Below are 68,513 nucleotides of genomic sequence, written 5' to 3'. Positions count from 1 at the left end.
GCTCTACCGCAATCCGGCTTACCTCAAGGATCAGAACAGCGAAGTGCTTGAACAAAAAACGACCGCTACATATACAGGCACAGGCACAGCCACAGCCACAGCTGGACCCACCACACCGAAGAGATCCCAATCGGAGGAGAAGGAGGAGCTGGAGCGACGGCAGTGGCGCCAGCATCACATCAATACGCTGCTCCTCAAGAAGTCATCCTTCTCGATGGCCCTAAAGCGTCGTTGATTCGCTCGCAAAACAGCAGCACAGCACAGCACAGCAGCAAACGAAAAGTTGTACAAATTTTCTGTATACGAAGGGAAAATTATTGTTCAATTGATAATACATAGACACGCATGCCTCGTCGTCCCGATACGCATGCAGAACAGCAGCAGGATGGGGAATCCAGCACCCCCCGCCCACACCCAAATGACAAAGTTGATTGAGTTTATTTTTAATTTGATTTGCAGTTGAAAGCAACCCAAAAACCAAAATGAGCCGAGACTTTTGCTAATACTCCGCCATTCAATTCGATTTGTTGTACATTTAATGAGGCAGCCATTGCCATTGCATATTCCCATTGAGCAGTAAAAACAAGTGACTGTACGCATGATGTACATACATGTGTACAGTCCCGTGCATGATGTACGTGTCCCGTGCATGCACAGGCAACCGAATCGATTCGCTCTGGGGGTCACTTAGCTTAGCCTGCGTCGCAGCTCTTTAATTCTATCAGTATACTCGCAGTCATTATACCCGTACTCAAAAAAGAGTTAAGGGGTATATTAGATTTGTGGTAAAAGTGAATGTGTGTAACGCAGAGAAGGAAAATTTTCCGACCCCATAAAGTATATATATTCTTGATCAGCATCAATAGCCGAGTCGATATAGCCATGTCTGTCTGTCCGTCCGTCCGTCCGCTCCTCCGTCCGTCCGTCTGTCTGTCCCCGTCTGTCCGTCTGTCCGTCTCGATGAGCGCCTGGATCTCAGAGACTATAAGAGCTAGCGAAACCAAATTTGGTTTCCAGACTTATGTGATATCACACTGCTACAAGTGTATTCAGATTTCGCCCCGCCCCCTTCCGCCCTCACAAAGGACAAAATCTGTGGCAGGCACAATTTTAAAGATACGATAAAACTAAAAACGCAGTATCGTAGAGAATGCCCATATCTACCAGATTGCCAAATCTGAACTAGATCGGATCATAATTATAGCCAGAATGAAGAAATTAATTTTCTGTTGCTTCCCCCTCCCCCTCCCGTTCCAGACAACACAACTCATTTTCCTTCTCGCTCGCACACTCTGCCGCGTTCAGTGCGCGAGCAACCCCTAGCGGAGGAGATGTAGAATCTAAATGGTACATGTAGAATATACATGTTAGATGTATAATATACATAGTATATGTAGATGTAGATAACAGATGTAGCAAAAAAATGTAAGATGTAAAACTTTTTTTTTTCTAAAATTCTAAAAAATCATAAGCTCAATAATGTATATACTGACTGAGTACGGGTATAAGTAGAGTCGTGTCCCCAGAAACGACTCACACGTTCCTTCTCGTTTTTATTTTTACTGTGTCAGGTCCGAAAATGTCGGTTATTTTGTATCTGATTTGATGTACGCTTCTTTAAGGCTTTCGTTCCGGATACGCGTTCGTTCGGTGAAGGTGAAAGAAAATTCACTCTGATGTAATGAGATTTCAGATGTATGTATGTATGTATGTATGTCTGATGTATGTATGTCTGATGTTTGCTCCACTTGTTGTTGTTTTGTCCTAAGGATGTTGTTTGAGGAGGGGGGAGGATTTTCCACATATTTATGTGGTTTTTTTTTTGTTTGTTTCTTTGTTGATGTTTGTTAACCTTCGCATTTACAATTTTTGCTGATGAACGCTCTCTGTCTCTCTCTTTCTCTCTCTCTTCCTTTCTCTGTCTCTTTCTTTTCTCCGCTGTCTGTTGTCTCTTTCTATTCAATGCATATTTCTCCCTCTCCCTCTCATTCACTGAACATGCCACATCCACATACCACATACCACATCCACACACATTACAACAAACAATCTCAACCAACAAACGACATTTGCAACCAACAAAAAACAAAAACTCCTACACGAAACACCACCGTTTTTTTTTTTTGTTTTGTTTCGCCCCCTCCGCCCCTCCGTTCCGTGTGCATCCATCCTACAGTGAGCTATGCCGGCGCCGGTGCAGGTGGCGGCGCAGCTGGTGGTGGCCTGTCGGTGGTGCGGCCCTTCAAGGGAGCGGCATCCAAGCCACAGGCGAGCGCCACAGCAGCGGGCGGAGCAGCCACTGGCGGCACAAAGGGCAGCACATCGATGATGGAGGCTGTCCAGAAACTGATCGCCATGAATCCGGAATATCTGACCAGCGGCATACCCAACAATGTGTTCCAGATGTTCATGCAATCGATGAAGCGCACACCCTCGCCGGCCACCCCCACCCACTCGATGCCGGGCCCCAGTCCCGGCTCCATGTCGATGTCCATGTCCATGTCGATGTCCATGTCGATGCAGCAGTCCATGCAGCAGGCCCAGGCCAATGCGGCGGCACAAGCAGCTGCCTCAGCCGCCGCAGCGGCTGCTTACGTGCAGCAGGAGGAGGATGAGGTGGACTACGAGGAGATGGGCGTGGCCGAGACATATGCCGATTATTGGCCAGCAAAATGTGAGTATATATAACTGCCCCACCACACCACACACGACAGTCCCTCAGGAACTCATTCTCTGACCCGCACACACCACACAGTGAAGCTGGGAAAAAAGCATCCCGATGCTGTGGTGGAGACGGCTTCCCTCAGCTCCGTGGAGCCCTGCGATGTCTACTACAAGATGTCGATACCCAACGACACGATCAGCACCGGACAGCTGAGTGCCCTGCAGCTGGAGTCCATAACTTACGCCTCGCAGGCGCACGATCACCTGCTGCCGGATGGCAGTCGGGCTGGCTTCCTCATTGGCGATGGTGCTGGCGTGGGCAAGGGTCGCACCATTGCGGGCATCATCTACGAGAACTTCCTCAAGGGACGCAAGAAGGCGCTGTGGATATCGGTCTCGAACGATCTCAAGTACGATGCACAGCGGGATCTCATCGATATTGGAGCCTCGCGCATCGGTGTTTATCCATTGAATAAGGTAAGCAAACACAGCCCAACCCAACCCAACCCTCTGGCTTCGATCTGCTGCTCCAATCAATCGCACTTCTCTCGCCCACTTTGCCCTGCAGTTTAAGTACGCGAAAATCAGCTCCGATGTGAACAACAATGTGAAGCGCGGCGTAATCTTCAGCACGTACTCGGCGCTCATTGGCGAATCGAACAACAAGACGGGCAAGTATCGGTCACGCTTCCGCCAGCTGCTGCAGTGGTGTGGCGAGGACTTTGAGGGTCTGATCGTCTTCGATGAGTGCCACAAGGCCAAGAATCTGTGTCCCGTGGGCTCCGGCAAGCCCACAAAAACCGGACAAACGGTGCTCGAGCTGCAGCAAAAGCTGCCCAAAGCCCGTGTTGTGTATGCCTCCGCCACGGGCGCTTCGGAGCCCAAAAATATGGCCTATATGGTGCGGCTGGGACTGTGGGGCCAGGGCACGGCCTTTGGCAATTTCAATGATTTTATCACAGCGGTTGAGCGACGGTAAGTGGACGAGACCTAAGGAGAGATCAACCCTGTGTATCTACATATATCTCTTTATCCTGTTCTCGTTTTGCAGTGGCGTTGGCGCCATGGAAATCGTTGCCATGGACATGAAGCTACGCGGCATGTACATCGCCCGTCAGCTGAGCTTCAAGGGCGTCAGCTTCAAGATCGAAGAGGTGCCCCTCACCAAGGAGTTCCGCAAGATCTACGACCATTCTGTGGAGCTGTGGGTGGAGGCCATGCAAAAGTTTACAGAGGCCGCCGAACTGATTGATGCCGAGAGTCGCATGAAGAAGACCATGTGGGGACAGTTCTGGTCGTCGCATCAGCGCTTCTTCAAGTATTTGTGCATTGCAGCGAAGGTCAACCATGCGGTGCTGGTGGCCCGGGAATCGATCAAGTATGGCAAGTGTGTGGTCATCGGTCTGCAGTCGACGGGGGAGGCCAGAACCCTCGATCAGTTGGAGCGCGACGATGGGGAGCTAACGGACTTCGTATCGACGGCCAAGTGAGTCACACAATCCTCCCCATTCCCCATTCCACATTCGAAATTCTAAATATGCCAACTGCCCCCCCCCTTTTCAGAGGTGTTTTCCAGTCGTTTGTCGAGCGACATTTCCCGGCGCCCGATCGCAATCGCATCAATCGCATTCTGGGCCTCTACGATGACACACCGACACCCCTGTCTGCTGTCACGGAAAGTGCTAGCGCCGCCGCCATCAACAACAACAACAACAATGGCAAGAGCGGCGCCGGACGGGGCAAGCGGAAGGGAGGCGGCGGCGGCGTCCAGGCCAAGTCGTCGCAGAAGAAGAAGAAAATGAGCGCCGGGGCGTGGCAGATGAGCGACAGCGATGAGGAGGCAGCCCACACACCCAGTCGAGACTTTGGCGCCCACTCGAACAGCGACAGCGAAGGAGCGAACAGCGACGAGGCCTTTGCCGAGGAGGAGGACGAGGATGAGGAGGAGGATGAGGATGAGGACGAGGAGGATGCCGAGGAGGAGCACGATGGGGACAGCGATCGCAGGAGCGTGGCCAGCGATGCCAGCTCCGATTTCAATCCGTTCTTCAGTGGCAGCGACAGCGACATTGATCCCTGGGTGAATGCGCGCAGCAAGAAGCCCACCAAGAAGGCCCAGAAGAAGGTCAAGAAGAAGGTGAAGAAGGAAAAGAAGGAATCCCAGCCAGCCTCCGCCACCACACCCGCATCAGCACCAACGACTGGCGGCGATGCCAGCACCAGCGCCAGCAGCAGTTGCTCTGTAATGTCCGCCGCTGTGGTTGCCGCTCTGACGGCGGCCAAGTCCCGCAAGTCGCAGCAATCAACGCAGGATAAGATCCAGGATCTGCTGCAAAAGAAGCAGGAGCTCAAGGGCACCGTCACCCCCGTGGGCGTTAATGGGGTGAAGCTGAACTACGGCCCACCGCCCAAGGATGCCATCGAGCGGGCCTGCACCATGAAGGAGGAGCTGCTGCGCAAGATCGAGCGGCTCGGCTCCCGCCTGCCACCGAACACACTCGACCAGCTGATCGACGAGCTCGGCGGACCCGACAACGTCGCCGAGATGACCGGCCGTCGGGGCCGTGTCGTCCAGAGTGACGACGGCTCAATTCAGTACGAGTCACGCACGGAGGCCGATGTGCCGCTGGAGACGCTGAACATAACGGAGAAGCAGCGCTTCATGGACGGCCAAAAGGATGTGGCCATCATCTCGGAGGCCGCCTCCAGCGGCATCTCCCTGCAGAGCGATCGTCGGGTGTTCAATCAGCGGCGGCGTGTCCACATTACCCTGGAGCTGCCGTGGTCCGCCGATCGGGCCATCCAGCAGTTTGGCCGCACCCATCGCTCCAATCAGGTGAACGCCCCCGAGTATATATTCCTCATTTCGGATCTGGCCGGCGAGCGACGCTTCGCCTCGACGGTGGCCAAGCGCCTGGAGTCACTGGGAGCCCTCACGCACGGCGATCGACGTGCCACCGAGACGCGCGACTTGTCCCAGTTCAATATCGACAACAAGTACGGCCGTCAGGCGCTTGAGACGGTGATGCGCACCATCATGGGCTACGAGGCGCCGCTGGTGCCGCCGCCCACCGACTACAACGGGGAGTTCTTCAAGGACATTGCCGGGGCCCTGGTGGGCGTGGGGATCATTGTGAACAGCGAGAGCCATCCGGGCGTGCTCAGTCTGGACAAGGACTACAATAACATATCAAAGTTTCTCAATCGCATCCTCGGCTGTCCCGTGGACCTGCAGAACCGCCTCTTCAAGTATTTCACCGACACCATGACGGCCATCATACAGCAGGCGAAGCGCGGCGGTCGCTTCGACTTGGGCATCGTGGGTGAGTACACTCCCAAGAAACACGGGCAAACCATACACGGGTAGAGGATAAAGAACACTCTTTTTCCCTACAGATCTGGGCGCTGCCGGGGAGAATGTGATTCGCGTGCGTTTGATACGTTTTATGCGCAAACATGCCACCGGCGTGGCACCCACGGAGCTGCACACAGTGCGCGTGGAACGTGGCATGATCTGGCAGGAGGCCATTGACAAGTAAATATCATTTCGGTTGGGTGGCACTGGACCGGACTGGACGCTGGATCTCATTGCAATCGAATCTTTTACTCTCCACAGATATGCCGATCTGTTCAACGACAACGAGGGCTTCTATCTGTCGCATCAGCTGCGGAATCAGAAGCGCACCGCCATACTGGTCGTAGTGCTGGAACAGCAGCCGCCACGGACCAGCAGCAGTAGCAGCACCAGCACCACCGATGCGGATGGCGGCAGCAGCAGCAGCAGCAGCAGCAAGAAGAAAAAGGCGCGCACCAAAAGGGAGATCATGTGCCAGATCTACAGACCCAATACGGGCCTGCAGGTGCGCCACGAATCGCTCTTCGAGCTGGAGAAGAAGTACAGAAAGGTTGGCAGCGACGAGGCGGAGACCCACTGGACGGAACAGTACGATGCGTCGGTGAACACGTGCTCGCACGCCTATTGGAATGGCAACTGTCGGAACGTCAGTCTCGGCAACGATTGTGAGGTGAGTTGGAGTGCCAGTGGCAGTGGCAGACTGAACCAAAATTATAATTCTAATTCTTGGTAACTCACACACAGGTGGGCCTCAGGCAGCGTCTATACCATGTGCTGGCCGGATCGGTGCTGTCCGTTTGGGGGCGGGTCGAGCACATATTGAATACACGTTCCAACAGCAAAATGCAAGTGATACGCATGAAGACGACTGAGGGCGAGAAAATTGTGGGCACCATGATACCCAAGTCATGTTTCGATCTCCTCATGAACGATCTACGCAGCGATTCCGAGAAGAAGGAGGAGTTTAACTACTAAACAAAAAAAAAAGGGGAATGCAATGCAATGGAACTGCATGCAAATATGCGTGAGAGCATGAAACAGTAGCAACAACAACAGATACGGATATACATATAAATATTCATTAACTTACACTTAAATACAGCAGAGTCGAGTACATAGCATCGGAATATGTAGCGATAGATCAACGGACAGCAGCAAAAACGCTTCGAACAGAACATCCTTCTATCCTTATCTTTTGTGTTTTTGTTTTTTTTATATTGTCATTTAAATATAGACTTTATGGTATGCATAAACCCACCCTCCCTCCCTCCCCCCCCCCTACCTAACGCAATCAACGTGAATATATGTACAAGAAATATTATACCTACATGAATGCATGTAATCCACTCATTGATGCCCCATGCACCGACAGACACCCCCATAAACCAACACACACACAGACACACACACAAACACAAGGATAAAAAGATATATAGTGAAAGAAAGGAATGAAAACGCTTATCAATGGACTTTTTCTCAATGATTAAAATCTTTATTTTAGTTTTAGTTGTACTTTAAATTAAAAGCTTACACAATAAACCGCCACACCTTGTAAACTATTTATTACTATGATTATCACTAATGTACTATATACCATATATATATATATATTTTTTTTTTTTTTTATATTATCTTTTTTTTTTTAACATGTAACTTCCATTAAGTATGCGTTCAGGAGGCTGCCTGCAGCGCAAAATGAAAGAAAAAGAAAGAAACAAACAAACAAAAAACACACAAAAACAAACCCCAAGAAAAAGGAATTTTTTTTGTCTTCTAAATGAACACAACACCGCGATGAAGAGCTGTTTTGTAATTAGGTATTTTTACACATGTAATATCGTAATTAAGTTTAGCCATCAAACAATTGGCCGCGTTGCTGGTGCCGTGTAGGTCCGGCCCGCCCCATCTCCGCATTATGGAGCGAAAATGAAACGATACATAGAGAGAGAGAGAGAAGAGCGCATGCAAAACAATCTGAATACATGCGCGTAAGAATTCATCAAAAATAAATTTGCAGTTTACATGAACTCCGAATACGGATGATCTTTTAATCATTTGCAAGTTGGGGAATGCTCATTAATTAATGATCCATTTCAATGAAGTTTAAGCAAAAGTAAGTCATTGAACAGGCTTCAGCAATCTGTCATGGGATATTCCTGTGCTCATTCGACACTTATCATTGAATTGAGATTGAGTCTGGAAATACAATACGAAGCTATTCTCCCATTCCCCAACTCCATAAATGTGTAAGCAAATTCTGGTAAGTACATTTCTGATGCTGCTCCCAAATCAATCCAATCTGAATCAAACAGAACTCCTCGCAGTCTCAAATACTGTGATGAAATACTGTTGAAAATGTCTGGCTGGCCAAAGCGAGTGCCAACATTCAAGTGCGCCGTATTCGGCCACGAGGGATGCGGGAAGACCGCCTTTATCCAGCGCCACTTGACGGGCGCGTTCGAGCAGGAGTATCTGCCCACGCACGGGATCGTGGTGATCAAGCTGCTGTTCAACACCAGCCGCGGGCCCATCTGCTTCGAGATGTGGGAGAGGGGCGGGGCGGAGTACAACCCGCTTCCGAATTCATTCTTCAAGAAGATCAAGTGCGCCATCCTGATGTTCGACGTGGGCATAAATGAGCCGTTCGCTAACTTCGACACACACTACTCTCTGTTAAACATGGTTCCTGCGCACGTCCTGAGAACCATCTGTGTCAACAAGACCGACATCAAGCCGTCCAAGAAGAACCGACTGCGACTGACCATTTTCCGCTCCACAAAGATTTCCGTTAAAACCAATCTGAACATAGAGAAGCCCTTTGAGTACTTCGCGCGCAGACTGTTCAAGGACCGATCGCTGGAGCTCATCCCCAGGCCAGAAATGTTGCCGGCTCAAGTGCGGCTCCGTGGCCAGGACATGCTACGCCAACGGGAGTCGGGGGCCTGGGCAGAGCAATCAGAAACAGATGAAGACCATTAAGATCTTACACAGACCCACCAGACACCAGACGCAGCACCGAGGGCAGACCACAGACAAGCAGACAACAGCAGCACACTCTCAAGGGTAAGGGTAAGGGGACGGGTAGGTTCTCGCTTCTTATTCGCTATGATTAATCCCCTAATTAATCTGTGAAATGTCACTCTTTTCAGCGGGACACAGCGCGTCCAGCAGAGCCAGAGGAGAGAGGCTTTCGTTTATGTTTTGTTTTTTTTGGCAATAATTCAATAGAATTTTATTTTATGTCCAACAATGAAAGCAATTTAATTGTTTGTAATTATGTGTTGGCGCATTCTGTTGGGGGGTCGTCATTCAGTAACATTTAGAACAAGTTTGAAATGCATCTTCTACATTTTTGCTGATGATAAATTTGAACTAAAATTGATATCGATATGGTGAAATATATATCGCATTGGGATATCGAAGTGTTCATACGAGAACCTATCGTTATGGCACATTCCTAGCCGGCAATGCAGATTATGGGCGAAAGAGGGAGACAGCCATAGAACAGCTCATGTTCTGTTTTGTTATTTCATAATATTCCCGAGCAAGAGAAGAGTGGCGGAGGATCTACCTGGCACAATATGCAAAGCAATCAGAGCACGCGACTGCTGTCCCTGGCCAGGCACCTGCTGAGGCGGACAGCGGCACAAGCGTCGCAGCAAACGGCAGGAGTAACAGGAGCGGCAGCAACAGGGCCAGGCGCATCGGGCACTTCCGCCTCTGGGACGGAGCAGACCACGCACTTTGGCTTCCAGACGGTAAAGGAGAGCGAAAAGGAACAGAAAGGTATGCCAACGTACACAGCATGAACGCATGCCGCGTAAATGGCGGTGTAAACATTCCCCGAAATGCTTTCAGTCCACGAGGTGTTCGAGCAGGTGGCCAACTCTTACGACTTGATGAACGACGCCATGTCCATGGGCATACATCGCGTGTGGAAGGACATGTTTGTGGAGCGACTGGGGCCGACGCATGGCATGCGATTGCTGGACATGGCCGGCGGCACTGGCGACATCACATTTCGCTATCTGAAGTATCTGGCCAATCAGGCGAATCCCCAGCAGCGCCCCAGCCATGTGACCGTCTCGGACATCAACCAGCACATGCTCGATGTGGGCAGGGAGCGGGCCCGTCGCCTCGGCCTCACCGAGGAGCGCTTGCCCAACTCAACGATCGCCTGGCAGTGCGCCGATGCCGAGTGCCTGCCCTTTGAGGACGCTTGCTTCAATGCCTACACGATTGCCTTTGGCATACGGAACTGCACGCATGTGGATAAGGTAGGTGCGTCTCCCCAGCTCACTGCTCACTCATGACTTGTCCCGTTCCCACACAGGTTCTGAGCGAGGCCTATCGGGTGCTGCAGCCGGGCGGACGGTTCATGTGCCTGGAGTTCAGCCATCTGACGAACGAGTCGATGCAGTGGCTGTACGACCAGTACTCGTTCCAGGTGATACCGCCCATGGGCCAGCTGCTGGCCGGACAGTGGCAGGCCTACCAGTATCTGGTGGAGAGCATTCGTCGCTTCCCCAAGCAGGAGCACTTCAAGCAGATGATCGAGCAGGCCGGCTTCGATCTGGTCTCCTACGAGAACCTAACCTTTGGCATCGTCAGCATACACTCTGGCTTCAAGCTGTGATTACGTATGGCTTGTATGGCTGGCTGGATAGATGGATGGATGGATGGGAATAAGGAGTAGTTTTAGAAAACCCTTTGCTGGCATTTGGCTGGCTGTTTCCATGCCGAGCACGTAACCCCCGCGACGCCATAAAGCATCGCATTGAACGGCTTGGATTTTTATTTTTCTACCGTGGCTGCCCCGTGTGCGCTCACATTAAAGTTTTTATGTGGCTCTTTGTCAAATGTTACATGACTGATGAGATTTACTTGCGCACTGCATGGCAAGGCCTGGGAAAGACCTTGGACCCAGATACGAGTGCGAGATGTTCCCCCATAGATAAAACCCCCCTACCCCAAAAAATCATTCAGATTTCAGCAATTAAAATTCCAAGCTCAATTTTTGCTCAATTTCCAAAAGCGACAGAAACAAACAAAAAAAAAAGTGAAAATCCATGCAGGCTGCGGGGCTAATTGGAATTTAATTTAAAAATTGATTTGCTTGGGACGCGCGATATATCTGTCTGCATATAGCGAACCGAACCGAGCTCTGGGGCACCAGTGGCCATCAAATTTAGTGCAGGTGAAATGAGGAATTTCATTCACGAAACAGACACAGAAACTGAAACTGAAACACAATTGAAATGCCATCGAACGAAATGCTAATCTAATTGACAATTGTTTGCCGTGTGCTCAGCGTTTTGGTTTTATTTTGATGGCAATTATGCTTTCACCTCAACAGCGGGTGCGAGTGCGAGTGGGAGTGCGAGTGGGAGTGGCTGTGGTGCTGTGGTGGTGCCACATTTACATCCATCTACTTTGCGATTCGTTTGTTAATTATGTAACCTGCCATAAAAGAGGCTCTGGAATGGCTTCGATGGCTTCATTTGATTTGTATCTTAATTGCAGGCCAAAACCTTCGATGGCCATTTTTGGGGGGGCGGCTACACCCGCTGCCCCCCGTCAACAACGGAAAGTGAAAAGTGCCATGGAACATGAAACATGCGGGGGGGAGGAGGCGGTGCGCGGAGCCCATTGAAAACAAAAGTCTTTTGCGTGCAGAGGCAGCGACGTGCAGCGCATGCGTAGGTGGCTTCCACCGTGGTGCAGAAGTGAGTGGCATAATCGTACTCTACTCCCACTCGCAGCAGGGTATACTCGAACACCAGTCACACAGTCACAGTCATTCCATTGGCTGTGCCATTTTGGGAACAGAAACAATCTACAGGACTCGTAGGATGTATCCCGATTTAGCTAGTAAAACATTTCTAGCCACATTCGTAGTAGTTCCATGGGAGATCTACGACGGTAATGTGAATATGTATATGAAGTAGTTTCTATGCATATCCAACGATTTTTTACACTTCTTACAAAGCCTTTGAAACTCCATCTCAACTCCGTTCGATGTGCTTAGGTGGGTGCAGGTCGTGGCATTCCTTGCATAATAGTTGTGGCGTGGCATCCAACTGTGAAGGATCTTTAACCGCTGCAAATATTTACACTCGGACTCTCCCTTAACTATTCACGACCAACCCAGTGATAGGGAGTGCGCCTATAAATACCCCCACGCATATTCCTTGTGGCTGGAACATAATATTTCTGAATTTTCATGGGATCTGCCCCGGAATTACCAGCGATAATCCATACACGATGCGAGCGATTTATTTACTTTATTCGCAGTGCACACTTACTCATATATCTTATAAATTCCATTGTAAATTGTAGAATTCTATATTGTATTATATACGAAAGAAATCCGAAATTTCCAGGTATTTCCCAGCCCTTTCTTTTTCAAGATAAATTTTGAATGGCTTCGCACCACTGTGCTCGGTCGGGTGCGGGGGGTACCAGCATAATGAGGTGTTTGGGTGGTGGTGGAGAATCATTTGATGGGCGGCAGGTGAAATGGCAGCGTAAGAGTCATAAACTGCCCAACCGCCGATGGCCTACCGATGAGCAGTCCCAGGGTCCGCTCCGGACCGGACCGGACCGGGCGGCTACTGCACTTGCCGACAATGTACAATGGATGGATCGGTGGCCAGTGGACTGGTGTATCGGTGTATCGATCGATCTGCTTTGTATGCACCGAGGGTGGCACTGGGGCACCGTGGCTCGCCGCCTCGCCGATATCCGCTTTATAAATACAACAAACACCAAGGAAGTTCGTTTCATTTTGTTGGCAGCCATCGAAGCGTTGACATAACCAGCAGTGCAGCTGCTGCCACCTGTCTTGTCGCACCACACGGATTATACACTATCACCACAGCACCACCTCGCACCACCACAGCACCACAACAACACCCCACGACACATCCAACTACCCAACCAACCACCACGAACCGAGATGAAGCTCTCTGCCAGCTCGAGGAGCATTCGCCTGCTGCTGGCCATCGCCCTGACCATTGCCGTGGGGGGAGTCGAGGCAGGTCGTCTACGCCTGCGCCACGCTAGCCGCCAGATTGCGCCCACCACAGCCACAGCCACATCCGCATCCACAGCGACAGCCACAGACTCCACTGCCGCCTCCAGCACAGCCGCCAGTGCAGTGGCCGCTGAGGAGACGCTGGTGGCGGTGCAGCCGGCGGAGGAGAGCAGTGCAGCCGAAGCGGGAGAGGGAGAGTCCGCCTTGGCCAGCGGCAAGCACAAGCGGGGCATCTTGCATGGCCACCACGGCCATGCCCTGCACGCCGCTGCCCCCTGGCCGGCACGCACCTATGCGGCCCACTATGGCTACAGCCTCCAGCTGCCCGGCGCCAGCAGCTTCCTGGCTGCCGGCCCCGCCCTCGCCCATGTGCCCATCGGTCCTCGTCATGGATACGTGAAGTTCGGAGCCGTCGCCCCCCAGCACGGGCTGCACATCAGGCCGTTCTCTCTGGCCGGAGCAGCCTCTGGCCCAGGGCTGGCAGCCGCCTTCCTGCCCGCCGCCGCCGCTGGATCCCTGACACCCGCACTGGCCACCGCACTGCCCACGGCCATCGGTGGCGGAGGGCTGCCCCTGGGAGTCGGCGCCGTGGCATCGCCCTCATACGTTCTGCGTCCAGGCAATGCCGTCGTCTCCTCCTACAGCGTCAACTATCCGCACCAGCATCTGCACAAGCCCCAGGTGGTGCTCTCGTCCGGCCCCAGGCCCGTGCACTTCCACGCCACAGCCGGAGGAGCAGCAGCAGCTGCAGTCCCAGTCCCACTCCCAGTCCCAGCCCACGGCCAGGTCCATGCCGTGCAGGTGAGTTCTGAATGAAAGATTTGAGCCTCCAACTGAATCCGTTGCTCTCTTTCAGCCCACCTATGTGCAGGCCCTGGCTCCAGCAGCTCCTGCAGTGGCTGTCCAGCCCGTCCAGCCCGTCCAGTCGTTCCAACCCATTCAACCCGTGCAGCACTACCAGCCCGTACAGCCCTTGCAGCCCTTGCAGCCCGTGCAGCACTTCCATGCCGTTCAGCCGGTGCAGCAGCCATCGGTGACCTTTGCTCTGCCCTCTGCGGTTCCCCAACCCCCGGCATTTGCAGGTGTTCCCACCTTCGCCTTCCAGCCCGCTCAGCCCGCTCAGCCAGCGGTGCCAGCGCAGCAGCCACAGCCCGCCCAGCCGCCAGCAGCAGCAGAGGAACCCGAGATCCCTCAGATCCCTGCCATTCCTCAGATCCCTGCCATTCCGCAGATCCCTGCCATTCCTCAGGTCCCTGCCATTCCGCAGTTCCCAGCGAGCCCCCAGTTTCCGGCCATTCCCCAGTTTCCGGGCTTCCCCCAGTTCGCCGGCTTCCCGCAGATGCCACAATTTCCACAGGCGCCCACGGCACCCGCTGCTCCCTTTCCACAGGCGCCGCCCAACAGCCAGTTCTTCCCCACGGCCGTGCAGCCGCCGCTGCCCCAGCAGCCGCCCACATTCATCCCGGCGGAGGCGCAGTTCCCGGGCGGAATAGTGCCGCTGCCGGGCTCGAGTCCAGTGCGTCCCGAAACGGGCACGGCCATAGCCTCGCCCCAGATACCCCCCCAGCAGGCGCCAGAGCAGCCGGAGCCCGAGCAGTCGCCACCACCACCGCTGCCCACGGTACGTCCCACACAGCAGCAGCCACAGCAGCCGCAGCAGCCACAGCAGCCATGGAAGCCGGTCTTCTATCAGCCGCCCACAGAGTCTGCGGCAGCCTCGCCCAACCGTCCGTCGATCACGCTGCTGCCACCCTACGGCAGCGCCCAGCCAGCAGAGGGTAAGCATCCCATTGGAAACAGAACAGAGACCTGTGCTTAAAGATCTTTCGTCTTTCGTCTTTTCAGGCTATCTGCCGCCCGTCGGCTCACAGCCATCGGCCTTCAGCTCCTCGAGCGGCGGCGTTGGCAGCGGCCAGGGAGGCATCTTCGATCAGCTGAGCGACGCGGAGCTGGAGCACATCTTTGCCCAGGCCAATCTGGCGCAGCAGCAGCACCACGCCCGCACCCACACCCACGCCCAGCCCCACTACTACTGAGCGGAGGTGCAGCAGCAGAAGAAGGAGCAGGGGGAGCAGGAGGAGCAGGAGCAGTGGAGTGCCTTTTCTTCTAGTGATTTTTCTAAACTAAACACTTTGCCTCTTTTTTTTTTTGTTTTTTTTTTGTGTTCGTTCATGTTCTCAAGTGGTTTCGTTATTCTAATTGTTAATTAAATTATGATTAATTAAGTTATTTATCAAAGATGCAAATTTGTGTGAAATGCTTCGCTTGTTCCAATACAAAGAGTCTTTTTGTTGTGGCATTTGATCCACTGGAACTGGAAATGGAACACTGACCGTACAGTACTTCAGCCAGCCCCTGCCAAAGCACTGACATTGGCCTGAGAGGAAATTCATTTGGGATTTAATCATAACTGAAGTCAGAAAGGCTTATCAGATGGCGCACTTGATACTCTTTATTCCCTGACTGTGCTAGAGCTGCAGCACTAGCCACAGAGAGAAATGCACAGAGAGACACAGGGACAGAGACGCGTCAGAGTTGCTCGCATAAATGCTTCCACTTTTCGCAATGCCAATGCTACTTGCCATTTAAATCCCTGATTAATCTGTAAATTGAATACTTCCCCTGTACACTCGTACGTGCATATTTTATGCATCAATCCTTGAACTTTGAGTTGCTGCTGCTGCTATTGTAGCCACAGGGAATAGCCATAGAAAACGTTCACCTTGATTAGCCACGAATTGTGGATTCCCCCATGTGCAGTCAATTATTTGGGCAACTTTTAATTATTTTCTCCGCTTCTTTTTTGAATCTTTGTAAACTTCTTTGGCTGTTGGATGGCTCTCTGCTCTTTCTCTGCTCTCGAGTGACGTTGCTCTTGCACTCATCAAATTTCGAATGCTGCGCTCACGTAACGGCTAACATTCCTGAGCTTTCGCGGCGAGAGAGCTTTTCACCTTGAACTTAAACACCGGCTGCGTATGGCTGGATGGATGATAGGGCGCGGCGCGGCGCGGGTGGGGGGTGTGGTTCGAGTGAGCTTTTCTCGATTCATTCATAGATTGGCCAGCAGGCCAGCCAGCAGCCGTTTGGTGAATGAGTGGGCTTGAGGTTCGGTTGAGTAGCAAGGGGGGTGGTGTTGGGCGCTGGTAACCACTAGCCAAATGCCGCATGCCACATGTTGCAAGCGTTCGGCTCGGCATTCGATTCGCCTTCAGTTGTTTGTTATCGTTGGCAGCGAACGCGCGCACCGATGCGCCCGCACCCACATCGAGAGTCCGCGACACTGTCTGCCGATTGACTGAGTGGAGGGGCCATAGCCAGCACCTACAGAGGATCGGATCTACAAGATCTCCCCGTAAATTCGCGACGATCTCAATTCGAAGTCTATCGAAACAAAAAGTCGAACGTTGTGGCTTTTTCTTGTCTGTTGTTTGTTGTTTGTTTGTTTTTGTCTGTGCTGTAGTTTGTGGTGTTTGTGTCGATTGCAGTTTTAATTCTAAATATAAAAACGAAATCTTAGAAAATTGTTTATGGCCCGATTCGGAAAGAAAATAGGGAACAGTCCCACGACAACGAGAACTCCCCAGAGAGATATTGTGATGGGAATGGGAATGCTGATGATGCCACTGTCAATCGGGATCCTAGGTACGTCTTGTCTTGGCACAATAAACAATAAACCCCCCCAAATTCCATTTTCCATTTTCGCTTTTTCCCTTTTTCCTTTGGTGTTTGATTTTTTCTTTATAATCGTTTATTTATCGTAATGCAATTGTTTATTCGCATTGGCCATAAGATATGTTGATATGGGCCTGTGAATGGCTGGGGTGTATATTTTTTTCATCTACTTTATCCACAAAATAATTTCGAGAATAACAAGTGCGCGAGACCAGACCAGAGCTGGCCAAGATATTGGCCATCTGTGTGGACATCCCAGCAGATCTGCTCGTCGAGATATAATTGATTATAAGAGCAAAGTTAGCTAAAGCTAAGGGAAACAGTGACAGTGAGAGTGAGAGTGGATGGAAATGATTATATTAAGTTAATAATAGGCTGACAGGGAACACAATTTGAAATGCCCAGAACAAACTCGAATTGGGAGTTGTACATAAAAGAAATAAATTTATTAATAGATGAGATAATATTGTATGTGCCATGCTTAATATAAGCAAGTTGGGGAATGTTCTATGGAGATCCTCAGTGACAAACTGGCTGGATATTGTGTGGAAAATGCTCTACAATAATATTTGATATTTGTTCATATCTACGAAATTAATTACATTAATTATATCAAATATTATTGCAGTCCGTTTCCCTCGTTTTCGTATTCGTATTCCCATAACATTTGATGATGTAAATATTCATGGAAATACTCGTATTCCACTTTGCAAACTAGAACTGAAATATTTCAATTCAAAAAGTGCCCTCAATTTGCATATTAATTTTGGTTATTTAATGGACACCATGATTGCTACACAAATACATACATACATATACATATAGAAGAGATAAAATAGAGTTTTCCAACTCCGTTTATATCCCCCTCCTCTTTCTGTCTCTCCATTTTTTCCCTATGGTTGTCTGTGTTAAATTTTTGTAATAAAATGTCATTAAGAGTAAGTGCGGGGTGCCGTTTAGATTTATGAGGTTGAATGAATTTGCCAATGGCTGAGGACCCAGCGTAAGCTCCGTCCATGCTTCGGTCGAGGTGCGTGGGGCATCATCATCATCGATGCTGGGATACTGTGGCTCGGGTTGGCCGGGCGTGGTTGGAGTGGTGAGCCCTTGCTGCGGTTGCTGTGGTCAGCAGCAGCGCGGCCTTGGGCCCTGTACGTAGTTGTGGTTTGTGGATGATGTTACTGCCAAAAAAGTTCTGTTATTAGTGGTTGCCACTTGCACAGGCTCTGGCAAAGCCCCTGCCATTGGCCATCCATCGGTCGTCCATGGATACCTTTCATGGCACGGCTCTCAGCCTGGCAAATTATTGCTTCACCGTAACTTTAGGGGAGACAATTCAGGAAATGCGTCAATTATTCGATTGAGATTTCCTGCTTTTCTCGAGTGGAATTTTATTTCCTGAAATGCCATTTCCAGGAATTATTATACATTAAATATAAAATATATTTTATTTGTTGTACTTCTAAGGTATTAGAAAATATTACCTGTTCTTCCAAAGAGCCAATAAATTCATGGAAGTAAAATGGGTGTCAAAATAATACATATTTTATTTCCTGAAGTTTAAGTTTAATTTTTAGTTAAATCTTTACACTATTTTCTGTGCAGATCATTGGGAAAGAAATATGAGAAAAAGTTGTGGGTCATTTGGATGCGGATATTAATTTTGGAATGATCGTTTCCCCATATACATATGTATGTACTGGAAATGGAATATACCCCTGTGCCCCGTCTGTGAGGGTATGAAAATGCGACAACGAAATCGAATTTAACCTTAGGGTCAAATCTAACACGACGCTTAGCTACCGGCCGCAAGTGCCACAAATGAAAACATGAAAAAGCGTAATGACGCAGGCGACAAGACATCATCCAACGCAAGGAGAAAAACCCATCATGATATTGTCGAAATTTTGTGTTGTTTCCTCTGCAAATACCACAGTGGGGTGGGGGGGGGAGTCTAGTCTGAGACGCAAGCGTGAAAATGGTTGGTAATTGTGGCAGAAAAACTGCCAGAGAAAAACCCGAGAATAAACCGGAAAAAACAAATTGTAACTCAGACAAGGAGCGCCCCACAAAAATTGTGCATTGGACTAGGTCCCACCTCTGCACACACAAAAACACACTATCGAGGGGGCGGGGAGGGTATGTAGGGAAACCGGGCAGCCGATTTTCCACTTAAGAAAATGTCGCCCGCGGCATAGTTGGAGTACTCAAATGAGATATTCGGGGACCTACACCCAGCACCCAGCACCCACCCCCTGCACCCTGTTCAAGGTACCCGCCCTCGATCGATGGATGGGCGGGGGACCCCACAAGGGGCCTCCGAATATCGGTTCCGGAGGTGGGTTGGGGGGGGGAGCTTTTAAGTTGATCAAGTAATCCATATAATTTTTTTTTATTTTATTTTCGAGGAAATGTGAAACGTCTCATAATTGAATTGTCCATGGAGACGGCAATGGCAATGGCAATGGCAATCTTGAAAATGTTTATGCATCATTAGACCACTGCCACAAGACCCACCACACCACACACCACACACCACACAGCAGAAGATGGAAGTGATGCGCATCATATGGGTCCATCGCATAGATGGATAGAGGGCTGCCAGGTTCTACTTCCAAATGGACGTCTTAGCCATCAAAGAATGGAGTTGCAGGACCACTGAGTGATTGCCAAAAACAGCAAGCACAAATAACTGTGGGCTGTGGGCTGTGGCCATTTCTCTTGCCACGATTGAAGGCCATTCCCCAGAGATCAACACATCAAATCCGCCATTCCCACGCGCTAATGAACTGAGACAGGATTTCAACTTCAAAGAAACCAACACAGCAAACAAAAAAAAACAAAAAAACATCAAACATGAATTTGTGGCACTGCCTTGATGACTTCTGCTTGTACATACATACATACATATGTGGTGTGGTGTATATGTATGTGTTGTACTTACATAAAGTTTTATTAGCCAAGAGAAACCCCATTAGGAGTTCCGTATGCTGCTCTTCGCTTTAATCCCCACAAACAATCCTCTCCAAATTAATATTAATTTTCGAATTTTAAGGCATTCCATTCATAAGGCACTCAAAGTTCGATCGAACTTCAACTTCATCTCGAAGTAAATACTATTATTACCCGTCAGTTAATGGCTTGGCAAAAGTTTTGCCCCCCCCCCACAACTTTAATCCTACATTTCGCTTTCTTTCATCTAAGACTCATCGTAATCATCGGCAAAAGTTTCCAATAGGAGGGACACTACGCTGCTCGTATTGACTAACCAATAGCCCAAGAGGGGGGGTGGGGGTGGGGTGGGGTTGGGTTGGGTAGGGCGCTCCTCAGTGGCTTGCTCGTCAATGCACACGTCAATGCCAGACCCAGGGGTATATCTAATAAACATATTGGTGGGGCACTTTCCATGCCCAGCACACACTCCGTGGAACACTCCGCATGTGCTGTGGATTCAGACAGCCCCCAAGTAAGGGGTATCTTTTGGTCGTATTTTTTACTCAAGTGAAAGCAGCTGGAAAAAAAGGGACACATTCGGTTCTTTTGGCTATGCAGGAATGTTCGGGATAGATGGCAGATAAAACATCGGTATTTACATACACACACACATGCGAGTGTATCTCAGCGTGTGTGTGTGTGTGTTTGCATGACCCCTGACCCGGCTGCCAAAGTGAAAAAAAAAAATGAAAAATGACTGGCGTGTAGTAATTCCTTGATTGAAACGCAAAGAGCCAGAGCCAGAGCCAGGATGCGGGATCAAATGAGCAACTAACTAAACGAGAAAAGAAAATCAAATCCCAAGCAAATGGAACCGGGAATAGGGCAAATCGGCCTAGAAACCGCTTAATTTCTGTTCTGTGTGTGGGTGTGTGTTTGTGTGTGCCTCGCATGACCTCTGACCCATGGCAAGCAGCTCCAATCCCCGACATTAACCATTTTGCCATCACATTTATATTCATTTGTGTGCTCCTTTTTTGTTATTTGTTGGTATTTGTGTGTTTTTTGTGTGTGTGCTGTCAGCGGCAGTTCAAACAAGCGAAACTATTGACAAGAACCCCCAACAATTCCAAGGGGGATCGATCCCAAGCCCCCGCCGCCGCTGCCGCACCCCCCCATATATGTATAGTAATGCTGAAGTTGGTAAGGAGAGTGATGGGAGTGAGGATGTGAGGATGCGGATGATTAATACTCATGAAGTAATTAAATTCGGAAGAATGGGCGAGGGCAACAGATGCACACACAACGCAGCTCCACTTTTGATTGGGGCATTGCTGCCTTAATGGGTTAACAATTAACCCATTGGCATGTGCAGACAGCAGCCACAACACAGGACAGGCCTCTTGAGTGGTTCAACGGATCAATCGGATTCGGATTTGGATTTGGAATTAGAATAGAAATTTCTGCTTTGCTGGGGCCATTTGGCCGAATGCTCTCGTCAGAGATTTGCACTATATAAGAAGTACTTACGATTATATATAGATATATGTATGTGTGTATATATGGGTACCTATACCTCCTCTCCCAACAAATATTTGTGTGTTTATCATTTGGTTTTTTTTTGTGTGCTGCCCGTTGATTGGGGGCCACGGCCCCGCCCGCCCAGTCGGAATCTTGTTTATAACTTAGTTCTACTTGGCCAAAAAACAACAAAAAGAAAACAACAAAGAATAGAAGAAAGATTTCTTCCCTTGGATTTTCGCTGTTTTTTCTGTTTCTGTTTCTGTTGCCCAATTGGAGGGGCATAAAAATTCCATTTGCAGTGCCACTGAATGTGCGTAGACTCCGTCAGAGTTGAGTTCCAATCTAAACAGCCTCAGCCCCAGCCCCAAGCCAGCCGCAGCCCCGTGAGTGAATAAAACTTTTGGAATTTCTCAGCTGTATTTGGTAAAGGAATCCATCCGCTTATGCTGCTCGTTGGACTGATGATCCCCGTTCCAAATAAAAAAAAACTAAAAGTAAATCAACTGCAGACACTTTTATGTGTATCCCCGGAGACCGCAAATGAGTGCGGCATGTGAGTCAGGCAATGTGGATTCTGTGCTCCTTTCTTTTACGGAAGTGGAAACCAATGCCAAGATCGGTTCATAGCATGGATCGATCGATTGATCGATCCACAGCAATTACATAAAGATTCGGCCCACGCGGCCCGTCAGTCATCCCCATTCCTTGATGTTCGACAATTGATTGACTGATTTTTCTGCTACGAAAACAGTCTCAAATAGATTTCCGTGAATCGGCCCAGCTATCGTATCGCAATTGAAGGTGTCGCATCTGTTTGGCCAAATAATAAAACTTGGCAAGCCCCCAACTCAACTCAACTCAACTCAACTCGAATCTACTTTGAAAGTGCTTCAGAGGGTTCCAGTGCCCACTGCGAACAAAAGTGGGCAAACATCAAAGTGCAGGCATAAGCCACATCCATTTCTGGTGCCCGTTTCCTATCAAGTTTTCGTTTCTTTTAATTACTGCCACGCCGTCGGAGAGGCCACTCCACTTCGACCACCTGTCCAGCGCCTGCTTTCCTTTCTCCTGTCCCGTCCGAGAACAAAACTTTCTCCAGAGTCTATTTCCGTGCGTTTGCCTGGAGGTGGAGGCGTTGGCGGGGCTCTGTCCATTCCAAGAAAGGTGAGGGTCAGCCTGTGTAAACAAATCCCAGTCGATTGAAGATGGGGCCAGAGAATGGCGTTGGAATGACGGAAGCTATGCAGGAGGCAGGGGCCAGGGGGGCAGGGACCAGGGGCCAGGGGCCAGGGGCAGCTATTGGAATTTATGAGCTACAAGGTTGTGAAAGCATCTTTACTGTGAGAGAATTTCACTGCACCTGCGACCCTGAAGCAGAGCACCTGCCTGCCAGCAGCATTGCAACTGGAAGCTTCTCTGGCTGGCTCTCTGGCTCTCTCTCATACCGCCTGGTATGGTCCGAGATGGCTCATCAATCATGAGACGAGTCCAAGACGCAGTCCTTATCAAACATTTCAAATGCGTTGACAAAACGTTGATATGCCATCGGCCATCGGGCATCGGCTATCAGCCATCGGCCATGGAATGGGCTCGGATCGGATCGGATGAATGGATGCTGCTTGAGTGTGGCTGCTGTGGATATTCCTTGCCATCATCATCATCACCCTTTTGGCACTGTTCGACGGGCACATTAGCAACACGTGTCAAATGCTCAATGCCGGTTGTCGATTGTCCTTGTCCCTGTCCCTGTCCCTGTCCTTGCCCTGGGCCCACGCCTGATGCTTCGCTTAATTACACTTTTATGTAGTCATCCTTCCATCCAGTCTCGTATCTCCATCTTCGTCTTATTCCATTCGTAATTTCAATACGTTGTCCCCGCATCCCTCTCCTCCTCCACCCATTGAGTTATGACCGGCAATGCAATCGCCCATCCCCAGGGACTTGGGGATAAGCCATGGCATATGTACGGAAATTGTATGCGAATTTTGTTCACAGACTTTTCATTCTCATTCCCATCGCCATCGTCACATCGCATATCAAAAATATATCTTATAGTATTTTCCGTATAAGAAATTGTTCAAGTTGTTCACCTTAAAATTAGATTTCTAAAGGATATTGGAAATCTCTGCTTTCATCCATCTATTTTTGGGACTACTATTTTTAATTTCATTCAATTTCCGACGAGAAATGTTCCGGTTACGGTCCGTCCGTCTGTCAGTCTTGATTAGCGCCTAGTTCTCAGAGACTATAAGAGCTAGAGCAACCAAATTTTGTTTCCAGACTCATGCGATACCACACTGTTACAAATGTATCTCAAAATTTTGCCCCACCACCTTCCGCCCCATCAAAGGACGAAAATCTGGGACAGGCACAACTTTGAAGATACGATAGCAAAAAAATTTAAAATGTAAAATATTTTAAAATTCTACATAAGCTCACATATTTCTATACTGACTGAGTACGCGGTACAAAAGTAGAGTCGCGTCCACAGAAGCTTCTCACAGGTTCCTTCTCGTTTATCTTAAATCTTTTACTCCTCCGCATTCCCATGGCCTGCTTTTTGTTCGGACTGAACTTAATTTGATTTTCATTTGTTTACCTGCTTCATTCGCAAACCCATTCCATTCCATTGCATGCCGTACCGCACCGTACCGTACGAGAATTATTATAATTATTATTTTTGCCTTTTTCGTTGTCGTTGTTGTGGCGTGGCATTCACATTTGCTGTCGCGGCATCGTGTCCATCAGAAAGTCAACCAGCCAGTCATGCTGATGATGGCGATGATGCCTTATCGATGGCCTGGCCCTCCATTGGAATGGGGAGCCGCGAAAAGTGTCCAGGCGGTTCGCCATGGCCGCCATCCGGGGATATTTCACGCACCATTGCATCGCCATTGGGCCCCCAATGTACTGTGCATAATTTTTATTACAAACAATTTTATTACACATTTAACATTTTTACATTTTACATTTTTACATACAAATTTGCAATCTACGAAATTCCACTTCAGATATCGAATGTTCCTCGTCCCCCCTCCATCTCATCCAATATTCCATCTGCCATATCGCCATCGCCATTCCCATTCCCCATCCCCATCCATATCCATATCCTACTCTCGCTCTCTGGCCCCAATCGATTGCGATTCCGATTCCTTGTGGGCGCTGTGCCTGCTCTCTCTCGCTCTCGCTCTCAATCTCTCTCTCTCTCTCTTCGTTAAAATTGCGACGCATTAAGTGCAATCGTTAAAAATGATAAATGCACTGACAACGCGAATGGTGAATGGCGAACGGTGAATGGGGAGGTGGAATGGGAGAACTGGGCCATTGGGTATTGGGTATTGGATAGGCGCGTGTTGTGGGTTTTATCACGTGGAACACCAACGAACATCATCGCAACTTTTCGGATCGCTCTCTCCACTATTCTTTTCTTTTCTGGTCTGGTCTGTTCTGTTCTCTGCTCAGCTCTCTGCTCGGAGCAAGGCTAATCGGATGCTAATTAACCCATTTAATCGGTTAAACAAATATTTCGGCCTCATTTGCTAAGCAAATTTATGAATCTCATGCGAGTACGAGTACCAGTTCGAGTATGTATAGCTTTTCGCTTAGAAACAGATGTTTGCTCGCAATCATTAATATTATTTTTTGCTTTGAATTGGGCTGGCCGATTCCCACTTTCAGCATGAATGAAAAACAACAGTAAAGTGTCTCTGAGGAATGAGATAGCGGAATCTGACGAGCAAACAGTAATTGTAATCCCTTTGCTTCTCTCCCACAGGCCGCCTGTGCATCGTTGTTGTGCTTTCCCTCTCCCTCCTGCTGCATCTGCCAGCTGCAATCGTGGCAGCCGAAGTGACAGACCAAGTGGGAGCCGAAGTGAGAGCCGAACCAACAGTCGCAGTCGCAGCCGCAGTCGACGCAACAAAAGCATCGCTCAGCGCGACAAAAGAAGGAACGCGAACGAAGGGCGTCGGAAGCGCGGTGGGAAGGAAGACCCAGTCATCTGGCGGGAGGGGAGCGGCGGTGATCTCGCCGCAGAGCACTGGCGATGTCGCGGGTGCGGAAATACTAGCGCCAGACGCCGGCGACCACTGTCCCGCGGGCTACTTCCACTGCAACGGGACGGCGCAGTGTGTGCCGCAGCGTGCCAACTGCGACGGCAGCGTTGACTGCGACGACGAGTCGGACGAGTGGAACTGCATGAACGAGGTGGATGCGCATTACTGGGATCATCTGTACCGCAAGCAGCCGTTCGGGCGGCACGACGACATACCGATTGGCGAGTGCTGTGAGTACCGTGCCAATGACGCGAAACCGAATCCAATCCGAAAGCGACTGCGGACGCGGGTCAAAAGCAATTACGGCGTGGCGTGCAAATGAGTGGCGCCATGTAAATTCGATAGTTGTCCTAATGGCATGGCATTGGCATTGGCAATGGCATTGACTCATCATGTCGATGTCTTGTCTTGTCTTGTCTTTTTTTTTTCTTGTCTCCATATTTGCAGTGTGGCGGAACGAGAACTTTAGCTGTCCATGTCGCGGTGACGAGATACTCTGCCGCTTCCAGATGCTGACGTCCCTGCCCGTGCACTTGCCGCAACACGATCTGGCAGCACTGTGAGTACAGTTGTATCAAGCTATCTTAAGCTCTATTCCCTCTCCTCTCACATTCCTCTCACATTTATCTGCCATTTATAATTTATATTTAATTTACTGTACAGTTGCCCATTCCTATATGTTCAACACATGGGCGGAGGCATAGGATATTATATTTATATTTATATTTAATTTAACATTTGCATTTAACTTTTGTTTCATTGGCAGAGATCTAACGGGAAACAATTTCGAAATCATTCACGAGACGTTCTTCAATTTGCTGCCGAGTCTGGAGAGTTTGTAAGTCCTTTTTCTATATACTTAATATTTGTTTAAATGGTAGTCAGCTCAATAGTTGCACCGCCTCTTGCGATTCTTAATTAAAACTGCAATTGGAACTGGAGCTGAGACTAGAATAAAAGCTGCTGCTGCATTCACTTTGCATGGAGTGGAGGAATGTGGCGGCCTGGGAGGATGGCAGATGTTAAAATTTTCAAGCAAACCCTGGAGCAGTATCCAGACCCGTCCCGACCGCAACAAATATTAGCGCCATGCTGTGTCCCTAATGGTCGTCGGTTGGCATTGTCGTTGTCGTTGTCGTTGGTTCCGTAGTCGTAGTCATAGTCGCTGGACGAGTATCAGTGGTAGCCATCACATGCTGGCTTACATACAAATTAAGCACCAACCAGACAGGCAAAGGGATAAGCATAGTCAGAGACCAGCAGCCAGAGACCAGAGACCAGATGCAGGAGAAGGCATTTGGCCTCGTGTTGCAGTTTATGTGTCACTGGGCCAAAGAACACTCCGCCTCGGCTTAAATTGGACATTCCAGCCACATGTTTGGCCATCTCATGCACCGGATTAACATTCTCATTGACGATGGGAGCGTATAGTCCAAGTATGTTATGGTAAACTGCCACTTGGAAAATTAATGGAAGCCCCAAAGGATGTCTCCGAAGAATCAGAACAGCATCACTCTACGGGACAGCTCATGGGGATATTCCCAGACTTATGCGACTCAGCCAAAATAATTGCCACCAAAATACTCGCGAAGTTTTGAGAGCCTTTTTCACAGAGGATTTAATTTCTCTCACTCTCTCTCTCTCTGCTCCGTTGGCCATTTCTAGTTTTTTCACTACGCATTGAGCTCGGTCTCAGCCCAGGGATATCCTCAACAAGCCATCCGAATTCCCCTTTCCATACAAACCTGAGAATCTACCTGCCAGATATTTGGCAACGTGTGAGAGTTCGCAGATATTTTTATGGCACCCCCCAATTAATGGCAACCGAAGTTGATAGGAGCCCACGGCAGGCAGTGCCTGCAGCTGGGACATGTCTCTGGCATAAATTAAATTGTCTGCAGGCGAGGCCAAGTACTGGATCTGATCTGTCTCTGTTGTCTCTGTCTGTGTGTGTGTGGCAGCAGCACCCCCACGAAAAGTTGTTAGAAAAACACAATCAAATTTTGTATTTATACGAGTATGTGGCAATTGCATGGAGAGTATTTTTCCGGAATAATTAAAAGTTATTTTAGACCTAGAGTTGTCTCTCGCAAAGAATTCTGGAATTGGAATAATTAAATTTCGAATTGATTTTCAAATTGATTTGTTAACTGCCCAAGCCCCAAGCACGCGCCTAATGAAGTGAGGGAATGTCGCGACGGTCTGAGCCCTGGATTATCCCCTGTAAACGCCCCTGTATTTGCACACACAAATGAGCCTCAAGTTTGTTGGCCAAAACAATGTCACGCGAAAAACAAAGAGCATTATTTTCCACATCTCATCCGGAACGGGAGCGCGGTGGAGTGACAAAAGTTTCGTTTTGTCCCAGAAGTTTTGAGCAGCCGCCCCCGCCCGCCCACATTGTGTAAACTTTTCAATTGAATTTCATATTTATTACGTTTTATTCAGTCGAGTGTTTTCTCTTTCAGAGTCCTGAAGTTCTGCTCAATCCGGGAGATAGCCTCGCATGCTTTTGATCGCCTGGCCGCCATACCGCTGAGGACCCTGTGAGTATTTCCCTCAACAGAAACAGAAACAGGAGCCGAACGCCAACTGCAAGCCGAACAACATAGCAACGCTCCCCCTACAATAACTCATAATTAAGTAGTATTATTTATGTGCACTTAACATCGCTGCTTTCTTTAATATTTCCTTTTTTTTTTGCTCCCCACTTTGATTGGCCGTGGCCGGCCTCGTTTCAGTTAACTTTTTAATAATAATTTTTCACTCTCTGGTTTCTGGTTTTGCGATTTTTAACGCGCTCTCTCCACACTCTCCCAGCTATATGGACGATAATAAATTGTCGCATCTGCCGGAGCATTTCTTCGCCGAAGGCAATCAATTAAGGATTCTGTAAGTATCTGAGTATCAGTGACGCACTTTCATTAAATGTGGGCACGCGCTTTCCCGCATCAGTGCCACCATGTCCTTAATGATCGAATATTGCAGTCGTGCCATCTATAGTCCATGCAATGACAATATAATAGTAAGATGTGTGCGCGGGATGCTAGTTACAGAGTTGAATATGTGTAGGTACTTAGATAATTGTTAGCCAGAGGAGCTGCCAAAAACCACTGGCGCAGTTTTGGAATTGAACAGCTAAAGGGCAGTCAGGGTATAATTGGGAACTAACAAGCTCGGATTAAAATGATAATATCACGCATAAAACTGACAGATCGACGTTCACTATTGTGTCGCTGGAGAACTTTGCTAGCTCCTCTTTTTTTTTGTGGCAGAGAGTTGCTTTACTCAGCCTTACAATTACGAGCCATACTGCACTGTACTGTAGCGATGCCTAGGGTTATTTATTTTAGTGGCTTTCTGGCTATAATTTGCGGCTTGCAGAGCTGCAATTGAAATGCGAATTTATTCTAATAAAATTCTATCGAAAATATATTTATGAAATTATTGCCGATTTATGCGGCGGTGAAAAAAATTCTAATTGAACGTAAATCAAATTAGATTAATGCCGATTAAATTTGTACACAATTCACAGTTTTATAATCTACATTTTCGCCACAGAAAACACAGCTGGTCGGGGCGGGGCGGGGCGGGGCGGTTGCATAGCCAAACCAAACGACTTGTGTCAGGGCGGGCCCATTGTGTAGTTTTTGGGAGGTGGCCCGAGGTGGCATTCATAAATGACAAAAATCCAGTAATTGCCAATAAATGCAGGGTCGCCCGATTATATCATCTCCGAATATGGAATGGAATGTGCAGACCTTCGACACACAGCACACAGCACACACAGCACAGCAGTCGATGCTAATCAGAATCATTGCTGTCAGCCTCTGTGGGCCATAAACCTGGCCCATTGTTTGGGGCCAGCAGATAGGATGGGGGGTGGGAGGGTGCATTTAATTTGAAGCCACCTCTTGCCCCAACGAGAGACAGACGGACAGACAGACAATGTGGCACGGTGCGACGGCATTCCGGCCGCTCTTTGTTGTGGCGCTTTCGTTGTCCCTTTGCCCGTTTTGTGGGCATAAAAATATTAGCACAGACGGTAAAAAGTTTTCAGCTTGTTTTGTGCACTGAGTCGAGCGGGCCAAAAGGGGCCACGCCCTCGCTACCCTCTTGGCCAACTGCAAAGTCAACAGCAGCAGCAGCAGCAGCAGTTGGCCAACAGCGAGACGGAAATGCCCTCGATTTCTGGGTTTATATTTTGGAAGGAGTTCTGCATTTTTTCAAACTGTTTGCCCTGAAATGATTTTAAAAACAATTTACAACCGACTTAAATGGTTACTTATTTTAGTTAAAATAAAAATAAAAAGCTTCTGAAATTGCTTATAAATCGGAATTATAAGAGGAGAAATATTCATGAAAGATTGTAAATCGATCATAGTCCTTTTAAAGCTAATTCAAAGCGGATACAAATATTAATTTTAGCAGATCTATGCCGGTTTAAGTTCAACGACTTGTTAGCTATTTAAAGCCACTAAAAGAACGCATATTCATGGTCGTTTAAACGCATATTCTGAACGGATTTAGCAGCGTCTCAGGCATTTTTCTGGCATGCAGGCAGGCAGGCATACCCTAACCGAATAGTGTAGACAAAACTGCCGGGACACAAAAACACATAAACAACTCAGTTACACTTTTGCGGCGGATGATAGTCGGGTGGTGTGGGGGGTGTACTCCGATGCTGAGACCCGATGCCACCGGATGAATCCGGAGTCACAGCTGCACTTGGCATTGGACTGCAAAACTTTCCCCTGTCCCTTCGGCCAGTTGACAGTCCCGAGAGAGCGAGAGCGAGAGTGTGAGCCAAGTGGAGGAGTGAGGAGGCTGCTGTGGGGCCGTGTGGGTGGGGCTGGTGCCTTTGTCCTGGTCCTGTATGTAACTTGCGCTTAATGGCTAATTAAAATCTAGATATATGCTGCGACTTTTCGCTCAGTTCTCCATTGTTGGATGCAATCTGAGCGAGCGGCTTTTGTTGCCAAGTTTCCCCCTGCCACTGCATTAAATTGAGATTTTGTATCTTTTTTTCTTTGCTTACCATTCATTCCCTCTCCGCAGCATTTTGGCACGCAACCGCCTGCACAGCCTCAATCGGAGCGATTTCCAGCACTTGCCACATCTGCAGGAGCTGTGAGTATTTGACAAGCAATTGAGGAAGGACCGCAGTCTGCGAATCTGCACCTTCTACCCCTCTTTCTTGTAGGGATCTGCGCGGAAATCGCATCGAACACTTCAGCGCCGATGTCTTTGCCCAGCTCCAGAGTCTGGAAGTGCTGTAAGTATTCCTTGCTTGATTCCTTAATTGCCTTTCCCGGACCCCGAAAACCATTCAATTTATTGGGTTCTGATCGCCCAAAAGATATCTGAACGAGAACCGCGTTCAGCTACTGGATCCGGAGATGTTTCCCCGCAACCTGCTCAATCTGCACACCTTGTCCCTGGCCCAGAACCGAATCGAGGAGATAGCCGCCAACACATTTCCCTTTCCCCGCCTGCGACACTTGTGAGTCACATGATAAAACCCCCCAAAATCCCTCCCACGCCCCCTCACTCATGTATCAAAATTTGTCCATCTATGGCCGATTTTTGCAGATTTCTGGCTGGCAATAGCTTGTCCCACATACGAGACGGAACCTTCTGCAATCTCAGCCATCTCCAAGGATTGTAAGCAAAAAAAAAAACAAACAAACAAGTTAAATGCTGTGTAAAAGGGATGCTCGCAAATGAATTCCATTGGCGAGTGATGTAGCGTAGAAAGAAATGAAAATATTTCCATATGTAAAAGCCTAAAGAAAGGCTGCTCCTTGCGTGCCTGAGCTAACCCCACAAGTACAGGGTATGCACACAGGGCAAGTGTCTGTCACTCGCCTCAACTCGGATGGATTTTCATTTGTGCCCCCTTTGTGCCCTGACCTCGGACCACAGCATTCGGGGATGTGGGGGGCGTCGGGGCTCGGGGCAAGTGTCATTTGAATTTATTGCCGTTTAAGTTTCGCTTCGGGCCGAGGAATTTAATTTATCAATAATGTTTTTTGTGGGTTCGGTGGGACGGGGACGGGGGGACGTAGAGTGAGGAATGCAAAAGCCAAAAGCTGACAGTTTTTCATTTGCTAAACCCAAAGCCAAACCCATCCGATGAGGCTGCTTCCGTCCGCATTCCACGGGAATGCCTGACGGGATGATGAGGCTACTGAGGCTGAGGCTAGGAATAATTTGCATGCAAACGAAAAAACAAAAAAAAAAAACAAAAATAAAATAATGTAAAAGGATAGGCAAAAAATAAATATCAGAAGAAAGCGGCAAGCGAAGGAACGTGTAAGGCAGAGCTGGGAGTGGCAGTGGCAGTGGCATGGAATGGAGAATGGACAAATACACCGGATACGTGCCACGGCATCAGTGGCACAACTTTAATGATGAAACTTTGAGCCCCGGCCGAAAGCAGTGCCTGGGGAATGAATCTAAGCTCCCAGCGAATCCCAAATGCAAATAAGCAGGCGAACCAAACCAAGAAAACGAAGAGAAAAAACACACACACAGCACCAACAGCAGCAGCACAGCAGCAGCAGCAGCAGCACCATTACCTTGGCTTTTATGCGCGCGAGCGGCAAAGTGTTAACCAATATCCCCAGAGCCACCAAAGCACCAGGCCATAACTCTCTCTCTCTCTGCTCTGTTCTCCATTTTTCAGGCACTTGAACGAGAACCGCATCGAGCGGTTCGACCTGGGAGCCTTCGCGTGCCTCGAAAATCTCAGCTCGCTGCTGCTAACGGGCAATCGCTTCCAGACGCTCGATCCGCGAGTCCTGCAGAACCTGAGCAGCCTGGACTACATGTGAGTGGCAAACGACCGACTGAAATGGTTATTTTAGTGCGTAATTCATTCCCTCCTGCTGTCAGCTATTTCTCGTGGTTCCATTTGTGTCGCGCCGCCATTCACGTGAGGGTCTGCGATCCGCATGGCGATGGCATCAGCAGCACGTGGCATCTTCTGGATAACCAGATACTTCGCGGCAGGTGAGTACATGTACATATAGCCCAGCATTTAATCAAACTGAAAGGAAGAGCTCTCAACGGGTAGCCATCGCCATCACCAGAAGGCAGGCGGCAGCCAGCAGCTCATCGAAAACACTTTGCCACTCCGGCTAAAGCTCTTCGAGTGTTGTCTTTGGGTTGCTGAGATGCTGGGAGTTCTGGGAAATTCATTAGACTGCAATTAAATGATTATCGTCATTGCACTCGAGTCTCCGTGCTCTCGAGTCTCCGTGCTCTCGAGTAGAAGACTCGAGCAGGAGCAGCAGCGCTGCCAGCTGCCAGCTGCCAGCTGCAATTGGGGACTGTGGCACTGCGGCACTGTGGCTCCAGCAACGAACTAAAACTGCGTTTGAATTTCAGTTTCGGCTTGCGATTTTGTATTTGTCCCAAAAGATGGTGCGGCGGCGCCTCACTCGTGGTACAACGCTCGACGAATGCGTTGCGACACGATTATCCAGCGCAGATGCTGATGTATTCCGCCGTTGGGGGTCAGGGTCACTCCGCTGGCGGAGTCTCCGACACTCGCCACGGCCGCTCTGCGTCCGGCGACGCTCGCCAGCAGGCCCACGGGCCTGAGGGGCGTCAGCTCGCCAAAGGCCCCACCGCCGGTGTGGCGTACGGTCGTACGCTCACGCAGTCCACGATTATCTGTGTCGGTCAGCATGCCGTCTATTGGCTGCTGGCTGTTTCCAATTGCTTAATTTAGAGACCGAAAGGGTTGTGGCTGTAATGGCACACACAATTTTGACAGGTTTTCAAATGTGGGTGGACTGGGGGACTGGCCACAAGCCAAGGCTTGCTGTGGCATCAATCAGCTATCGAAATGGAACAATGGAATTACCTTTGGTATCGATTGACGCAACTAAAGGAGCGTTTTTTCGTGTCGTTTGGGGTCGCCAAAGGGTGGAAAGGCCTGGCCATAATTGCCATCGGTAGCCCTTACCTTTACCCCTACTTTTTATTCCATTTTGGCTACTAATTCCCTTAAATTCAGCCATACCAAATCCTTAAAGGGGGCCTGCCCCCTGTATCCAAACATTGAGTATTTTCCTTTTACGGCCAGCTACTTGGCAAGGCAAATAGGTGGGACTCAGCAGCAGCAGCAGCAGCAGCAGCAGCAGGAGTCGTGCAGTGGCAGTGGCAGTGGCAACTGGAAGCTGGCAACTGGCAACCGGCAACCGGCAACCGGCAGTCACTTGTCATCAACTGCTCTGAGTGATTATCTGGCTGCCTGCCACGGCGTCGTCTTCGTCTTGGTCGGAAAATGAAAATTACGTTTCCAGCAGCAGGTTATTTTCCCGTTGGTTTGTTTGTGTTTGTTTGTTTGTTTTTTGTTTGTTTTTTTACACATTTTGCACACTCTGCATGCCGTCTTCATCTCCATTTTGACTCGCCCCCTCCCTCCCAAGTGCTGCACATCCAAATACTCCACCAACACCAAAAGCAAACACCAACAGCATGTGCGGACAGGCAGACACACAGACAGACAGACAGACAGACAGGCACATACGAAGACGGAGAGACGTCCAGACAGCCAGAGGAAGGATCCTGGGAGCAGGATACACCCAAGGACACACTTTGCTGACAAGAATTTACTTTGTGCTTAGGAAATTATTTCATTATTCCGTGCTGATGTTTTCATAAAAATTAAATACTTAGGGCTTTCAAGTCGCTGAAGCAGATCCTTTTTCCTTTTCCCTTGTGCCAATCTGCTGACTGCCGGCTCCTGGCTCCAGGCTCCTTGCTCCTTGCTCCTGGCTACCTGCTAGTGCTGCTGTGCTTTTATTAGCCACCTGCAAACGCTATCTCTATCCAGCAGCTGCCCCCCTGTCCCCCACCGAGTGCCGAGCATTTGCAGATCCATCCCATGGCAAAGCTGGCCACATCCTACATGTGGCATAGCGAATGAAAACTTTGTGCTTAAAGGTGAACGAGGTGACCCCGACCCAGTCAAAAGTCTTCGCTCATTTCTGCTTAATTCTGGTATTACGTGTAATTATCACAATTATTTCTATGATTTATTTAATGTGCCTCGCCTGCATTCTGTGCATGAGCCTGATGAGTGTCAATCACCATTCTGCACCTACTTGGCGCGGTGACAAATGAATGGGAAGCGGAACAGCACTTGCCACTGGCATAAATTACAGAGGGCACTCCCACCCCTCCTGCTACCCCCCCCCCCCCCGCACTCCCCTCCTGCTCTCCTCTTCGTTAGCATTGTGGCTGTGTCTATAATTGTCAGTGTCAGCAAATGCTGTTGCTGTTTCTGTTTCTCTGAATGCTGTGGCGACTGCTTGTGCCCCATTGAAGCATCCTTGCCACACCTCCCAGTGGCCTGGTGGCACAACTGCAATAATGAGGGGCACCCAGGCAATTGGCAATTGTAAGGGTCACGAAGTCACAGAAACAGAAACAGAAGCGGGAACACATCGCACACATCGCATACAAAGTCAGAGGACAACCGGGGGGGAGGGGGACTGCCGCAGCGGAGTCTTACATTTCCTTTAATTGCCGCAATTTATGGGCATTCGGCATTGGTTCCATGTGGGTCCCTGTCTGCATAGAGCTGGACAAAGGTTACACACAGCTCCCTCACTGCCTGCCTCACCGCTTTTCGTCTCTTTGGCAGTGTCTGGGTGATGGCCGCCATTGCTGTGGTGGGCAACCTGCTCGTCCTGCTGGGCAGATACTTCTACAAGTCGCGCAGCAATGTCGAGCACTCGCTGTACCTTCGCCATCTGGCGGCCAGCGACTTCCTCATGGGCATCTACCTGACGCTGATCGCCTGTGCGGACATCACCTTTCGCGGGGAGTACATCATGCACGAGGAGGCCTGGCGGCACAGCTCCATCTGTGCCTTTGCAGGTAATCCAACCATACAACCATCCTCCCTGACCTCCCTGTAATACATTCATTCCCCCTCAATTATATTTAGGATTTCTGAGCACCTTTAGCTGCCAGTCGTCGACGCTGCTGCTCACGCTGGTCACCTGGGACCGCCTGATGTCCGTCACGCGGCCCCTCAAGCCGCGGGACACGGAAAAGATTCGGTAAGTTCGAGTAATGAAAGGAAATGCCCAACTACCTGATACCCTTACCAAAGAGATCTTTCGTTTTGTGTTTCGATCTATCGATCGAGTGGGGGAAGGAGCTCAGGGCTCAGTCAGGAGCAGTCTTCTATATACTAATCAATCCTGCCCAATTCCATTCGTAGAAATTGTTCACTTGTTCATTCAGTTTTCATTGTGTTTAGATTCAGCTTAAAATTTGTTCAGTTTCCGCGTTGTCAGCATGTTTGAGTGCACGCGGTGCCGCCATAGGAAGGGAGCCCTCAGCTGCGAGCCGGAGTTCGAGTTTGTTGGTCCCAGGATTGGACGGCAGGAGCGGCACCACATCAGGGGGCTTTCGGACCTTTGCCCGGTCTGCCATTGCCTCACCTTCTTCGTGCAGCCGGGAGCCGAGGACAGAGCCGTAAGCGAATGGGATTCCCTGGGTATCCACTGACATTCTATGGGGCACCTTCCACTCCACTAACCAGCGCGGGGTGTCCTTGTTTGAGTTCCATGGCATTCCGCCGCCGCCACTGCCGCCTTCGACGCTGCAGCAGCGATCAGGGATGACCCCCTGCAAGGAGCCAGAGGAGCAGAACCTCTTGGCCTGGGGCATGGTGAAGACGCGAGCTAAGGAGCCAGCAACAGACTTCCATCTGCTATCTCAGTCCACGCGAGCTGGAGCTGCTCATTTGTTTTCTCGAAAAACATTTGCAGAATCCGCTCAAGCCCACAGAGAAAAGGGAACCCCATGTAGTGCACCACCTCCTCCAGCAGAGCTCACAGCGACACCAGCAGACAGATGGCTCCGACAGCAGTGAGAGTACCGCCCAAAGGAGCATCAGAATGGACCTTCGGGCCACTGTGAAGGAAAAGGGGCACCTCCTGAAGAAGTTGGCCGAGATTCAAAGTCGCCTCGAGGGCCTAGCGGAGCTGGTTCGCCCAGCTCAAGAGCAAAGCTCTTGCTTGCGCAGCAAGCGAAAGGAAACGAAAGAGCGCTCACCAAAGGAACAGAAGAAAATCCTAAACGTGCCCGCACGTGTGCGCGGAAGCTCCTCTGACTCCCGTTAAGCAGTGCCGCAGGACGCGACTCGCAATCGTGAGGGCACGATTGCTCCCTTCGTTCCCTTTAACGCACGAAGTCTGTGTCCAGACCAGTATTCATTAAATTGTCGGCCACTTTAAGCTTGATCCTTGATTGTTTGCTCCTTTCAGTATCGTCCTGCGACTGCTGCTGCTGTGGGGCGTTAGCTTTGGCCTGGCGGCGGCTCCACTGCTGCCCAACGCCTACTTTGGCAGCCACTTCTATGGCAACAACGGTGTCTGCCTCTCACTGCACATCCACGATCCCTACGCAAAGGTGAGCCAGAGCCAGCGCCAGAGCCAACGAGGCGCTAATGATGGATAATTGGATATTAATTCGTTTCAGGGCTGGGAGTACTCGGCGCTGCTCTTCATCTGTGTCAACACATTGTCGCTGGTCTTCATTTTGTTCTCCTATGTGCGCATGCTGCAGGCCATACGCGACTCGGGCGGCGGCATGCGTAGCACGCACAGCGGACGGGAGAGTGTGGTGGCCACGCGGTGAGTAGAGTCGGTGGGGTGGGCAGTGGCGAGGGGCAGTCAAAGCCGCAAACTTTATTCCTATTCCTTCATCGTTTAGTTTTGCCATCATTGTGACCACCGATTGCGCTTGCTGGCTGCCCATCATAGTGGTGAAGGTGGCTGCCCTTTCGGGTGAGTTTTTGTTGTGCCACACAAATTGCATTCTCCATTTTGCATTTGAGGCTGGAGTGTCGCCACTTGTCGCTATTTATCGCCAGGTTGTGTCATCTCACCGGATCTGTATGCCTGGCTGGCGGTGCTGGTGCTGCCCGTGAACTCGGCCCTCAATCCCGTGCTGTACACACTGACGACGGCGGCGTTTAAGCAGCAACTGCGACGCTATTGCCACACTTTGCCCAGCTGCTCGCTGGTGAACAATGAGACCCGCTCCCAGACCCAGACCGGCTACGAGTCCGGCCTGAGCGTCAGTCTGGCTCACCTCGGCGGCACTGGCGGCGGTGGGTCCGGTCGCAAGCGGATGTCACATCGCCAAATGAGCTATCTGTAAAGTGTGTTGCATGTGGCATGGAGACAGACTGGACTGGACTGGACTGGACAGGCGACAGGCGACTGGCCACACAGTGGAATGTGATAGCTGATCTAATAGTTAAATTTAATTGTAACTCTATAAATACAATTCAAAAGTTAGTTGCATCCGTTTGCATTTCATTCGATTTGTAATCGCCAAAAAGAATCTATCTACGTGTACTAATTAACCCACAAAACTATATACGATCCAATCCCGAGCCGATCCGAGCCGAGCCGAGCCGATCTGGTTCCATGTGAAAGTTGAACTTAAAATTTGGAGTTTTATGCATTCTGTTTCTCTGTTTGGGGCTCTTGATATGGCTGCCCGCGTCGGTGTGTGTCGTTGGTCATTGCTCCCGTCCTCTAGCCCTGCGACTCGGTGGCAATGTTCACTTGCGTGGGCACATAGTAGGGCCCCTCATTCACGTAGGCGGTGAAGCGCACCGTCTCGGTGGCCGTGAACTCAGAGCTGCCGGCCAGCAGTCCCGACTATCTCCCATTTCAGGAACTTGACATCCTTGTGCAGATCGCGCTGACGCGATACCAGATGCTCGACGGCCCCGCCAGTGTGATGCAGCGCCACAATGCCCCAATTATAGGTGCAGAGGGTCTTGAGCAGGTTCAGGGCACCGATCTGCAGATCGTCGAAGGGTGTGTTGTATAGGCCCATGATGTAGTTCACCTGCTCGCCCCCGGCAAAGCTCTCGTACCAGCGGCGGAGGATCGTGCTAAAATAAAAGAGGGAATCCAATCGTCAGTGCATCTGGTGCTGGGAATATCATTCTGGGGCAGGGCAGAGCAGTGGACTCACGTGATCTCCGAGTTGGGACGCGTCTTTGTCGCCAGTATAACATTCAGCGACTCCAGCAGACGGACTTTGATTTGCGGCGATAGCTTTTGGAGGTAGACACCAAGAGTTTTCAGCGCCAGCAGCATGGCCTGCTCGAAGCGCATGGAAATGAGTACCTTGCCCTGCGGCGTGCTCGTCAGATTTGCCAGAGTGTCCATTGCCGTGGGCAGGATGCTTTCGTCCTCGTGCTTCAGCTGATCGAAGAGACACTCCACCATGATGGGGTAGTCGGTGATGATCTTTTGCGGCTGAACGGCGCCTATTTTGCCAAAGAACTTCATGATATTCGGAATTAGCAGCACGTTGAGCGGCTCCTGCTCGATTCTCTGCACTCGAGAGCTGATCACATCGAATACGCGACGCCGCTCCATGTAGGTGAGTCCGTGGTTCTGGTCCGCCAGCGGAACAAGGATCTCCATGACACTGGCCTGCAGCAGCACATCGGTGTTGTCCAGCTCACTGAGGGCCGCATCCAGGATAAATTCGACGCATTTAAGCGATCCCGCACTGCGCTTGGCCAGCATTACGCCCAGCTCGTAGGCGCGGCAACGGATGACCTCATTCTGTTGCAGCAGCTGCACCAGCTTGGACTGTATCTCGGCATCGTCGAGTCGCAGGGTGAGGACAATCGCGAGAATGCTGATGGCAGCACTGCTGCACTCCGACTCGGGCTGCTGCAGCTCGTCCAGCACGTAGACGATCAGGTCGTTGCTGGGCAGCGGACGCACAGAGCACTCCCTGGTCTGGCGGCGCAGCTCTCGCAGCAGATTGTTGAGCACAACTGCGCGCACGCTGGCATTGGAATGAGTCAGCCCGCGTTTTAGCAGTCCCGGCAGCTTCTCGTCCTCGGTATCGATTTCCAGTGTATCCAGGCTGAGGCGCAGTAGTTCTATGGTCGCATCGACCACTGGCTGGTTCAGCTTCTTTTGCTCATCCTCGCTGTCAATCGTCGCGCACTCGTACATCTCCGGGCAGTTCAACAGCAGTTCGATCGTTTCGCGCGACAGAGCTGGCGCTTTGTTGATGGCTGTGTTCATTTGGTTTAGCGCCTCCAGGCGCTGCTCCTTGTCATGCAGTGCCTTTAGGTGGGCCACCCACCATGTTGTCTCCATTACTTGCGTTTTTGTTATTAAGTTTCTTTAAAAATGCAGAAAAACAGCTAGAAGCATCCAGTCTATCGATATAAGATGAGTTGATTAAATTGGAAAGTATCGAATTAGCTAGTGACTTCTTTTCGATGACGTTTCCCTCATCGATAGTTTGATACGATGTCACAGCGATATTTAAATATTATTTAAATAGTTAAATTATTGCAGTAATCAAAAATAATAATTTAATTGATATTAAAAATGAAATCAAATCATTTGGACACATCCGAATCATTGAAGTATACTCGTAAATTATATCCAGACTGTGACTCGTTTCTTAAAAATACTTTTACGGATATCTCGCGACTCATCCCCAATGTAAAATGCAACCCTGCTTTGACGCCATCTTACAGCCAATTTTTTTTTGCGTGACGCGTTGTTGTAATACGAAAAAGAGTCAAGTTTCCCGTGAAATAAGCAAATTAAAAGTGCCCTCAACGTAGCAAGGCAAGGCGAAAATGTCGCAACGTTTTGCACCTGGCCAAGCGCCAGTGCAGTCGCGCTACCAACCGCCACCGCCGTCACCCGGCATGCGTCCCTATCCGCCGCCAGGAGCAACTTTTCCGGTAAGCAACAAAAAAAAATAACTATCATCGATTGATTCGATTTGCTTTGCCTGGATGAAATGTCAAACCGAGTGTGTCTGTGTCTGTATCTGTATAGCCGCGCGGTTTTCCGCTGCACCCGAACACAACGCAGCCCGTGCCTGGAACGGCGGCACCTCCGGGCGTTCCCGGACCCGGACCTGGACCCTCGCTACTGCAGCGCGCCTCACAGCCGGCATTCCAGAGCGTTCTGCGTGGCACTGGCGGTGGTGGCGGCGGCTCCGGTGGTGGCAGCAAGCGTTCGGCCGAGTCGCGCAGCCTCAATAGCGGGGCTGGCAAGGGAGAGTTCGGCGCCGCCAAGAAAAAGAAGAAGCTGGCGGATAAGATACTGCCACAGAAGGTGCGCGACCTGGTGCCAGAGTCGCAGGCGTACATGGATCTGCTGACTTTCGAGCGCAAGCTGGATGCGACAATCATGCGCAAGCGCTTGGACATCCAGGAGGCCCTGAAGCGGCCCATGAAGCAGAAGCGCAAGCTGCGCATTTTCATTTCGAATACATTCTACCCCAGTAAGGAGCCCTCCAACGAGGGTGAGGAGGGTGCCGTCGCCTCCTGGGAGCTGCGCGTCGAGGGTCGCCTGCTAGAGGATGGCAAGGGCGATCCCAATACAAAGATCAAGCGCAAATTCTCGTCATTCTTCAAATCTCTGGTCATTGAGCTGGACAAGGAGCTGTATGGGCCGGACAACCATCTCGTTGAATGGCATCGCACCCATACCACACAGGAGACAGATGGCTTTCCAGGTGAAGCGACCCGGCGATCGCAACGTCCGCTGCACCATTCTACTCTTGCTCGACTACCAGCCGCTGCAGTTCAAGCTGGATCCGCGGCTCGCCCGCCTGCTGGGCGTCCACACCCAGACGCGTCCGGTGATCATCTCGGCCCTCTGGCAGTACATCAAGACGCACAAGCTGCAGGACGCCCACGAGCGGGAGTACATCAATTGTGACAAGTATTTGGAGCAGATATTCAGCTGCCAGCGCATGAAGTTCGCCGAGATACCGCAGCGGCTCAATCCGCTGCTGCATCCACCAGATCCCATTGTGATCAATCACTTCATCGAGAGCTGTGCGGAGAACAAGCAGACGGCCTGCTATGACATCGATGTCGAGGTGGATGACACGCTCAAGAATCAGATGAACAACTTCCTGATGAGCACCGCCAGCCAGCAGGAGATCCAGGGCCTGGACACGAAGATACACGAGACAGTGGACACCATCAATCAGATGAAAACGAATCGTGAATTCTTTCTCAGCTTTGCCAAGGATCCGCAAATGTTTATCCATCGCTGGATAATCAGTCAGACACGTGACTTGAAGGTAAATCTCATCTCAAATCCCATTCAGAGACCAATCAATCATCCTTCGCTTTGCTTCTCTTTCACAGCTAATGACGGATATTGTGGGCAATCCCGAGGAGGAGCGACGCGCCGAATTCTACTATCAGCCGTGGACGCACGAAGCCGTTTCGCGCTACTTCTTCACCAAAGTAAATCAGAAGCGGGCCGAACTGGAGCAGGCCCTGGGGATACGCAATGGCTAGGCAATGAAAATGTAGGATCAAGCAGAATCCCCTACCCTCAACTCCACTCCCCACCCAACCCAACCCAACTATGACTCTTTTTTTTTACCGCATCCCTTCCCCTGCCTGAACACCACACACAAATATTGGACTTGCACTAAGAGAATAAAAGTGGCACAAATAATTATAGCAGAAGCCTATCCATTAATCCATCTCCCTTGGCTGCTTCCCACCACACCCATACTGAACCCAACCCTCCCCTCCCCCCCCCGGGAGCATCCCGCGAGCGAGAGAGCGAACACCAGTTGTAACCCATTGAAAATACACAAGATTTTTAGACTACATCAAAGGGCCTTTTGGGGGGCCTTCTTTTTGTTTTTGTTTTTTAATTGTTCTTTTGTTGCTACAAATTCTACTTGACGGAGTTGTTGAGGATTTTATCAAATCTAGGGGCTAAAAATTGACCACGCTCTTAGGCTAGACCTAGCAGCTAAAGACGGAATGGAATGTGCAATCTACTTTCTGTCTCTCCATTTATCAAATGCATCTTTCAGTTGCGCTTCTTCCGGCTAGCCGCAGTTCGTGGCTCAGTGGCTGCTGCGGCTACAGCTGCTGCTGGTGTTGCCGTCGCCGGTCCTGGTGCCGTTTCGGTGATTGCCAAACCCGTATCCAGGCGAGTCTTGTCGACGGGATAGAGCCAGCGCTGATATAAATATATAAGGAAGACAATGTCGTCGCGCAGGCAGGCCACACGATGAGCCGTCGGCATCGTGATGATGAACGCAAAAAAGTCATCGATGAACGTATTGAAGGCCTTGTACATGAAGGAGCGCCAGGGCAAGGCAGCCACCGACTTGAGCTTGTAGTTGACAAACAGCTGGGGCAGCATGAACAGGAAGCCAAAGGCGTACACCCCGTTGACCATGGAGTTGAGGGTCCAGGAGTACCAGGAGCGATGCGGCTGGTACAGCAGCGAGTAGACGGCCCCGCCCAGGCACAGCGGATAGAGCAGATAGCTGAGGTACCGCATGCCCTGGCGATCAAACTGATCCGTCTGCTGTTCGGCCAGCTGGCCATTCGGTTGCTCGTCGTCCGTCTGCTTCTCCAGCTTGCGGCGCACAAAGCCGCTGAAGCTCAGCTCGAGGCGCAGTATCTTCTTGCTCTTCCACAGCTCGATGAGGGTGCCCAGGCCGACGGGCACTATCACCAGATACGAGGTGTTCTCGTCCAGCAGATACAGAAAGATCACAAACTGCGAGAAGGCCCGCCACAGGGTGGTGCGGGTGGAGAGGCCCTCGTACGACTGCTTCTGGCGCCAGAAGGAGACGTCATTCTTGAAGCTGAGGAAATCGAAGAGCATCTGCGGACACAGCAAATACCATTTAGAGGATGCAATCTTGAGAGCGGCAAATCCGGCGGATGGTACTCACATGAATGCTGGACACTAAGATGGTGCCGCATAGCAGATAGACGTTCGTGTCGGAGAATATGCCCTTGACCTCGTCAATGTCCTTGGTGGCAAAGCCGATCGTGAGCAGCGCCTGGGTGGCGTGCTCCATGAGCAGCATCAGGCGGAGCTTGCCCACGCCCACGGGCTTGTAGTGGAAGCTGAATGTGAATTCGGTTGTGTTGCGCGTGATGGCCACCAGGTCCTTCATGCGTGTGTTGAACGTGTCCGTCTGGAGTATGGGCAGGATCTGCTGCATCCGATTGACGCGTATCAGCTGGGCCATCTCCGGCGGCACATCCGCCTGCGACACCGAGAACAGATCCGTCAGCAGTGTCACATACACATTGGACCTCATGTGGGTGCTGGGTCGTCCGGCGGCTGCTCCCTGCTTGCCAGCCACCTTACCCTGCACAGATTTTCCTCCTCCGCCCAGCTTAGGCTTATCCGCCGTCTCGTCCCAGCAGATTAAATGCCTCGGCACGGGGCACCATGTAATCGGTGAGACTGAGCGTGTGCAGGACGGTGGGACCGTCGCGGCGAAGGCTGCGCCACTCGAGCGGCTCACCCTCCAGCGCCAGGACCACATGCATGTAGAGCGTGCCGTTGCGGCGCGTCCGCAACGGCACCTCCACCTCAAAGTCGTGCTCGAAGGGGCGGCTGTAGTCGAAGCGCTTCGCCTTGTAGATGTCCTGTACCTCGCTGGCAATCGGCTGCAGTGTGCGCGAGGTGAAGAGCGCCAGCTGCATGCGCGGCTTCTCCGCCAGGAAGGACGTGTAGCACGGCTGGGCCGTGCAGCTCAGCGTCGTGAAGAGCTGCGACATCTGGTAGATGGAATGGGCGATGTAGGCCAGGAATACCACGCCCAATATCGTTGAGATCGATGGCATCGCCATGTCGGCGTTCGGCGGCTAGCCAAGCTGATTGATGATACGGTGGGGTGGGTCGTGGTCGCTGTACCGTGGGGAAGGGGTGAACCCAATGTGAAATCTAGATAAATTTAGCTTTGAATCTCAGACCGGCCACATCGTACGGCACTTTTGCCGGTGCACTTAGTGCTGAACAACAGCAGGGACGTCGGCAGCGCTGCCTTTCGTTATTGCTTTGATATTTCCCGATTTTGAAATTCGACTTTGAATTACTAACTATCCAGAGCCCTCAGCACTGACCTTATAATTTCCAACGATAAATTGATCAGTTACCTAGAAGATTTTCTAATTTTTAGTACTCATTTTGATTTGATTCTCCTTAAAATAGGGTTTTTTAAAAAAAAATGGTTTAGTCAAACTTTAATCAAAATGCCGGTGCTTTTAGGGCTGAACAACACTGTTCAGACTTATTGCGGATTTTTCGATAAAATACCGTCTCTCCCTGGGAGCTATACCGTAATATACCATGAAATATACTATATTATACACTGCAAAGTATTTAATATACCGTAAACGGTCGTAAGCTTTCGATGTCTACAGATGTTATTTCCAGGGCTGGCAACGTGACAGTGCACAGCCACTAACAGCCGTTTACAGTACAGTATGCCAGTTCATACGACGAAAGTGACGCAGCTGAGTTCTCAGGTCTTCGGCACTGGAGACGATCGCGATCGGCTTATGACGTGACACGAGCCGACGAGCTGACAAAAAAAAATTTTGAATTTAGGAAAAATGTAATAATTTAGGAAATATAAACAAATTTAATACAAATTTAAGAAAACAAAAAAAAAATGTTTTTTATTGCTCATTGATAAAAGCTGACTGATATGAAACGAAAAAAATTGTAAATGCTCGCTGACAAAAGCTGATTAATATGAACGATGCGCGGACGCGACGGACTGATATGAAACGAAAATAGGCCGCGACAGGACGAGAGCGGGACGGACGCTAAGCCGCACGGACGCGGGAAGCGCAGCGACGAGAAACGAAAAGAGCCGCGACACACGAAGAACGAAAAGTTAAGCCGCTGACAAAGCGACGATAGAACCGAAAAATAAGCCGCTTAAAAAAGCTTACTGCTATGAAACGAAAAATTCTAATTGCTCGCTGACAGAAGCTAACTGATATGAAACGAAACATTCGAATTGCTCGCTGACAAAAGCTGACTGATATGGAATGAAAAATTCGAATTGCTTGCTGACAAAAGCTGACTGCTATGAAACGACAAATTCGAATTGCTCGCTGACAAAAGCTGACTGATATGAAACGAAAAATTCTAATTGCTCGCTGACAAAAGCTGACTGATATGAACCGAAAAAATTATAATTGCTCGCTGACAAAAGCTGACTGCTATGAAACGAAAAATTCTAATTGCTCGCTGACAAAAGCTAACTGATATGAAACGAAACATTCGAATTGCTCGCTGACAAAAGCTGACTGCTATGAAACGAAAACTCGAATTGCTCGCTGACAAAAGCTGACTGATATGAGCCGAAAAATTCTAATTGCTCGCTGACAAAAGCTGACTGATATAAAACGAAATAGTTTAATTGCTCGCTGACAACAGCTGACTGATATGAAACGAAAAATTCGAATTGCTTGCTGACAAAAGCTGACTGATATAAAACGAAATAGTTTAATTGCTCGCTGACAACAGCTGACTGATATGAAACGAAAAATTCGAATTGCTTGCTGACAAAAGCTGACTGATGTGAAACGAATAATTCGAATTGCTCGCTGACAAAAGCTGACTGATATGAAACGAAAATCGCTGAAAACTCGGCTGCGCCACTTTCGTTGTATGAACTGGCACATCTATATACTGTATGATTAGTGGCGCAGCTTAATTGGCTCCTTGCTGGTAGTGGCGCCAACGAATGCAGGGTTTGAAAATACAAAATAAATAAAGAAATCGCCTGGAAAGTTGTATTTGGTAGCAGTTTTTATTTAAAGATTTATATATAACAATATAGAGTATAGAGTATATATACAACATGATTTTTATAAAATTAGGTACTAGAGTTTCGTATAATTATTACTATTACATAAGTACTAAATATCATATGTATTGCTCATCGTCGCGCACAAAATTTCCAAACCATTGGAATAAATTAAAGGACTAAAATGTACACATTATGAAAACAAAAACAAAAAATAATATGAGACAAAATAAAGAAGAATTTTACGCGAAAAAAAAAACAATTTAATGGAACGCATACAGGATGCATGTACATATGTATGCATGTATGAGAGAGATAGAGTCAAGGACTGAAGGATACATATTTAGATATATATTTATGTTTTGTTTATTTATAAGTATATAGTAGAAAACGATCTGAACTAGAGAATCGTGTATGTATGTATGTGTATGAATCGATGCTATAAATATGTGGGGGGGGAGGTACGTTGCTTGATTACGTTCCAGGACAAGCACAAGGACGAGGAATAGATAACATGATAACATGGATTGTGTATGTATGTATGTATGTATATTAACGCATAAATAATCGGATATGGGTTTTGGGATGGGGCTTTAGGCGAGACGTTTCTTTCGACTAGGTGACAAGATTTTCAGCATTGTGACAACGGGCGCCTCGAAGGACATCGAGACGACGAACGACAGGAAGTAGGAGGCGACCGTCAGACCAAAGAACAAGACGACCTACACAACAAATAGATAGATGATAGATAGATAAAGATTATCTTTGATTTTGCAGCCATAATTACGAGTTACTTACCATCAGATCCCCGCCCAGATGCAGTGGCGCATCCGAGTTGAGCGCCATCGAGCGTATGACAATGGGATGGACCAGATAGGCGCAGTAGGTGACCCGCGAGAAGGGATAGAGGCAGGGCGCCGACAGCAGCGAGTTGATGTAGCCCCCGTAGCCAGTGGAGCAGGCAATGGTGATCCAGGCGAGGGACAGCGCCCAGGCCGAGTGGCTCAGCGAGCTGTAGGCGGCGGCCGTGAACTGCGACAGATCCGTCTGGTAGAGCCCAAAGACGAGCACAAAGAGATTGAGCATGGCCAGGGCCCAGGCGGTGGCCACCGTCAGCTTGGGCAGCCGAATCTTGCAGTTGGTGCGGAACAGGATCCAGCCGACAGCCATGCCGATCAGATAGGGCCCGAGACGGGTCCAGGGCTTGTCGTAGATCTTGTCGAAGAGCGCCAAGGGATCGTCGGTGTTCGGGCGATGGTTGTTGGTGAAGGCAATCACCGCGGTGGTGATCCACGAGAGCACCAGGAACACCAGCGTAGTAATGGCCGACAGCTTGAAGTGGCGCACGCCCACAATCAGAATGATGGCACCGATCATGTAGAACTGTGTGTCATTCGCCAGATACCAGCTCCAGAGCATGCACTGCAGAAAGAGAGTGAGAGAGAGATTAGAGATCTGTGGCACCATGGGGAATGGGGGGGAATGGGCTCAACTCACCATCTCATCGACGGGGAACAGGGTGTTGATATACAGAATGTTGCGCCACCAGTAGTCCGGGCAGGTGATGTGATCCATGGTGGGTGGATCGAAGATCGAGTAGGCGGCCAGATACTTCATCGTCACCTGCACCACGCCCAGCACAAACAGATAGGGGGCGGTGAGGCGCATGAAGCGGTACGCGACGAGGCCAAAGAAGTGTGCGGTGCCGGCGGTGAACTCATTGGCGCCCTTGCTCAGCTTGTTCAGCTTGCCCTTGGCATTGGTGCGGAAGTATATGTACGAGATGAGGAAGCCGCTGATGAAGAAGAACGTGTCCACGCTGAACGGGCCGTTGGTGATGGCCTGGAAGAAGAAGTTCTGCTCGACCTTCTTGCGCATCTCCATGTTGTCGGAGTACTTGAAGACGACGATGCACGTGTGGCCGAGGATCACCCAGGCCATGCTGAAGGCGCGCAGCCCATGGATGCAGGGTATCGTGTCCGCGCCGACATTCCGATCGCAGATCGCATTGAAGTTCGTGATCGCCGAGAAGGAGAGCAGCAGCTCCGAGTAGATGCTGAGCTTCTCCGGCTCGTGCAGATGCCCCTCCAGATGCTCATCCGAGTTGCTGTTGTTGCTCCTGCTGCTGCTCCCATGATGATCCTCCTCGTGCTCGAGCTCATGCCCGTGACCATGACCGTGCGAGTGGTGATCGTGATGGCCATTGCCGCTGTCGTTGTCATTGCCTGTGAGTGGCGGCGGCAGGTTGAGGACCAGCTGATCCAGCTGCTTCAGCGAACTGGACTGGGAGGTGTGCGAGGACTGCTTCAGGGGATCATCGTGGGCGGTCATGGTGTCGCTGTAGTCGGAGGAGGCACACCCAATGCCCGAGCTCGTCTCGCTGTTGTTCATCATCTCCTTGTCCTGGCGACGCAGCGCCTCCTTGAGGCGACGCCTCAGATAGATCTCGTACAGGGTGCCGCAGCAGATCAGCCCCATTACAATGCCCGACACCACGCTGCGGGAAAGAGCACAAAGAAAACACACACACGGTTCGATTACTCCACCACGCTAATTGTTGCAGCAAACAGACGGAGTTTCGCTTTTTAATACAACACAACAACAACAAAAAAAAACTATCCAACTGTCCATTGGGATGGGGGGGATGGCGGGGGATGGTGGTGAGGTGTGCGGTTGCCAACCGATTTCACACTACGAGCCAATGAATGGCAAATAAATAAAAGAAAAAAATAAACCAACACACGGAGCCGAATCCGAATCCGAATCTCCAAGCTCCAAGCTCCAATCTCCGGACTCTGTTTGGCCAATTGGTTAGCAGCCAGAGGCAGCCAGCGATTCACTTTTGAAAGTGAATTCGATTTGGAAGTTCGAAATCGAAATCGAAATCTCTACTTACATCAGCAGGCAGAAGGTCTTGTCCGCCCAAATGTTGAACTCCTTGTCGGTGGGCACGCGAATGTCGAGGACGCGCAGCTCCCGCGTCGGCAGCTCCAGGCGGGCATGGCTGGTCATCTCGTTGATGTCGGCAATGGAGCAGCTCGAGGGCAGACACATGCCCACATAAATGGTGCGCACCTTTGGGGCAGAGAAGGGGAGAAAAGAAGTTAGCGAAAATTCGAAGGTAGAGATCTGATCCAGGGAATGCAGCTACCATCTGTAGATGTGCAGAGGCACTTACAACTTCGGTGGGCTGTGTCTCATTCAGCTGCATCTTGATCACATAGAAGCCGGGCACAAAGGGCGGCGGTGCATTGTAGACTGTGTTGTAGGCCTGCGTGTGGGCCGCGGCGAAGGGCAGGCCACTGTTTCGATTTGGGTGAGCAGCGGCATCCTCCGAGGCGGAGCTGTTGTCCTTGCCGTTGGCAGCGGCGGCAGCGGCAGCGGCAGACATTGTCTGGCCATCGTCAATGGCATCGCAAAGGGCCAACGAACCCATCCAATAGTTGTTGCCATAGAAGAAACCGGATGTATAATGGCCGGAAGCATCGTCCACTGCAAGCAGCAGCAAAAACAGGGAAAAGGTAAAGTAAAGTAAAGGTAACGTAAAGTAAAGGCGATGATAAGCAAAGAGAAGGGCATCAGGAATTGCTAAACTCGGATCACTCTGTGTCTGTGTGTGTGTTTGTGAATGTGGCACATAAAAAGCTGAAATTATGTAATGCCAGTGAAGCCGTCAAGCTGCCAACGCCATCATCATCAGCATCATCATCTGCGTCGTGGAGTTGTGACTGCTGCCTCGACGACACTGCCCATACCCTAACCCAAAAGGGTAAACCTCCCCTCTGCCGATCGAGTTGTGCCTCTCCAGCCGCTCCTTTGGGTGGCCAACAATCAACCCAATTAGTCAGATTACAGCGCATTCAGCATGTCCAGTTCCGGGGCCCACTATAGTCGAGTCGAGTCGAGAAGTCCTTCCTTTTTGCTTGCCTCTGATTTAGTTTGCAGCGGCACTCAGAACCAGTTGCAGCCAGCCATGGCGACCTGTGACTGGGGCAACCAGTTTTTTGCCCACTCTGGCAATACGGGACGGACGAATACGGCTAGAGAGGCAAATGTGTCTCCATTGGGAGGGGGAGGGGTAGGGGGTTTTGCGTTGTTTAAACTTCAAATTCCAAGTCTGTTTTGACTTCCACTTCCCACTTCCCCTGGAGTAAGCCTTGAGAGCAAAACAGGAATTATCTTGCGTACAAATGCATCTAAGCCATGCATTCATCTATGTAAGGTTATATAAGACATGGCCATGACCATGTCGCGGATTGTGACTGGTGGATGGTGGAACTACTACCCAGCTTCATGGGACTGTGGATGTGCTGAAATATGTTCGAGTGTTAATCAAAAGATGTGCCAAAATGAAACAATTAACTTTGTTCGTTCCTTCAACGCTTCAAGACTTTGCAACACTTCAAAACACTTTACAACACTACTCAGCGCTCTCTTTCTCTCTCTCTCTATCCCTTTCACACTGTTACTGTTACTGTCCAGCATATGCATCTGTGTGTGTGTCGTCGGCTCTTTGTGTAATGTTTAAACATGTTTTCAATTTAATTTAGCGATTGAGGTCACTTGATTTGTTTGGGCCTTTGCCTGTAGTCCGCAGTAGCGGACATTTCAACACATACATATGTATGTACAAAATATACAGTATATGTATATATCTGTATAAGATAAGTACACAGATATGTACATACATACATACATATATGTATATCGTACCACTTCTTCTCTTGCGGGGTATTTCTGTTCAATTGAACGTGTCATTCAAGCGTTTAACGCTTTTTCGGTAAATGGAAGCTGAAGCCCGAAGTCGAACAAGATCAACAGATGGGACAGACAGACACACCGACAGACAATGGGGGGTGGGGGCTTTGGGCTTATCAAGGTGACAGTCAGACAGACCGAACATGACAGTGCTCGATTTGCCGGAGAGTCACCCAATCTCCGGGTCTCGCTCCAAGTTTCCGATGAACTTGGCTTTGGCTACCCCACAAAAAACCGAAACATACAAAACAGATTTATGTCGTGGTATTCTTGTCAACGGGAAGGCCGTACAATGCCACCAAATTAATGGGAATTACAGAGGAAATTCCCACTGGAGTCCTGCTCGGTAGATTTAATTTCTAATTTGCCACTCAGCAGTTCACCCTTCAGTGCCCTTCCTTTGCACAAAGGGAATTCCAATCCACGTTGAGATCCAAGTTCACATTTTTGCACTTGAACATGTATCAAAATATTTGCAAGAAGATTAAGATACGAGTACGAGTTCGAGTAGGGGTGGAGGGGCATGTACCTCGCAATATCTGAAGGTAAGGACAAAGGCAGTCACAAGTGGTCGGCGCTCGCGAGCGGGCTAAACAAATGTGTTAACAGACAGTAAAAAAAAAATGAAAGAAAAAAAAAACCGATTGCAGTCGACCATAATTAGGGAGGGGCCCAGTGCCCCATCAGCCATCAGCCACTAGACTAAGTGACAAAGCTGTTGAAATCCATTTGATTGATGAAACGATTGTATAAATATAATGGCAATAAATAATGGCGCCCTTCCCCCTCCACCACCAACACCACCATCAAATAGTTTGCTATTATTGTACCTACATCCAATATAATTTTTCCTTTGTTTTGTCTCTTTGCTATTTTTTTTTTTTTTTTTTATTATTATTTGTAAACCTTTCGGGCTCCCCTATTGCGAAATGGCAAACAACAAAATCAAAGAGCGAATATCGAGTATCGAAAATCGCAAAAATAAATCAAACAAACAAAAATAACACATAAAAATAGCCGCAGAAATGGTCTGTCTACGCGTCCCAACTGCTAACTGTGCAATTAAGGGGCTAAAAATATAAAATAAATTACATACTTATTATAAGACCTGCGTCAGAATCCATAAAAATATTGTTCGATGGCTGGCGGGCAGGGGTGGGCGGTATATCGCGGTGCAGAAGCGGGATACGAGTATGTTGCAGGGCGAGGGGGAAAGGCTTTCCACTAATGATCTGCAAGGGCTAATTGAAAGAAAGATCTGTGGCATAGACTTCTGGCATCATCATCATCATCATCTCGGTATGTCTCCCAAAGCAGACTCTCTGCCAGGCACAGCTGATACGTACGTACAATGATATAATGCGTCGGAGCAGAACCACTCGATTCTTGTTTATTTATCTTTTAACGATCCACCTAAAGTTGTTTTGATCATGTAATATTTAAATCCCCTTTAATCGCCGATTTGTGGAGAGCTGTAAAGATATCTCCGGAAAGTGCGGGTAGCTGCCAGTCGAATCGTCCACTAATTGCAGTTTTTGTTTTGTTTTTTTTGTTTTGTTTGCATAGTTGAATTTTTTGTTGGGTTCTGGGAGTGGTCCAACGCATTATTTATATTTATATGGTACAAGTACGAGTACTACGAGTACTATGTGTGAATTCTGAAGAAAAACATGGCAGCTACAAAGATCTATGTACTAAGATGGGCTATGGGCTGTGGGCTGTGGCTATGGGCTGTGGGGAGGTTAAAGCCATTACAGCTGTTGCATGATGTATGCTCAGGTTGCTCGTTGTTTGCTGAAACAACTCGTAAATCTGTCGGCACTTACTCCCATCAATAAATAACACGCATAAATATTGGCACAGCAAATCAATCGACTTCTGTATTCTCGTTTCAAACAAGGTCCCTCTCGGTCGCTCGGTCGCTCGGTCTCTTGGTTTCTGTGTCTCTCTGGCTCAACGATCAGTTCAAAGGCCACGCCAATTACCTATCGCAAAATGTTGGCACATTTCCTTATTTAATTTGTATTGTACAACATATACTTTTTTTTTGGGTACTGCTGAATGTTGGGGGGCTGCGGCTGCCTCTTTAATGTTTGTTTTGGTCATTAGAACCCGGAGATGGGGAAACTGACAGACAGATCAAATGTTGGAGACATTAGAGTCGTGTGTTGTGGATTTAAGACTCTGGCAGTTGGCTTCAACAAACAACAAAACACGCAAAGTCTTTGAACTTGAAAGTAGCCATCCCATCCAGCCGCTCATCTGTGGGGTACGGGCACCAAAGGTTCTAAGCGATAGCCCTGAGCACTGCTAATTTATTCTCTGCGGTGTATATTTGTGACACGATGATGCGATCTCATGGGTGGGGCCATAGCAAACCCTCACACGAAAAAAGGATCAGAGCCAGCAAAGCAAATAAAACACAGCCCAAACATTCTAAATCGAATCTATTAACTTTCGAGTATCTGTGGATCAAGCCGACCCACCCAAAACATCTTAAAACAATTCTGAGCGTCAGAATTTGAAGATCATAAATTTCTGTTTAACATCTGTGGCACTATGGATCTGCAGGGAATCAATGTAGCCTAGCATCCATATTTTATTGACTCTCCTCAGCACTGGATTGGACTGCCTTGCTTCCCCGATCATTTCCTCTTCGAATTATTTGTACGCATTAGTCGCATTATTATTTCTCGTCATGATATCACAGTCGAATCAAAGTGTTTATGGGATTGCTAACATTCTCCGTCGTTATTTCAGCCATAATTCATAATTCATAATTACTTTTTTACTTTATTGTCCGTCTGTCCGTCCGTCCGTGTGTGCGAGTGTTTATAGCGAGTGTAATAATTACATTTGCCATTGCCTAATTGAGTCGTCGCATAATACTCGTAAAAACGCGACTCGTTTGGCAATTTTATGCTCGAAGATGCGCTAAAAACAGATCGCAGAGCAGCAGAGCAACGCAACGCAACGATCGACAGCCTTCTTCTGATCTACAGAGACAGAGACTACCCGATGACTTCCTGACTGTCAAGACATTTTGCATTTGGTATTCAGGTCTCGTCGGTGGGGCACCTGGAAACACCTTGGCTCAAACTCTCTCCTCTATCGCTCTTTCTCTGTGTGTTTCAATGTCAATGCTGGGGGTTCAATCTGTATGGGTGGGTGCCTATCAAAAGGCCACCTTCGATTGTCGTTGCCTTTGGGGCTTTCAACGCCAACACCCAAAGACGATCAGACATCAGATATCAGACATCAGACGATCAAGAGTGAGAGTGGCGGTGCCGGTGGAGTGTGGATTGTGGCAGTGGTCCGCGTCTTTGGATGTTTCTTTTAATATTTGTTGTTTTTTTTTGCTCTTTGTGTTTTTTTTTTGGGGGCTTGGGGTTTTTTCTCTTTCTTGTATGTCTTTGGCTCTATCTTTCCAACCGAGATTCGGCACAAGGTCAGCTGCATCTTCAGTTTTGGGTTTTGGGCTTTGGGCTTTGGGTTTGGTCTTCGTGGATGTGGATGTGCTGCTGCTGCTGACTAACTGGTATTTCTCGGTGGTGACGCCTTCGCCGGTCAGGAGCGACAGACAGAGACACATCGGTGGTGCCTGTTTGGTCACTGGCACGTGGCATGGTCAGTCGGCTGCCTTTGCGTAATGAGAGATCGGCCGTCCGGCGATGGCTGGTCTATTTTCTGCGCATTTCTTTTGCCGATGGGCCAACCAGCCAACCAGTTTGTTGTCTTTCAGGGCTGCAGCAGGGCGCTGGCGCTGCGACTGTGAATCACATATGGAAATGATCGAGTCGCGACTCGCGAGTGAGTCGAGAGTCATTGCCGAAACGATTACTTTGAGTGTTTTGTTGAATAATTAGCTCGAAATATGGACAGTCATGATGCATCGACCGACCGCCTTGGCCTTCTATGTCTATGGTAGTGAGGGTGGGGTAGGGGGAGGGGGATATCTAATTAGCCAAATGGACATGTGTCTCATAACAGAAGAGATATTTTATTCATCTGTCTGTCTGTCTGTCTGTCTGTCTCTCTGTCTGATTTGTGGGTTTTCCCAAAAAAGATTCCCCCGAAGATTCCTCATCTTTCGATTCGTATATTTTGTGTACAGATCTTTCACACACCTCTCCAGCTTTCTGTCTGTATGTCTGTATGTCTGCATGTCTTTCGATTGCATAACTGAATACTAAATTCGTTCCTAATACGTTTGAAAATGAATCAATTCCACCCAAAATGCAATTATGGTCAATAACCCCTTAAATTTGAGAGCTTCATGCAAATTGGCGGCTCTGCTCGTTTCATAACCGATTTGATTTCATTCGATTTGACTCCATTCGATTCGTTTGGAATCACTCGGAATTAATGCGAGGCACGTCGCCTGCCCTGGGTCTGGGCCTGGGTCTGGGTCTGGGTCTGGGCCTGGGCTTGGGGCCGACTTTTACCGACTCACTTTTACCCAGAAACAACAGTAAAAACAAAAACAAAAATATATGTGGCCAAGATGATAATGAGTGGGATATATGTATCAATCCATTTCGGTTATGGCACAGACCCATCCACAATCCATCGATCTTCGAATCTGGTTCAGGAGTGTCGACGAGGAGGAGATTTATACTTAGATGTGTGTGTGTGTGTGTGTGTGGACCTTCGCGGTCAAATGCATTTCGAGCGTCGCTTGCCACTGGCCATAGAAATTGCTTTATTAGCAAAGCCCCCAAAGCCTCCAAAGCCTCCAAAGCCTCAGAGCCACAGAGCCAAGACCGAGTGTCGCATTAAACTTGAAATCCAAATGGATTTGGCAAACATATATATATATATATATGTATCGTAAACATACGCCCTGAATGATGATCCGCAATCCGCGATCGACTAATTTGAGGAATTACGCGCGACATTTCGATGACAAAACGATTGTCTCCGTCCCGGCCCGTCCCGTCCCCTTCCGTCCGTCTAATCTCCCACTAATTATCATCTTGAGAGCGCTGTAAAGATGCAAGTGTTTCGTCGGCTTTCTGGCTGGTTGGCTGCTCCGCTGCTCCGCTGGTCCGCTGCTTGCCTAATTGTGGCATTTAGGCGTTGGCCGTTGGCCGTTGGCTCGTCAAATGGTCAAATGGATTTCGTGTTAATTGCCTTAGACGGTTAGCTCGAAATGAGCTCAAGAGCAAAGTTTAGCTTGAATTTAATCTTTGGCCTGTGCAAATAAGACGTACTTTGAGCCTCATCCATCTGCCAGCCCTGCCCGCCCGTAACCCCTCAATGATCTGTTTACTTTTGCATATTCCTTGATGGTCTGTCAACAGCCAACGAGCCCACTCCATATCCCAAGCGGATCAATGAACGAACGGAAATATATTTGGGTGATCCCTGCTCTGTGTGTGCCATGAACCCATCAAGCCTCAAGTGTTCTCTGGCCAACCAGTTCCTAACCAGAGCGGCTGTCACCTGTTACCAAATGTTCGTCCTAGACCTTTAGCGTCTCTGGGGCACTGGGGTTGCTGGCTGCTGGCTGCTGGCTCTTGGCTGCTGGCTGCTGGCTCTTGGCTGCTGGTCAATTGCATTGCTTCGGACGGCTGACTGGCTTTTAATTACGCACAATTACCAGAAACGAGTTTGTTGCCCAAGTCATTCGTTTCGGTGGCCAATAAAAAACAGCGCGTAAGCCTTCGCGTTCGGTTTCGCACTCTGCGCCTCCCCGCCCCGGCGGTGAGTGGGGGGGTGTTAAATCTGCACTGCAAAGTCGGTCAGAGTTGAAAGTATTTTACATACGAATTTCCCGCAGTGGTAGTAACGATTCAGTTACCACTCGAGTGGGCTGCGCCCAGCAGCCTGCAGCCTGCAGCCTGCATTTGGGCTTTAACTTTTGGCTTAGGCCCGCCCCGGCCCGGCCGTTTGCACGAGTTGTCTTGGCCATAATCGTTCGCTGTTTCGCTGCCAATAACAAAAACAGCAGACAACAACAATAACAATAACAATAACAACTGCAAGACATTGCAACAATCAAATTAAAGTTACATTACATAAGGGGGGGCTAAGCTTTGATGTTGTACGCCGTCGCTGCTGTGTCTGGCCAGAAGAGATACCAAGAGACACAGAGAGAGAGAGAGAGAGAGAGAGGTCTGGAGTGAGAGAGCGACTTGTTTGTCTCAACTAGAGATGAGAGCCGGCAGAAACCTTTACATGTCAGCTAGTACGAGTATTGGAAATATTTCAGACAAGAACGGATTGCTCATGGTCCTGCTTATAGTTCCAGGTTGTGCACACACACACACACATACATATGTAGCACCTCTGTGTGTGTACTTCAGCTGACAAAAACTAAACGAATAACTGCCAGGATGTTTCCATATTTAAGCCATCAGCCAAAGCGTAGTTGGGAGCAGCCGTAGAAGGCGGCTCCCTTTGGCACGAAACACGCACGCTGAGGCAGCATTGGGGCACGAAGTACCCATGCCCAGTCCCATCCCATCCCTAGGCTTAAATCTGCCACTGCTGCTGCTGTTGTTGCTGCTGCTGGCGACTCGTTGTGCAATTTTCGGGGTCCGCTTCTGCTTTATCGCTTCGTAAAGCCACATATTTACATCAAAATTAACAACAACAAAAACAGAGACAGCTGAGGAAAAAGCAAAAGCAAAAGCAACAGCAGCAGCCCTAACATATTTGTTGTACATGGGAAAGCCGTAGAAATTATGTTGCGTGACGTTTCAATTCGCACAAAGACTGTAATTGGGTCTGTTACCTCCCCACTCAGTTCCCACCCCCCCCCTGCAAAGTCCCAGTCTCGACCAAAAGTCGGCTAAGTATATTGGCCTAAAAATGAAACAAAAGCTTGTGTGTGTGTGTGTGTGTGTGTGTGTGTGTGTGTGTGTTGGTTGCATTGTGAGCGACTAATGACCAGAAAACAGGCTGCCAAATGGCAACCGAAATGGAGCCAATGCCTCTCTGCGGACCTCGATCAATTGTCTCGCCATCAGTTTTCTCAATTTTTGGCTTCGTTTCGGCTCAATCACCTGCCAGTCGCTCTTCCTCCTCAACAGACGAGTTCAATTTTTGAATTGGTAATTTTTTCACAACAGAAATAATAATAAACGGAAAACAGACAAAACTGACACGTTGCAATTTATAATTTTTCTTTTCCTGGAATATCAAACGAGCAAAAACAACAATAAAAACAATAAACAAAAATATGAAAAAAAAAAAAACAGAAAAGATACAAATTGTGAAAGCTTTTTTTTGTTTTGAGGAAGTTTGCAGATCGCACGATGCTTGGGGTTGGATGATGTCTTGCGCCAATATTTGCACTTCCTCTCAGACCTTTGCCTCAGACGGAACGAACGGCTGGGGTTCGGCAACAAAAGATGGAACCACAAATCAGACAAACGCCAAAGAAGTTACCGCAACACACACACACACACACACACGCACACACAGAAATTGAAGTTCAACTGCGCAGAGGGAGGGTATGAAGGGTTATGGATATATGCATGTTTCGATCCGATGAGACATTCGGATAACATTTCTGATATTACTGTGTGCTAATTGCTGTTAGCTTTTCGCCTTTTTTGCATGATTTTCATATGTAAAATAAAACAATGGAATTATATAAATACTTTTGCAATCTGAGTATCAGGCAGCCAACCTTCCACTTGACACCACCAGAATGATCATCGTACCCCGAGCAGAGTTCTTTTGTCATGGGCCGTGCATTTTTTGTAACCTTCAACTTAGCCAAAGTCTTTGGTCTGGCAATCGGGCAAAAAACCAACGGAGCGTAGCTGCCAGCAGGCAAAAAGCACACAGCACACAGCACACACACACAGGCAGACAGACGGACAGACGGAAAAAAAACTGCAGCAAAATGCTAACACGGCCACAATTTATTAGCCATTGATCTTGGCCATCGATCGCCTTGTGCACCAGATACTCGTACTGCGATGCAGCACTCGAGCAGCAGCACCGCAGTGGCTGAAAATGGCTGGATGGATGTAAGAGGCGTTTAAATACCAATTTCCAGCCAGTTAAAGAGCCCTCCTCACCACCCCCCACCCCACCCAAGAGCTCCAAAGAGCTGACGACATATGGATTCAGAGTCCGGTTTATGTTTCGGTTTCGGTTTGGTTTTCGTTTTCGTTTACGTTTACGGCGGGGGGCAAACAGGAAAAACGGTGGCCCTGGTGCTGCTGGCGGTGGCGCTCATGTAATAATGCTTACATGAAGACATTGACATAGATGCCGCCGAAATCCACCACCACCTCCCCAGCTGCTCCACAGCTCCACATGGCTTACAGTAACAGCCACACAGCAGCAGCAGCAGCAGCAGCAGCAGCAGCAGCAGCAGCAGCCACACAGCCAGTTTTCACCTGAGCGAAAGTAAAGCGAAGTTGAGTAAAGCGCGGAAGGAAATATGGAGTGTGAATTGGATCCTCCTAAATGGCAGAAGATAAATGAACAGGAATCCCCAAAGTACATCCCCCATTGAGAGGGGATAGCTCCAGTACTCTGGTGCACGCATAACAACCAAAGTACCAAAAACGTAAACAATGCCATGGACTTGGGTTTTCATTTCCCACCACTCACCATTTCTCCCGGTGTCTTTCTTTCCCTCTCTGAAATGCTGAACTTGAACTGAATCGGGGAATCGAGGGGAAAAAAATCGCTTTCAGCGATTACTCGTACGATTGCGATTACTATTACGATGTTCACTTTCCGGGCCGGGGCCGGGCCCATGGTGCAACGATTTTTGAACGTAATAAAAAAAAAGAAACTTTGAAAGAAACCCAAACACTTTTATTTTTTTCGGTGTGTGTTTATTTCTCTGCCCCTTTCGATCTCCCTCTCCCGCCCTCCCGCTCTTTCTCTTTTTTTCTTTTCCTTTTCTTCATGGATTCGTCTTTGCACCAGCATTTTTTTTCGTGTTAATTGATTACATAACCAGCGCAACAGACACACACGGATAGGCTCTGGGAGTGAGTGAGGTGAGTGAGTGAGTGAGTTAGTGAGTGGCTTAGTGGGCAACGAACGTACGTACGTACGTACGTCAGTTGGTCAGTGGGGTTTCGGTCTCAGGTTGCTGGAATCGATAGGATTGGGGCAGGGCAGGGCAGCGACGGCAGCGGCTGCGGCTGCGCAATCAAAAAGAAAAATCGAAAATAAAACGAGTCGCACAACATTTATTCATAATTTCTGCCTGCCTGCTGCGCTGCGCTCCGCTCCACCGTTCTGTTTGCTTTGGTTCACTTTCGACAGTCAGAAGAAAAAACTGCGCACAGCTGCTCCCCGCCCATACGGTCCGAACTGCCTGCAAGCAGTACAATGCAAGCAGTTGCCATTACAATTTAACCGTTAATCAATAATTGGTAAAAACCAAAAACAAAACAAAAAACAAAGAGAATGAAAACAAAACCAATTTGCCCAAAAATTCACTGGAAAATCAACGCCGAAAAAAAATCTACTGCACTAGCCGAAAAATGGATTGAGTTTTTGCTGCTGTGGCCTGCTGCTGCTGCTGCTACTGCTGCTACTGCAACAGCAAGAACGAAGCAAGAACTAATTGCGACCTTGGATATCGCGTATCGCGATCGTTTCGTACCAGTGTCGTGCACTTATGTAGATTTCGTGCTGTGCTCTTGGGCGAGTTCGTCTATTTGCGATCAGAGCATGCGCCACGCCACATGCTCTGCAAGTCGCCACCGATCCGGCGCAAAGCTGCGATATGGCGATCTGGCGATCTGGCGAACGGCAAACGGCGAATGGCGAATGGGGCACGTTCATGAGCGAACGTGGGCCGGAGGCGGTGGATACACGGTAGAAGAGATCGAATGCATCGAATGAGTCGCGCCACAATTGATACGTGTAGAGGTACATACAATATACAATAATCTTTAACCGGTGTGGAAACTGCGATATGATATGGGGGGGTAGACTGTGAAATTTATGACCAAAGAGAAACCTTCCCAAAAAAAAAAATTCCAATTTAATAGAATTAATTAAACTACATGGTCTTGGTCTTGGCTTATGATCCTTCTGCTGTAGTTAAATCTGATGAAATTATGAGCCAATGTCATCGCTCGATATCTGATCCTTAGCTGATCTCAAATCTTTCTAAAGTTTGGAAATGCTTGAAGTGAAGCAAGGAGATTAAATGTCATTTCGACCCGACACCTGATATCACTCCGCATGCTTGGAGCCACTTCTCAAGTGACTCCCTATATAAGTAATAAATAAATAAATAATACGCCCATTTTGATTAACCCACCCCATTTCTGTACAGCCAAAATATGTTTCAATAATTAGTATGTGACCGTTGGAAGAGAAAGTGATTTATCCTGTGCATCCGTGCTGGGGATGTTCTTAGAATTGGACTTACTTTTGACAGCCCACATCTTGGAGTTGCTGAGGCCGCTCAGATAGCTTCGCATGTCCCTGCTGCAGTTGGTGCCGAGGGCGCCGGAGGCCTCCAGGATGCTCCAGTTATCCGCCAGCAGAGTCAGATCGAACACGTTGAGGGCATCCCGCAGGCGGCGGGCGTGTGTAAGGTCGATGGCTGATGGCAGCGGAAGTGGTTCGTTGGTGGTGGGCAGGCCCTGGCCCGGATGCAGGCTCAGGTTAATCACGTTGTGCTGATCGCCGGTGATGTTGTGCCTGACGGAGGAGGAGGAGGACTGCTTGCCCTCGTCCTTGTCGATGGCCGCCTGCGGTGTGGCCAGGAGCGAGAGCAGCAAGGCCAGCACAAGCATCGTCTGCTGGTGACCCATCATTCCCATTCCCGTTCGGCTGTAGATCGGGTATGATGGTAAGATGGTGTCTGTGCGTGTGTGAGTCAGTGGCCCACAAATTGATCGGGCACGTTCCTGCGACGTCTCTGCCTCACTTTCACTCAGCAAAAAATACACTCACAGAAAAAAAAACAACAGATGGAAACAACCACAGGCAAAAGTATCCAATGTCGGTTCGGGCTTGTGCTAAATAAAATTTGTTTTCTTCTATATCATTTTCACCAGAAACAAAAACAAAATGGAACGCAAAAAAAAATTGATAGCACACGAAACTCCTTTTCTGCTTTTGGTTTTTTTTTTAAAATATATTTTCAGTGTAGCTTTTGGGGGCTCTGGGAACCGTTAGAATGGCTCCAAGTCGATCTTCCTTTTTTACAATTTTTTGGCACTTTTACTTTCGTTTTGTGTCGTTTCGGGCAGGCTAGTCAGGGGGTTGGGGTACACACGCGCTGGGGACGAGATTTTTCGTGGAGATTTTTGGAAGATTTTTTGGGAGCTGCGACAAGCGACGACCGCCTGGATTGAATGCACGTCTACGAATCGCGACTGCGCGTCTTGAGCAGCTGTAAAAATATGTGAACAATTTAAAAAACGCAGCCCCAAAAAAAGTAGGCGTCGCAGCCCGCAGTGGCAGCAGCCGCCGCGGCAGCGACGCGTGAGAGCGAAGCCCAACGAAAAGATCTCAAACTCAAGCTCAGCTCAAGCGCTGGTGAGCGAGCGCGCCCGAGTGGCGATGTATTGTACCGTTAGCGTTGGGCCAACGAAAGTGACGCCGCAGCTGAAAGAAATGAGAGATAGATAGAGAGATGGAGAGGCGAGGGCCGGCGGCCACATACATGCTAGGGAGCTTTGGAGCTTGAGAGAGCGAGCAGCACGCGTAAGAGAGAGAGAGAGAGAGAGCAGCTCGTACGAAAAGCAAAAGCCCTGCGTCATCGGCTATGTTGTAATCGCGTTGTGTTTATGTATGTAACTTGCACGTGCATGTGTGCATGTGAGTGTGTGAGTGTTGCAAAAGTGGCCGCAAAAATGAAATTAGCCATTGATATTTGAATATGGGCAAAAACGGGATGGATGCAATCGACGAGTGGATGGATGGATGGATGGATGGACAGCCAAATGCCTTCGAAGTGGGTCAAATGAGTGCACTCACAATACAAGTACATATGTTTGTATGTAAGTGGAGTGAATAAGTGAGTGCCTTGTGGATCACACAAGAATACGTGCATAATTAATATTGAGTAAATGGCAGTTAATAAAGGAATTGGCAACAAGAAGGGAAGAAGGGCTACCTGTAGTTCCGGGTATCGAAGCTCTGCTACCCTTGCAAGTCGTTCATTCCCATGGGAACTCTAATTGTCCGGACAGTCACTCTATCACAGATGAAAAAAGAGATACAAATTGGAAATAAAAGCAAATATCACCAGATTGAATTGGCAATTTTCAAATATACTGACCTATTTTTCCTCAGTGTGCACGCAAAGCTGCATACATAAATCCCGGTCCATTCCAATTTCCAGTCGAAACGACAGGAATGGAGGAATGCCGAGAAATGTCGCAAGACCACAAGATGGAACAATTGTTGTTGCTGTTGCGATATTGGTGACCCGTTTTACAAACAGATACTCGAACAGATACAGTCAGAGACACTTGCACCTGGCGCAGCCGCAGCCGCAGCCACAGCCTCCCTCCGCTGCTGCCCCTGCCATCACTCTCTCGCTCTCTCTCTGGCCTCTTTTTAAGCTGCAACAAGTGGCTGGCTCTCCCACTCCCTCTGGCTCTCTGCCCGGTCTACCCATCGAAAAGAAACACAATTGCGCAATCCATGAAAACGTCAAATGTCTCGTGCCATGGCTTTTCAATTTTTTATCCACAATTTTCCAAATAAAAAGTTGGGAACGGGCCACGCTCCACGCTGGACGGTCCAGACAAGACAGCAGTAGCCAGAAAGCGGGAGGGGGGGGGGGGGGCCTAATCAATGGCTGCAGCTACCGTTAGGCCTGCATTCGTATTTACAAAATGGAAACCAGTTCTTGGTGCAGCAGCAGCAGCAGCTGAAGCAGAAGAAGTAAAAGGGAAAGGTGAAGAGGTGCAGAGGGGGTGACGAGGGAGAGGAAAGGGTAGAAGGGTAAGCAGAAGAAGAAGAAGAAAATGTTGCCAAAAAATTAAATGTTAACAGCCTTTGGAATTGGAAGTGGAATCGAATGAATAATGAATGCCTGAGGCAAAAAGAAACATGAAATTCAGCCTGAACTTAAGGTCTGCCTGCTGAGGAAGAAGACTTAAAGAGAGGGAGAGAGAGTGAGAGATGCAGGAGAAGAAGATAAATGCATAGCTAAGAAGTGCAACCAAAAGAGGGCGAAGTAACAGCAGAAGATCTTCAAAACAGTAAACTGGTTTCCGGGCTACCCAAAAAAACAAAGCACCCAAGTAACTGCATTCAGAAGTGACTGCACAGACAGTGACGGCGACAGTGACTGCGACTGCGACAGTGACAGCTCTTCTTCGTTCAATAAACTCCAAAGTTGAAAATCACTCAGCAGGGAATTGGAGCTGCCCCACAGACAGGGCTGTAATTTCGAATAATTTCAATACGATTTTGATAACATTTGTGGTAATTGATTTTCGGTTCCAAGCTCATAGATGAGGTCGAGGATTTGTATACGGAATTCCGTTTGGAGGGCTATTTTTCCCTGGAGGTTTTATATGGCTATCAGTTTTCGGCAGCTCCCGTATTGGAGTACATTCTGCAGGCAGCAAAAAGAATCGAAAGGTGTCGGGCAAGGGAAGGGCTTATGTATCGGTGTGTCAGCAAAACAGATGGAGAGTCACGACAAACGCAGAGACAGAGGAGACTGAGCAGACTGAGGAGACTGATGCGAGTGCGGCAGGTGAGGCAGGTAAGGCAGGTGAGAGGGAGAGAGAGGGCAATGGGAATGAAGATGAATGAACATGCAAATGAAATCACACCGATTTTTAAGTTTTAAGGTTAGGCCCCAGTCAGGGGACGGAAGGAGGGGTGTGGGCCCTGTCCGGTCTGTCGGGTCGTTCGGTATACGTAAGGTCTGTATGGTCTCTGTCAGCGAAAACCTGTCGCGCTCTTGCCCCTGCCCTAAACGGGCCAGGTCGAGCTCATATCTTAATGAGAAAAGTGAAAGTGTCAAGAAATACTCGTAAGCAAAGCAGCACCGCCGCCAACAGCCGCCAGCAGCCCCAAAAGCTGCAACAGCCATTCGGTTAACAGTGAATAAATATAAATAATAACGTGCCACCAAACAAAATTGAAATACGTACAAATTTCCATCACTTTGGTTGGGGGGGCTCCGACGACGATTAATAACGATTATGTCTAGTTATCAATTAGCTAATCGATAACTGGAATTGACCCGCAATGCTGAGTGCCCAGACATCAATCAGAGGAGGCCCAGCCAAAGCCACAAGTCTTTGGCAATTGATAGCAACATTTCTGATAGAAATTTCAATACAAATTCAATGCTCACCCCATTTGATCTGTCCACCTCTTCTGACTACAACCAATGAGAGAGCGTTGAAATTTGTAGCCAAGAAAAAACAAAAAGATTTAAACACAATTTAAAAAAGATTTACAAAGCATACAAATTAATGAAGTTGGGTGTGAAATGTTGATCTATTGTATTGTATTGCACTTTATGTATTTATCCACACATTAGTTAAAATTATTTCACCCACTTATGCCCCAGGGATCAACTTTCTGGTGCAACCCGATTACTCGATCTTCGTGGGACAGGATCCCCATCTGGGCGATGGGCGATCTTATATAATAACTCTTTCGTAGAGATTGCCTCCGATCGCCTAGGAACATACATACATACATATGTATGTATGTACATACATACTTCAATATGTTGGTATGCTCATTAAATGATTCTCTTCTTTTTTCGAGTGCGTTGGGCAGTTTGGCACTCAAAAATCATTCGACCAAATAGTTGCACATTTTCACATTGGCTTTTGTTGTTTTCAACAGCAACAGCAGCAGCAGCAGCAACTGTGTTTTTGTTTTTGTTTTTGTTTTCGTTTTGATTGCTTGGCCCCTCCAAATATGTTATTGTTGCGGTTGCGTCACGTTTGACACTTTGACCATGAACGCATTTCTTGGCAGGGAAAAACGGACAGCAGTTTGGAAAGAGAGAGAGAGAGCGAATGTGAGTGTGAGTGCGAGTGCGAGTGCGAGAGAGAGCGCTAGGCAGAGCGGGATGGTCGAGTGGATGGATGGATGAACGGATGAAATTGAACCGAATGTTGGTCGTAACTCTTTCATGTCTGGGTTTCTTTCCCCATCTTCCTATTTTTTCCCTCATTTTTTGTTTTGTTTCTTTGATAATTACTTCATTTGCAATCTCTCGTGAGGCAATAGAAGAAACTACCGCTAATTAAAAACGCAAACCAAACCAAACGCACGGGCAAATGAGCGCAGATTGCGTGAGCGAGAGGCAAGAGGGATTGAATGGCTCTGGTGAGTGCAAAAGAGAGTGGAGTGCAGCGTTAGCTACAGCTACACTGCCGGAAAATATTCAAATAGAAATGTAGAAATGGATATATTTAAATATCGTACATGTAAATATACATACATACATTCATATATCCGTAAAGTGACACTGATCATGAATTTTTGAGTATTTCCGGCACGCAAATTTGGATTTCGAAGCGTTTTTCTTTCAGTGCTTTACAGCAAAAGAGAGAGAGAGAGAGAGAGAGCGAAAAAGAGCAGGCCAGGCCCGCTGGCGGGTCTGTTACAACAGCGGCGCCAAAATATTTTCACTTAACTCTAGCGGCTCTGTGTTTTATGGCCGCGCGAACTTCACCGACACCGAAGGGAGAGCGAGAGCGGGCAATGGGGCGGTACGGCTGTTGGGGGGCACAGCCATCGTTATGCAATGAAGAGAAAATTGACAATAAGACAAAGCGCAAAATACAAACAAAACCGCGTGAGAGACTGCGACACAAAAACTGCAATGTCACTTACCCATTATTAATGCCCCGGCCCAAAACAGGCATGGACTGGGGGCAGGTGGGGCAGTGAAGACCTGGAGACGACGCCCCACGTCATTCTCCGCGGCGGTAAACTGTGCCACGATAATGCGTGCGGAGTCTGGGACAAGGGCTGTGGCTGGGGCTGGGGCTGGGTTCGGTTTGGGGCTGGGTATGGGTATGGGGCTGTTTTGGAATGCCCGAGCTGCAAGTGCATGTTGTTACGAGCACAATCGTACATATCACATAATAAATAAATATGTTAGGAATGAGCCTCCAACCGTGGTCGCGGTTTCCCCCCGTGACACGCTTGGAGAAACGCTCCACGCACCCCAATCACATGAAATGTTAAAAAATACTTATCAAAAATACGATTCGAGTTTTCTGTCATGTAATTCCTTCTGCATGAACCACCATGCAGATCATTTGATAGCTTGAGTTCTCGGTCCGCTAATATCCATTCTCGGATTTGTAGTTGCATAATGGTTTCATCTGAAATCCAGTAGGTTTTTTGCTCACCGAAAACGATTATAAATTTATGTATGTATTTAAATGTGTACATGCAATTGTAATTACATATACCCCCATTGATGCCCCATAAACAGCGATTGCTTAAGCCATTCATAGCTATGTACAAAATGCCATAAAATATTCCCGAAATTAAATATTTCATAAAAGTAGTAAACTTACCATAGTGCAAATCGGACGAGAGGAAACCATATGATAGCTGATCGGTGAACAAATTGGGCTGGGCAATCGCAAAGATGGGGAACTCAAAAGAGTAAGTACACCTGTCAGTAGAACAGCCCAGATCCAGATCCACTTGATTGGGGAATCAATCTTTTTTCCCATATTAGCCCATACAGTGGTATTAGTGATACAAAATTTGTTGCTTCTTTTCAAATTCTCTTTAATTTATAATGCTCGTTTTTTGTGTGGTTTTGCTTTTCGCTTTTTCTCTAGCATTGTTGCTGATTTGACAGATGCGTTCTCAGTATGTATGCATATAGTACGCATATATTGTGAGTGGAACCAATCGAGTCGTTAAATTATACGCAATTGCACGCAACGAAATGATTAAACACGGCTATGGCTATTGTTCTTAACAGTTTTTTTTGTGTTAGTTTTAGTGGTTACAGCAATGGGTAAATGGGTATACGAGTAGTGCCCAAATTTCCTTTGGTTTATTTCGCCTGACAGTGACAGTGGCACACACACATAAACAATTACATGCACTTCAAATATGTTTTGCTTTTGGTTTTGCCTCTTGGGTTTCCTTTTCTTTTGTTTTGGTTTTGGTTTTGGTTTTGTCTGTTTTGGGGGGGTTTTGTCTGTGTGTGTTTCTTGTTGTACCTTTGTACCTGCATGGGGCTAAAAGCAAATTTACTTAGTTTTGCATTTCGTTAACCGTTATGGCTATAATTTTAAATTTAATTTGCTTCGTCTGCAACTTTGTCTAATTTGGATTTAGGTTTTTTTTGGTTTTTGGATTTTCGCTTTTGCTTGCCGCTTGTCGCTTGCTTTGCTTTGCTTTAATTAACTTATGTTTTGTAGCATTTTTACCTAATTATTAATCAACAAGAAAAAACGCTCTTTATGCGAGTAGTGTAGTCGCCTTGCTCTCCTCATCAAACAAACAAACAGAGGGAAAAGAGGGAACACACTCAACGAAAAACCGAAAACAGTTGAATACAGTTTCATTTGATTTCAGTTTACTTCAAGCAGCTACAATAAAAAAAAAATTACAAAAAAAAAACGGTTCAAAACTACTAGCGCATTAACCTATAAACTTTATGTTTGCATTTGCTTATAATTTTATTGGTATTTTTATGTATGCGTTTCCTTTTTCATATTCAATTTCAATTTCATTATCTTTTTCGTTTTTCGTTTTGCGTTTTCCTTTTTTCTTGGTTTCTTGGTTTTTAGTAGGCTTAAGTAATTATTTTATTATTCATTCGTTTTGCTTCGTAAATAGTTTTGTCAGCGTTGCTTGGCCTGCACTGCACTGCACTGCTTAGTACTGCTTGGTGCCGCCCATGTCCCACTCCTATGACGTTTCGTTCTGACTCCTGCTTGGC

General features: G+C 48.6%; 9 protein-coding genes across 11 annotated transcripts in view; 6 read left to right on the top strand and 3 right to left on the bottom strand.

Annotated features, from left to right (window-relative positions):
• Positions 1-6,995, top strand: part of LOC111069305 (protein strawberry notch) — a 15,047-nt gene extending 8,052 nt beyond the window's left edge. The window contains exons 3-11 of the mRNA XM_041594516.1: positions 2,177-2,674; positions 2,756-3,141; positions 3,233-3,639; positions 3,716-4,150; positions 4,228-5,987; positions 6,061-6,199; positions 6,281-6,367; positions 6,443-6,689; positions 6,764-6,995. Of these exons, the coding sequence (XP_041450450.1) occupies positions 2,177-2,674; positions 2,756-3,141; positions 3,233-3,639; positions 3,716-4,150; positions 4,228-5,987; positions 6,061-6,199; positions 6,281-6,367; positions 6,443-6,689; positions 6,764-6,994 (4,190 nt within the window). The 3' untranslated portion in view covers position 6,995. The remainder of the gene's footprint in view (positions 1-2,176; positions 2,675-2,755; positions 3,142-3,232; positions 3,640-3,715; positions 4,151-4,227; positions 5,988-6,060; positions 6,200-6,280; positions 6,368-6,442; positions 6,690-6,763) is intronic.
• Positions 6,996-8,169: 1,174 nt separating this feature from the next.
• Positions 8,170-9,088, top strand: LOC111069346 (GTP-binding nuclear protein Ran-like). Of its 2 annotated transcripts, none has more exons than XM_022359366.2 (2): positions 8,170-8,279; positions 8,344-9,088. In XM_022359366.2, the coding sequence occupies exon 2, from the start codon at positions 8,375-8,377 to the stop codon at positions 8,996-8,998; it is 624 nt and encodes a 207-aa protein (XP_022215058.1). In that variant the 5' UTR covers positions 8,170-8,279; positions 8,344-8,374; the 3' UTR covers positions 8,999-9,088. The 2 variants fall into 2 exon arrangements, with proteins under 2 accessions (XP_022215058.1, XP_022215059.1); XM_022359367.2 differs by having other exon boundaries at positions 8,184-8,279; positions 8,332-9,088.
• A 396-nt stretch (positions 9,089-9,484) lies between these two features.
• On the top strand, positions 9,485-10,884 carry LOC111069319 (2-methoxy-6-polyprenyl-1,4-benzoquinol methylase, mitochondrial). Its single transcript, XM_022359327.2, has 3 exons — positions 9,485-9,805; positions 9,878-10,296; positions 10,353-10,884. Exons 1-3 carry the CDS (start codon positions 9,601-9,603, stop codon positions 10,653-10,655), a joined length of 927 nt encoding a protein of 308 aa, XP_022215019.2. The 5' UTR covers positions 9,485-9,600; the 3' UTR covers positions 10,656-10,884.
• A 1,787-nt stretch (positions 10,885-12,671) lies between these two features.
• On the top strand, positions 12,672-15,436 carry LOC111069317 (extensin). Its single transcript, XM_041594475.1, has 5 exons — positions 12,672-13,856; positions 13,912-14,833; positions 14,901-15,052; positions 15,107-15,149; positions 15,396-15,436. Exons 1-5 carry the CDS (start codon positions 12,978-12,980, stop codon positions 15,434-15,436), a joined length of 2,037 nt encoding a protein of 678 aa, XP_041450409.1. The 5' UTR covers positions 12,672-12,977.
• A 986-nt stretch (positions 15,437-16,422) lies between these two features.
• Positions 16,423-37,479, top strand: LOC111069297 (relaxin receptor 2). The gene is made up of 18 exons (XM_022359284.2): positions 16,423-16,700; positions 24,964-25,473; positions 25,691-25,802; positions 26,010-26,081; positions 27,712-27,789; positions 28,064-28,135; positions 30,302-30,373; positions 30,447-30,518; positions 30,603-30,746; positions 30,836-30,907; positions 31,932-32,075; positions 32,141-32,257; positions 34,905-35,140; positions 35,211-35,325; positions 36,541-36,685; positions 36,755-36,909; positions 36,989-37,062; positions 37,149-37,479. Exons 1-18 carry the CDS (start codon positions 16,586-16,588, stop codon positions 37,436-37,438), a joined length of 2,595 nt encoding a protein of 864 aa, XP_022214976.2. The 5' UTR covers positions 16,423-16,585; the 3' UTR covers positions 37,439-37,479.
• Positions 37,480-37,683: 204 nt separating this feature from the next.
• LOC111069300 (26S proteasome non-ATPase regulatory subunit 5) lies at positions 37,684-39,520 on the bottom strand. Its single transcript, XM_022359288.2, is given in 3 exon segments — positions 37,684-37,944; positions 37,946-38,186; positions 38,270-39,520. Coding segments are annotated over 3 exon segments (1,515 nt in total). The 5' UTR covers positions 39,421-39,520; the 3' UTR covers positions 37,684-37,821.
• Positions 39,521-39,797: 277 nt separating this feature from the next.
• LOC111069299 (brahma-associated protein of 60 kDa) lies at positions 39,798-41,744 on the top strand. The gene is given in 4 exon segments (XM_022359286.2): positions 39,798-40,022; positions 40,120-40,797; positions 40,799-41,380; positions 41,448-41,744. Coding segments are annotated over 4 exon segments (1,524 nt in total). The 5' UTR covers positions 39,798-39,914; the 3' UTR covers positions 41,604-41,744.
• Positions 41,745-41,919: 175 nt separating this feature from the next.
• LOC111069298 (cleft lip and palate transmembrane protein 1-like protein) lies at positions 41,920-44,343 on the bottom strand. Of its 2 annotated transcripts, XM_041594490.1 has the most exons (3): positions 44,199-44,343; positions 43,013-43,983; positions 41,920-42,942 (listed from the first exon to the last, which is right to left on the bottom strand). In XM_041594490.1, exons 2-3 carry the CDS (start codon positions 43,616-43,618, stop codon positions 42,133-42,135), a joined length of 1,416 nt encoding a protein of 471 aa, XP_041450424.1. In that variant the 5' UTR covers positions 43,619-43,983; positions 44,199-44,343; the 3' UTR covers positions 41,920-42,132. The 2 variants fall into 2 exon arrangements, with proteins under 2 accessions (XP_041450424.1, XP_022214977.2); XM_022359285.2 differs by having other exon boundaries at positions 43,013-44,343.
• Positions 44,344-45,908: 1,565 nt separating this feature from the next.
• LOC111069366 lies at positions 45,909-61,985 on the bottom strand. Its single transcript, XM_022359397.2, has 6 exons — positions 61,023-61,985; positions 49,077-49,390; positions 48,795-48,973; positions 47,396-48,395; positions 46,697-47,320; positions 45,909-46,620 (listed from the first exon to the last, which is right to left on the bottom strand). Exons 1-6 carry the CDS (start codon positions 61,417-61,419, stop codon positions 46,492-46,494), a joined length of 2,643 nt encoding a protein of 880 aa, XP_022215089.2. The 5' UTR covers positions 61,420-61,985; the 3' UTR covers positions 45,909-46,491.
• Between the last annotated feature and the right edge of the window lie 6,528 nt (positions 61,986-68,513).

The sequence above is a fragment of the Drosophila obscura genome, unplaced genomic scaffold (assembly GCF_018151105.1).
Source record: "Drosophila obscura isolate BZ-5 IFL unplaced genomic scaffold, ASM1815110v1 contig_29, whole genome shotgun sequence".
Lineage (NCBI taxonomy): Eukaryota > Metazoa > Arthropoda > Insecta > Diptera > Drosophilidae > Drosophila > Drosophila obscura.
Note: the sequence above shows the minus strand (reverse complement) of the source record. Positions and strands in the feature narration are given on the sequence as shown.

Coding starts and splice junctions, on each gene's coding strand:
- LOC111069366 (XM_022359397.2), bottom strand. CDS start 61,419: ATGGGAATGATGGGTCACCAGCAGACGATGCTTGTGCTGGCCTTGCTG. Junction 48,396..48,794: donor AAGACCTTCTGCCTGCTGAT/GTAAGTAGAGAT, acceptor TCTTTCCCGCAG/CGTGGTGTCGGGCATTGTAA. Junction 46,621..46,696: donor ATCTGGGCGGGGATCTGATG/GTAAGTAACTCG, acceptor TTTGTTGTGTAG/GTCGTCTTGTTCTTTGGTCT.
- LOC111069346 (XM_022359366.2), top strand. CDS start 8,375: ATGTCTGGCTGGCCAAAGCGAGTGCCAACATTCAAGTGCGCCGTATTC.
- LOC111069319 (XM_022359327.2), top strand. CDS start 9,601: ATGCAAAGCAATCAGAGCACGCGACTGCTGTCCCTGGCCAGGCACCTG. Junction 9,806..9,877: donor GAGCGAAAAGGAACAGAAAG/GTATGCCAACGT, acceptor AAATGCTTTCAG/TCCACGAGGTGTTCGAGCAG. Junction 10,297..10,352: donor ACTGCACGCATGTGGATAAG/GTAGGTGCGTCT, acceptor GTTCCCACACAG/GTTCTGAGCGAGGCCTATCG.
- LOC111069298 (XM_022359285.2), bottom strand. CDS start 43,618: ATGTGGTCCTGGCGCTGGAGGGTGAGCCGCTCGAGTGGCGCAGCCTTC. Junction 42,943..43,012: donor TCTTAGTGTCCAGCATTCAT/GTGAGTACCATC, acceptor CTGTGTCCGCAG/ATGCTCTTCGATTTCCTCAG.
- LOC111069297 (XM_022359284.2), top strand. CDS start 16,586: ATGGCCCGATTCGGAAAGAAAATAGGGAACAGTCCCACGACAACGAGA. Junction 30,908..31,931: donor CTCAGCCATCTCCAAGGATT/GTAAGCAAAAAA, acceptor TCCATTTTTCAG/GCACTTGAACGAGAACCGCA. Junction 35,326..36,540: donor CGGGACACGGAAAAGATTCG/GTAAGTTCGAGT, acceptor TGCTCCTTTCAG/TATCGTCCTGCGACTGCTGC.
- LOC111069317 (XM_041594475.1), top strand. CDS start 12,978: ATGAAGCTCTCTGCCAGCTCGAGGAGCATTCGCCTGCTGCTGGCCATC. Junction 13,857..13,911: donor GCCAGGTCCATGCCGTGCAG/GTGAGTTCTGAA, acceptor GCTCTCTTTCAG/CCCACCTATGTGCAGGCCCT. Junction 15,150..15,395: donor GGAGGAGCAGGAGCAGTGGA/GTGCCTTTTCTT, acceptor CTGACCGTACAG/TACTTCAGCCAGCCCCTGCC.